We start from the raw sequence: 72,089 nt of genomic DNA on the forward strand, positions 1-72,089 counted from the left end.
ATGGAGTATATGTTAGATCGAACGAATATACCTGGTTCGATACCAGCGGCGAAGCCAGTGCATATGTGTCGGGGTCATGCGACCCGATAACTTTGTATGAATCAGTGGAACCCCGCGTATTCTGGCCAGCTACGACCCCATCAAATTGAGTTCATGAATCTGTGCGACCCCGGCAGCAGTTTAGTCTAGATTCGCCGCTGGTCGATACTATAAGATGCAATAAATTCAAATGCACAATCACACATGTCAAAACGTAAGTCGCCAGCGAAGCTTACATGACTAAAAGGTTACAACTATGTTGAATAATAGAAGAAGCTCAACAAACAAACTTAATGGTACTTTTTTTTGCAGTGGTCAAGATGATCAAAACTTTGGTAATGAAATTGTTGATAGGCAAAAAACTCAAACCTTATTAGAGGTATGCCTATCGCTTAGAGTAGAACATCTGTGACCTCCAACTCGGTTACGTTTGGATTAGGACCATGGTGCCCTATGTGCATGTGCATGTGCATGTGCATGTGAGATTGTTCGAGTTTAATCCTAGCTTCCTAATCAAGGGTGCATTAAGCTATATAATAAATCTACTAGAGTCCATCTCATCGACTCGATAACCCTTTTACATGAAGCGAGTTAGTGGGACTCTACGATCCACTCAATGTCCATCTTGATCAAGTCCCTGTTAAGTGATGGCATGTGGTTTTCTAGCCCATAGCCACCGATAGGGAGCGCACTGGACCAATGAGGTAAGCTGCAACTATTATTCCCGTGGCGGCCGTACGCACGCGGGTGTTATGATTTATGAACCTTGACTACCAATTCACAGTTACAAGAGTAACTGATACAATATCTGGGACTCAGAGGGATTTTAGTCAGTGAGGAGGAAGGAATCGGAGAGGAGCAAGAAGAGGATCGGATGAAAACGGACGACGACCAACGGATGTGAATCTCGAGTACGACAAAATAATAATGGGCGTGTGCCAACAACGACGAAATAAAGCCCTACCTATACATACACTACATATACACATATAGCAGGGGTTTCATATTTATCAACTTGTACCACACTGATCAAAGGCTTCAGCTTGCTAAGCACTTGCTAAGTTTCATATTCTCTCTCTCTCACACACACTATATGTATATGTGTTGCGCTGACAATTAAAGGCTTGCTGAGTGTTCCCCCCTTTTTTTTGGACTGGAGTGCATGTCACTACCCACTGTAAGCTCGCACATCGTACGGACGGAAGCAGGGTGCTAGCTGGGCCAGCAGCCCCACCACCATCAGGTCCCAATCAGACTTGTTGATGACAATGTAGTGAGATTAAATATTGTTGTATGCATTGAGGAGTAGGTATGGTTCCGTCCGCTATTGCTCATTGTGTATTCCTCTCTCTCACACACGTCATCTCACCGGCCCCTCACATACGGAGGTCGCTCCTCCTAGATCATCACCTATCCTGCATTAAGGAGTAGGTTTGGTCCGGTCCGCTACTGCTCATCTTGTATTCTTTCTATACACGCACACACAATTTTAGGTCTAAATTCAAGGTGAAAGAAGTATAGCTTCCAACAGACCTTTTATTCATACCTTGAGAGCCACTCATCATCTTACCAGCTGCTCACATTCAAGTTGTCCCCACTACATCATCATATATTCATCGATCGATCCACCCTCAATGTCACTCACCTATCTCCCGTGCAGCATAGACTTTTAAAAAGTTAGAGGCACCTCTAAAGATCTTTTCTGCAGTACTGACCTATTCTTGGGATCGCAATATGGTCATTTTTCTACCATACATCACTGTGCATCACGACATATGTGAGTGAAAAGACCAGTGATGCCACTTTCTGTGTCTCCCTTTGTTGATTATTCTTTGTCCCAAAATACTAACAAACATGTTTATAGGCTCAAATAGAGGTGAAGAGTAAAGAGAGGCAAATATATGATAAGTCGTTTGAGTTGCTAATAAGAGAATAGAGATGGGATCCTTATATAGGGGCTTAAGTTTTGGGGCTTGGTCAGAATTGCTTTAGACATATAGTTAATTAGATTGTAGTGTTAGGGAATTAATCAAATGTGATGTGTGTTGGAAACTAATATAAGTTTCATTCAACAAATATCTTCAGCTTGAGATGCAATAAATTCAATTGTACAGTCACACACATGTCATAAACGTTAGTCGCTAGTAAAGCTCACTTGCCTAAAATGCTACAACTATGTTGAATAAATAAAAGAAGAAGTTAAATAAGAGAATTTAATGGCACATTCTTCCAATGGACAAGTTCAATAGACTTTGATAATGAAGTCATTGATAGGCAACGTGTCAAACTTAATAAGAGGTATGCCTATCCCTTAGAGTAGAACATATGTCACATCCAACTCAGTTTGGATTGGGACCATCGTGGCCCATGTATGTGCGCATGTGAGATTGCTCGAGTTTAATCCCACCCCTTCTAATCAATGTAGACTAATATATAATTTTACTAGAGCCCATCTCACCAACCTCATAATCATTTTACGTGTAGCGAGAGTAATAAAACGTAAGTGAGCTGGTGGAACTGTGTGATCCACTGAAATGTGTAGAATGGATCCTAACAGTTTAGACTCTACGAGTTGATGCGAGTATGCAGTCCACCAAATGCATGGACTGGATCTGAGAAGTTTAGACCGTACCCTAGGCCATTTACATTCAATGTGCAAGACAACACGTGAAGTATTGCAATCATATCACCTCATGCCTCTATTGTCCTGCTTCTTAGACTATCTCCAACAACAACATCTAAAATACAAGACCCATTCGTCCTTTGGGTCACTACTACTACAAACTTTACTGGAGGCGGGCGATTTGGGTTTCCCACGGCGGGCAAAGCCGTCCGCCGTGGCCTCTTGGCTTAACCGCGGCGGGCGGCTTTGCCCGCCGCGGTTAACCGATTTACCGCGGCGGGCGGCGTAACGTTTCAAATGAACGGAAAGCACAATTAAACCTTTCAAATACTTACCGAAAAGTTGTGTCTGATTTTGATGCGGTTCTTATGCTTAGCCTTAAATTTCTCTGTTCTTCGATCATAGCATTCAGGATCCTTCACGTACTCCTTATAAGCGCTATACGAAATGTACTAGTATTAGGCAGGGCATTAGAACGCATATGAGAAGACAGTTCAGTTACTTACACTCTGAGGCAATCTTCAAAGGCCTTGTACCCTTTTAAGTTTGGCACTGTCAACGAATCAAATACGCAGGCCCTGCCATCCTGAGGGTAGATGATAAATGCAACCCAGTGACCCTCGAGGCCTTGGCTGCGCCATTGAAACAAAATACAGGTTACGATGAGAAATAATAATACTAGCTAGCTACCCACTTATATCTACAGGCATGTCTTCGACTTACCCAAAGTGGTAGGCAGCTAGGATACACCCATTTCCCCTGATCTTCTTCATTGCTCCTAGTATGTATCTTGAAATATTCAACTTCTCATTGTCCATCAGTTTCTTCCTGTGCGCCTCTCTCTGTCGCTTGGTCCAGTCTTTCATGGTTGGATGATTGTCATCTAGGTGGTAACCAATGATGATTCTTTGAGCAATATGCATTGGAGATAGATAGATAACATCAAGTTTTAGTTCCTTGGATATATAGGCCATCAACCTGCAAGGACAAGCCATCGTGGCATATATAAGTAGTCTTGACCGATTCAAAGGTAGGTGATATGTGAAACTCGCAATTCAGCACTTACATAGAGAACAAGGTGACTTGGGCGATGTCAAGGTCTTGTTCCCGCAGTAGTCTGTACATGTCGTGGAAGTCCACGGGGAGTTCTACATCATTGACGGGCAAGTGGAAGTACTCCGCCACAACCTTGACTAGAAAACCATACAGGCCAGCTTTTGCCGCTTCCATGTACTAGAGATGAAACCTCCTTGTCACCCACCTTTCCTCATCGACGAGTTGGGCCTTGGTTATCATGAACTTCCCATGCTCATAATTGCCGGGGCAGTCATCCGATTCAGGAAATAGATGGAAAGGTGATCTCGGCCTGGGATAGAAATGTTAGTACCATATTATGGCAAAGAAAAGTTATTAGCAAATTATGCTCGCCGCTACCATACCTTTCGAACTCAAGTGAGTATGTGAGCTACCCTTGGTCGCCTTTAGTCTTCGCCGGTGGTGGAGGACAGTGGCTTGTGCTCGCAATGGCAGCAGGCGGTGTCTTTGCCCCCCCCCCCCCCCCGGTTCCTTCGTGCCTCCCGGTCCTTTGCTCGTGCCCTTAGACGGACTGCCGGGAGGTGGAGGTGGACTTGTTGTTGGAGGAGGAGAACGAGGGTGAGGGCTTGTGCCTCCCGATGCTTTGCTCGTGCCCTTAGACGGACTACCGGGAGGTGGAGGTGGACTTGTTGTTGGAGGAGGAGAACGAGGGTGAGGACTTGTGCCTCCCGATGCTTTGCTCGTGCCCTTAGACGGACTGCCGGGAGGTGGAGGTGGACTTGTTGTTGGAGGAGGAGAACGAGAGTGAGGGCTTGTGCCTCGGGGTGAGTTCCTTCCCTTGTCATCCTCGCCATTGCCTTCGTCATCACCGTCGTCGTGATCTGGATCATCGAGGGGACAAGATCTGGCAACGGATGGTTGTGATGCTGGTGTCACCAGTCAGCGTAGAAGTCGACGTCGAGAGAATGATCTCTATGTCATCCTTGTTCCACAGGACTTTAGAACCCAAGGCAGCTGCAAGGATCGTTACCCCTTCTGCATTTGGATATTCCATTTCAAATTCTTCATATTCGGTCGCATACCATGTAAGTATCACGGCAGCATAGTTGGCAGGGATCTAGTCTTGGTTGAAATCTTTGATATCTTCTTTGGGGTGCATGTAACCCTCACCCACGGTCAACTTTTTCGCCCTGCCGAACGGGATCGTGAGGTGGACGCGCATGGGTTCCTGGATGGCGTCGACGGGGTGCCTTAGGCGATCCTCGATCATCGGTGGTGACTGCCCTTGTGGAACTTGAGGCACGGCCATGCCAGCCTGGCGGAGCATCTGTGACCTCATCAACACTATATCTGGGTCATTGATCGTGAAGGCTTCTTTTATGGACCGGCTGATCATTTTGGCCACGCCTTGATCATAGCCCTTTTGAAAGATGCCCTCCTTGTACCTCTGCCTTGACCGGTATGTGGCAGCGTTGGATTGCCATGACTCCACTGAGTTCTAGCTCATCTTCGACGACATGCCATGGACGCGGCCATGGTGGTCGGGGGTTCCCAGCGCCAGGGTCAGCAAGTCCTAGCCCCTGCGAACCTCGAAGCTGTCCTTGGATTTAGCGGCCTTGATGACAGCCCTCTCCACCTCCTCGAACTTGGGCTCATTGAACTTGCTCGCACCCTCCTTGAGCTTCTTCGGCTTGCAGGGCATAGATGAAGTCCTTAGCCCTCAAGTCTACACCGTCGTACGGATCGGGAAGCCTGGCGGCAGCTCTAGCCCTTTCTTCCTCCCGCCACTGGGGCCTCTTACCAGCAAACCTAGTCATGCCCAAGTGGTGGGGGTGTAGGTTCTTCTTTGCGAGTGCGCTAAACTTGGCGCTCTTTGCCTTTGCTTCTTCTGTTGTTCTTTGTTTGCAGAACTCTTCCCAGTGATGTTCCTTCACCATAGTGTATTTGACACAGGGTGACTTGCCTAGCTTCAGGTAGTACTTGGTCAGCATGGACTTGAAGTTTCTAAAGGCTCTTCCTACCACGTGCATGACCCACTCCCTGCACTTGTCAAGATCGGCGTCCTCGGGATAATGGAAGCTCCTCATCACCTCACCCCAGATATGTGTCTTGTAGTCGACCGGGACATTGTTCCAGTCCTCCCAAGTGATCTCCACCTTGTCCTTGACTATACATGCCACCTGGTTGCTGAACTTGGCAAGGACCGTGGGTGGCGACAACGGGTTTCCCTCTAGTCCCACCTCATGGATCACATGGACTTCACCATGGATTTCCCTCTGGTGCCTCCCGTGTTCCCCCCTTCTCAACTTTGTCCTCTGACCCCTAGACTTGCCTAAAGTGGTTGGAGATGGAGCAGGGGGTTCTTTGTCCCTGACTTGTTCCTCCTCGAAATTCAATTCTCGAGGCACCACCGGCATCTGTTCAGGGTTTGGAGACCACGCACTTTCAACTTCGTCGTCCCTCGGTTGGTAGGTCGGATCATCTTCGTCCTCTATACGACGTTTCTTTGTTGGCCTTGGGGTCACGGACACGTGGCTCTCGAGGCTAGTTGATGATGATGCACTAGGGGTAGGGTCGCGCCATTCGCTTATCGGTTCCTCCACCATTGGAAAGCTACAATGAATACATATTTTAGTTGTATAGACACAGTTATAGAGTAGTAAAGTAGAGTAGTACTAGAGTAGTAAAGTAGAGTAGTACTAGAGTAGTAAAGTAGTAGTAGTTGGCTTAGATTTGCCCCATTGTCATCACATCGCTTTTAAACTGGTTGCTTGTATCTGGTATACAAGCCATCCTAGTTTAGCGGGGGCACTCGATCATCATCGCCGCTGCCTCAGCATAAAAGGGTTCACATCATTGCATATGCCACTGCCTCAGCTTAGAAGTGTGAAAAGAATCATCATTGTAAATACCAAACAAAAGCCATCAAGATAGTTTCAAAATTCGGCCCCAAAGCGCTAAGTCCTTCGGCCTTCAAGATAGAGTCACTGCCTCAGCTCTTGTTTTAAAAGTTCATCATTGCATATATATGCCACATAGATGGAGTCAAAATCAAATAGTAGAGTGTAGTAGCAGATAGAGTATAGTAGTAGCAGTAGGGTGTAGTAGTAGAGTATAGTAGCAGCTAGTAGTAGCAGCCAGCAGTATAGAAAATAGTAGTAGTAGCAGATAGTAGAGTAGTAGAGCCCACAATAGGAGACACCAAACAAAGCATATGTCCCACAAAAAATCAAAATAGGACATGGGAGTACAGCAGCAGTAGAGTGTAGTACAGCAGTAGCAGCAGCAAGTATCCTCCTAGATTCAGAGATAACAGTAGTACAAATCATAGGCAGTGGAAAAAGCCAACCCCTTCTCTTCCCTTCCTGCTGTCTGAAACTGAGCACCCACTCAAGAGTAGTACAAATTAAAAGGAGCAGATCCAGCAAAGGACATATAGGCAGTGGCATCATATATATCTAGTGCTCAGTTAACAAGAATCGCATCATAGGCAGCATTTAGTATTTTTTCTTGCAAATTCATCTCAACACATGCCATCATAGGCAGTGGCATCAAGTGCTCAATAAACAGAATTGCATCATAGGCATCAATAGTTGGCATTGCTTAGGAAAACTAAAATCAGAGAAGAACATCCATAGTTGGCATTGCTCCATAGGAGGGATTAGGGGAGCAATTGGCACATTACCGGGGCGGTCTCCTTGGGGCTCGGCTACGGAGCTGGCGGCGCTAGGGTTAGGCCACCGTAGAGGACGGCGCGGGGCCGTGGATGACTGCGGAGACGGAGAGGCAGACGGAGACGGGGATGGGAGACGGGGGAGGATAGCACACCGGCGCGGGGACGCGGACGGAGGTACATGGTGCCCACGTGGAGAGCACACCGGCCCCAGAGGAGGAGGACGGCGACGGATGCAGCGAATGGCGATGGTGGCGGTGGAGGATGGGCCTAGGGTTCCAGCCCACGTTCCCGTCGACGTCCAAAGGCACCACGGCAGTGGGTGCATGTGCACGGAAGGAGGACGAGGGCACCACGGCACAGGAGGGTAGGGGCGACGATGGAGGTGCACGGCGGCGGCAATGGCGCGGCAACGCGGTGGTTTTTGAACCGATTTGGGGGAGGTGGCGGAGTATATATAAGGCATCATTTTCCACGGCGGGCTCCTTATAACGTCCGTCACGGTTAATATTTACCGCGGCGGGCTCCTTAGAACCCCCATCACGGTTAATATTTACCGCGGTGGGCTCCTTATAACGCCCGTCACGGTTAATATTTACCGCGGCGGGCTCCTTAGAACGCCCGTCACGGTTAATATTTTTCAATCTGAAATCTTATTTTACCCTTTTTCAATCTGGAATCTTATTTTCCCTTAGGTAGAGCAGTATATATACTAGATAGTTAGCTATAGAGGAGTATGTATAGTAGTATAGTTTGGAGTAGTAGTAGTAGAGTAGTACATAGTTGGAGTAGTAGAGTAGTAGTTGGAGGAGTAGAGTAGTAGTAGAGTCGTAGTTGGAGGAGTAGTTAGCTATAGAGGAGTATATATATATACAAGCTTGTTTCATTTGTTTGAACATAGATCACATAATATGAAAAAAAACAACACAACAAAATATATGATGCATACATATGGTTCCATGATATTAATAATAAGTTACAACTTGTCTTGAATGGAGTCCACTACAATAAGTTACATATATGTTTCTGGGATACATATATCATTTTGGTGCAGGTGCTGTCACCATCCTCTTCTCACCGTTAGGGCGAGCCCACGGCATCATCCTAGACTTGTTGAATCGGTCCTCGATGGCCTTGATCTTCTTTGGATGATCGGTAAAAAGCTCGAGCTCTGCGTAGTTGTTGTATTGTTCGGGACTCTGCACCCCATCAGCTCCCACAATCCGCTGCTTTCTGGACACAACCACATGCCTTTTTGGGTCCTCTACATATATATAGTAGGCCACTTGCGTGACATTGGTTACTAGTACCCACGGGTCATCTTTGTAGCTGATACTTTTGAGGTCCATGGTGGTTAGCCCATAACTGTCCACTACAACCGCATTCGGTTTGACCCACTAGCAACAGAAGACGGTTATGCGTAGGTTTTGGCCATAGTCAAGTTCCCATATTTCTTCGACTTGCCCATAGTATTGCCTCCTCTGGCCTATGACTCTTCTTCGCCCTCGTATCGAACACCACAGTTCTGTGCCGAGCTCTTCTTGTCCTTGTCTTTCATGTGGAACCTATAGCCTTGGACGTCATACCCTTGCCACATGGTGATTTGGCTGGATGGGCCTAACACAAGCCTCTTAACGGTCTCCGTATCTTCATCAGGGCATCCTTGAAGGGGTATGTGTTGCTCTTTGAGCCACTCTATGAAATTGTTCTTGTGATGGTTCTAGACCCATGCCTCCGTGCGCTGCCCGTCATTAGCGGCGCAGATCTCTTCTAGGTGCTTTTCAATGTATTTCTCCATGCTCACTAACTGATGAAGGATGCTGTAATGAGCTTCTTGCACCGTTCGGTTTGCCACATCGGTGCGTACTTTTCGGCCTGTGCACCCCATCCCTGAGGTTTTGCCTTCATGGTGATGGACAGGCAGCCCAATCACCCTCCCATCTCTTATGTACCTCATACACCAGTTCACGGCCTCCTCCGTTGTGTATGCCTCGATCATAGAGCCCTCCGAGTAAGCGCGGTTATGGACGTATCTGTTGAGGGTGGACATGAACCACTCGTACGTCCACATCTGGTGTAGGTACACGGGGCCTAGTTGATGGATCTGATCGACCATATGCATCATTAGGTGTGGCATAATATCAAAGTAAGATGGTGGAAAGCACATCTCGAGCTGGCAAAGGGTCTCCGCGATGAACTCCTTCAGGGCAGGCAGCTCAGCCTTATCAATGACCTTCTGGGTGATGCGGTTAAAGAAGTATGACATCCGTGTGATGACCATCTTCACGTACTCTGGACGGATAGCCCTAATTGCAATTGGTAGAAACACCGTCAGCATGACGTGGCAGTCATGTGAGTTGTAGCCAGTCATTATGAGGTCTTTCATGGAGACCAGGCTCTTGATGTTGGAAGAGAAACCAGTCGGCACCGTGATACCCCTAAGCAACTTAAGAAAAGCCATCCTCTCATCTTGCGTTAGGTTGCAGGCTACACCCGGGATATCGACTTTACTGTTCTGAGGCGGTCCCGGGTGAAGGTCTGGCCTGATGCCTAGATTGATAAGATCCGTCCGTGACTTGATACCATCCTTTGTCTTGCCCTTGATGTCCAGCAGGACACCGATCGTGCTTTCGAAGACATTTTTCTCCAGGTGCATGCAGTCGATGGCATGGGGTGTATTCAGTGTTTTCCAATACGACAGGTACTTGAAGAAAATTGACTTCTTCTTGAAAGGAACGACGACGGGGACTTCCTCCGTCTGGTCTCACTTTTGCTTCCTTGTCTGCTTGGGCCCATCTTCAGGTGGCTTCTTCTTCTTTCCAAACTCCACCTGATCCATGTCCTTGACCATCTCATACACCTTTGTCCCCCAACTAGACTGCGTCGTTTGATCACACTGCGGCTCGTCCTGATTGTCAAAGTATTTGTTCATAATACTTCTTCTATACCTGTGATTTTTGGCGAGGAACCGTCTGTGCCTCGTGTACACCATCTTATTGGATCCCTTAAGGTAAGTGTAGCAGGTCTCGTCGATGCAAATTATGCAGCCGGTCTTCCCTTTGATCTGCCCCGACAGTGAGAAGAGACTGGGGTAATCAGTGATGGTGACAAAGATGATTGCTTTTAGTGTGAACTTCTCCTTGCGGGATGCATCCACCATCTGGACCCCAACATCAAATAGTATCTTCATTTCCTCCATGAATGGCTCCAGGAACACATCTATATCGTTGCCGGGCTGCTTCGGTCTGGAGATAAGCATGGTCAGCATAAGGTACCTACGCTTCTGACATAGATGGGGAGGTAGGTTGTACATGGTGAGCATGATGGGCCAAGTGCTGTGCGAGCTGCTAAGCTCACCGAACGGGTTCATCCCGTCGGTACTCAGCGCGAACCTAACATGCCTGGGCTCCTTGCCAAACTCTAGGTAGGCCTCGTCAAAATCCTTCCACTGCTTGCCATCGGATGGGTGCCGTAGCTTGCCATCGTCTTTCAGGCGGTCAGCTGATGCATGCCAGGACATGAGCTTGGCATCGTCTGGGTTCCCGAATATTGCACGCAGACGATCGGCCACGGGCAGGTACCACACCGACAGTGCTAGACTTTTTTGTGCATGTAACCCTCTTCTTCATTATCCTGCTGAGCCAAGATCTGTTTGGCCGCACTGCTCTTCTTTGCCCCCTTCTTGTTCTTCTTCCGACCACCCCGCAAGCCTCCCTCGTCTTCTGCATCCACGCGACAACCAGCATTTTTCTTGTACCGACTAAAGCCATAGTGCGGACAACTCGTCAAATTCTCATACTCATTGCCCCGATACAGGATGCAGTGGTTAGGGCATGCATCAAACTTTGTAAGCTTCATCACCACTGGCCGGATCAGCTTCTTGGCCCGATAAGTATTGACGGGCACCTTGTTAGCCGTTGGGTACGTGGTGGCAAGGTAGCTTAACAACTCATTGAAGCTAGTGTCAGACCAACCATGATGAGCCTTCAACATCAACATATGGAGGTTAAAACGGAGCGCCGTGCACTCCTTCGGACAATCGCCGCCGTCCTTATAGAGAGGATCAACTGCCGCCTGCTTCAACTCTCTGAAATTCTCCAACCACTTTGGGCAACCCAACACAATGTCGTCTTCATCGAAGTGTTTGACTAGATCTTTAACAAGCTGCACATCCTCGGGTTGGCTCATAGTATCCTGACCATCACCACCGTTGTCGGCTTCGTCGGCCATGTCTTGCATTAGATCATCCACTGTGATGTAATCACGACAACTGTTGTCACTGTCGGCTGGCGTAGCTGCTTTTGAAGGATCTTTATTCACCGGTGGTGCTGTCGTCGTCGGCGTCGAAGAGCTCACTCTAGATGCACCGCCACTCGCACCAACTCTTTCGCCGTGAAATGTCCAGACTGTGTAGCCCTCGACGAAACCATACATGATCAAATGAGTTTGCACCTCGCTGTCTCGGTGGGCTTTCAGGTTCTTGCAACGAGAACATGGACATATGGTTGTCATCCGCTTCAGTCTCTCACGGTGAGCTTTACCAGCCGCAATAAACTTCCTTAATTCAAAGAGGTACCGCGGATCATTCACTCTATCGATCCGGTACATCCATTCCGATCTATCCATCATATCTGCGAACATTATCCGTCACAATCAACATTAAATAAAGAAGAATTAGGAGAAATTGATGACTTTTACGTCCAAAATCATAAAAAAGAGAGGAAATGACGATGTGAAAGATGAAGCATGCATCTATGATGAATCTAAAGTTAAAGAAATACATGACATCATTTTTTCCATTAAAATTGATCTAGATCTAGAGAGAACTCTAGGTGATGGAAATAGAGAGAGAGGATGGAAGGAGAGAGGGAGAGCCTTTATGAACCTCTTATGATGTCCTCCTCCCTCAAATCCAAGCCCTTCAACTCAAATCAAAAGTTTCCTCAAATTTTAGGGCAAAGCCTCCCCCCATGAGTTTTGAGAGAGGAAGACCTGTGGAGAAGATAAAGGGTTTGTGCTGTGTATTTGTACAGGCTTTACCGCGGCGGGCAAGATAAAACGCCCGCCTCGGTAAATCAACTCTTTACCGCGGCGGGCAGTTGAAAGAGCCCGCCATGGTAAATCGTATTAACCGCGGCGGGGGATTCATACCGCCCGCCGCGGTAAATAACTATTTCCTGCGGCGGGCAGGTAAGGTGGGCCGCCGCGGTAAACCAATTTCCCGCAGCGGGCGCCTCGGTGGCCGGCCTCGCTGGCCGGCCACCGGTTAACCGTGGCGGGCAAAAGAGGTGCCCGCCACAGAGCGCATTTTGGCCACGCTGCGCAAATTGATTCCTGTAGTAGTGGGTAGCGCTACAGGCAAAAGGTTCAATACCTATTCGACATCTTCTCCAACAATAAGATCCAAAAGAGAATCATTTCTGTAAATGGATTTCCAGAGAGAGGATACTCATATTTGGGTTGTGCCTATCAGGCAACCCAAAATAGGTCTTCCGTATAGGTACTCTGTTGGAGACTGATTTTGGATCTCTTGCTACCCATTTTGAGTTTGGGTCTCCTTATTGGAGACAATCTAAGCACCATATATTAGTGTACCCACCCATCCATATTCCATTTTCAAATTGTGTCCATCTTAACATTAGTGACATTGCCAGAGTCAGATCATGTCAATATATTGATCCCATCTTTCATCCCCATATAAAGACTTCTCATTTGTAAAAAAAAAGACACATCTTTTTTGAAACGGTAATGAATGACTCTGAGCAGGAAAGGTTATCTTGGCAATTGAAATGTCAACATAGATCTCGCCCTTTTTTGAAATATAAAAATGTGTAAAGGAAGGTTCGCTAATTAAAAGTATATATATGGAAAACATCCGTCTTGATCGAGTCCCTATTAAGTGATGCCATGTCGTTTTCAGGCCCATGCCCACCGAAGGGAGCGCACTGTGGACCAACGAGAGGTAAGCTGTAGCTAACTATTCCCAGGAGTCCCGGTGAAAGCATCGGCTAAATTTTATTTCAAAAAAGAAGAAAAAGCATCTGAGTCGGAGCTGCAAATGGCTGGTGCAGAAGTAGGTGTAGTAACACACGACATTTGCTTGTTTGTTTTGAGCAGAAACGAGAAAATCGCCAGACTGACGCCGCTCTCTCGTGGCGTGGGTCGTCCAGGGTCCATCAGCAGGGCCCAACGCCCGTGACCATCTCTCGAGTGCTAGCTAGCTTTAGCTAGTGCTACCGAAATTAGCACACCACAGGAACCGAATATAATGGGATGGGATCGATCTGATGGAAACGGACGACAGCGACAGATGTGAATCTCGAGTACGACAACAACAAATAATGGGCGTGCCAACGTCGACGAGAATGGGTGGCTAGCTGCAGGGACTCACTGGGAGCTAGCGATGGGTCGGAGGTAGGGATGAAAACGGGACTCAACGATATTACAATTGTTTTTATATTTCTATTCAAATTTGGATTCAAATATAGATAGTGTTAACTACGTTGGATAGGATACGATTGGATATCGATATCATAAATATGCGATTTGAATATTCGGATACAGATACGGTATCGGATGTTGAATATCCGGACTCAAATACGGACAGATCTCAACCTCTCTAAACGAATTCGGTTTCGAATACGGTAGGAATGAACAAGGAACAGCGAGACGCTACTTGCGGGACGTCGTCGTAGGTACTGATTGCAGTCAGCCGCGGCCCCCCCGGCGTCCCGTCTCCTTCTTCCTGCTATCCGCGTCAGGGTCCTTACATATATCAAAAGTAGCGTCTCGCGGCAGCACGGGGAGACGCGTGTCAACACGCGAGAGCCTGCATATTAGCTAGCGCTAAGTAGGCCTAGCTCAAATCCTCATCAACACTCAACAGTACAGGATTATTTGGGGATGGTTTTCCATGCTGGTTTGCGGCTTCATCTGGCAGTGATGAAAACTGTTCTAATCTTCACCACCGGTTCAAGCCAATAACCAATGATTAAAATGAATTTCACCACTGTCGGTTCTATTATAAACCGATGGTGATATATTTTCACACCGGTTTTAATAGAACCAGACGTCAAAATATTGTTAGGAAAAAAACTTGGCAAGTTTCATGCTCGCCGGGACAGTTATGGGGAGTTGATCCCCGTGTGGAATTCCCTGATTACAAAGATTAGAGGTAGAGTTTTAGAAAAGATCTAGGATGGGTAGTTGTGTTAATTCAAAGATGATATTAAAATTTAACTATTGTAATAATGACTATTTACTCCAAGAAGAATTAAAAAGGCTAGGATTTTAGTTAACATGTATAAATATATAAATAAATAATTAATAATTTATATATTTTTTATGTCATTGCTTATAATATAATTTAAAATAGTTTTTTAGTATTATTAGTATATGAGTGATTAAGGAAATATTTTCAATAATTGATGAAACATATATATATATATATATATATATATATACTTGTTTAAAATTTTTACATAAAAAAAACCTTCTTGCTCAAATCTGGCAAAACCAATATTAGGACGGTAGTCAGCCTCTTCTTCAATTCCTCAAAGTTAGCCTAGCACTTTTCTGACCACACAAACTTAGCATTTTTCTCCAATAGAGCTGTCATAGACTTGGCAAGTTTAGAGAAACCTTCTATGAACCTTCTGTAGTATCCAGCCAATCCTAAGAAACTATGAATATCTCCCACATCGGTTGGTGATTTCCAATTCAACACATCTCTCACCTTGCTTGGATCTACTGCTATTCCACCATTAGAGACAACATGGCCTAGGAAAGAAACTTCCTTCAACCAAAACTCACACTTGTTTTATTTAGCATACAACTTGTGTTCTTTGAGCTTTTGCAAGACCAACCTTAGATGTTCAGCATGCTCTTCTTCCGTTTTGGAGAATACTAATATATCATCGATAAATACCACCACAAACTTATCCAAAAACTCCATGAACACCATATTCATCAAGTACATAAAGTATGCAAGTGCATTGGTCAAACCAAAGGGCATAACATTGTACTCATACAAACCATACCTCGTAGTAAAAGTTGTCTTGTGTATGTCAGTTGCATGAATCTTCAACTGATGATAACCAGAACGAAGATTCAATCTTAGAGAAAACACAAGCATCTCTCAACTGATCAAACAAGTCATCAATTCTAGGTAGCAGGGTACTTGTTCTTGATAGTAACCTCATTTAGGGACTGATAATCCACACACATTCTCTAGGTACCATCCTTCTTGTCAACAAGTATAACCGGTGCTCTCCAAGGTGACGAACTAGGACAAATGAAACCTTTCTCCTGTAACTCCTTTATTTGTTTCTTTAGTTCCTCTAGTTTATTAACCCCCATTCTATAGGGACGCTTAGCTATAGGTGCAGTTCTAGGTAATAATTCAATAATAAACTCAATGTCACGATCAGGTGGCATACCTGGCAAGTCATCGGGGAACACATCTGGAAACTCATCCACTATTGGGTCCTCCTTGTTGACGCGGTCATCAAACTTCTTATCGTTGTGGCTTAAAGGGAACCAGAACAGTGGCAAGAGTGGAATTAACATCAAATGTACCGAGCATGACTTCTGGTTCTGTAAGCGTCGTCTCTGTAGACACATGGTTCACCTTTCCTGTGTTGGGTGTTGGCTTCAGAGGCGTTCCCTTCTGATTACTGTGCTGACCCTGGGGTGTTAGATGATTCTGCATTCGGGGACAATGGTTAGCATAATGCCCAACCTCTCCACACTGATAACATATGTTGGGGGTGCTAGGTGCGCTAGTCTTCATGGGAATGTTGTTGGGTGTTCCCTAGGCATGGTGTCTACTAGCCACTCTACTGCTGGGGACGTTGATTGCCATTCTGCGGCTGGTTTGGGTTGCGCTGAGGGTACTGACCATGATTCCACTGATTGGGTGGACCTAGGTACCTCTGCTGGAAGCCTTGCTGAGGGTTGGTGCATGGACGAGTATTGCTTCCAGAGGCCTGTCCCTAAAGCCTTCTCTTCTTAGCCTCCATCTCTTTGCGCTTGTTGTCAATAACAATAGCGTAATTCACCAGCGTCTAGAAATTGGGGTATGTATTGGACATAAGCTAGAGTTGTAGACCATCATACAGACCCTTGAGAAAACAGCATTGCTTCTCAGCATCATCAGCCACCTCATTCAGAGTGTAACGTGACAACTGAGCAAACTTGTCAAAATACTCAGCTATGGACATAGATCCCTGCTTCAGAGCTCTATCAACCCTTCAGGTATGTGGTAGGATCAGAAATTCTCTCTAAACTCCTGCTAGGTGACAGGAGGAGCATTAGTGGGACGTCCATAATCGAATGCCTCCCACTAGCCTTGGGCTTCTCCCTAAAGTTGTCCTGACACGTACAACACCTTCTACTGGTCATCGCACTGCGCTATGTTGAGCTGCTTTTCCACTGCACGAAGCCAATCACCCACTTCTAGTGGATCAGTGGCATGAGAAAACACTTGGGGCGGTCCTTCCAGAATTCACCATGCTTGTCACGCGGTGCTCCACCAATTGGATGATTCTACACCAGATCTTTAATAAGTTGTGTCTGCACTACCAGACCTTGCTCAATTGTTGGTGGTGGTGGTGGTGGTGGATGTGGAGGAACACCTCCATGATCTTGGCCTCGTCCTCTTCCAAACATCTGACATCTAACACAAATATTCAAAGTTTAGAGATTTCCATGTTAGAATACATTCTTAAAACTTTCTAGACGAGTTCCAATATTAGTAGCTCGGTAAAACAGTCATATCCAAAGTTACAAATATCCAAAAGAGACGTACTTTACATAGTTAGAAATATTAAGAAATTATCTACAACTTTTATTCAGAACACATGCCCAAATTCTGTCGTTAGGTTACTCCAAAACAGGATACAACTGAACTGTTCCAGATTCTAGACTGCACAGAAATTCAACTTGAAACAGCTATAGCTCTCAAACCATATAAGATATAAGGGTGATTCCAGAGGCATTAGAAATATACTTAAGTCTAATTATTCCCATAAAAATTTCATAATTTTTGGTTGAGTATATTTAGATTGGCATTGAGATAAGGGCAGACTGCTCCAAAAAACAGATCTGAGAGAACATGATGTACCAAACCCAACTATTTATTTATTGACTCAAACTTTAATATTCTTAACTATGGAACTTGTGGACATGCCCACAAAGTTCAAGCACTCATTACAAAAATCCAACTCACACATAATCATAATAATAAATTAACTAGGTACACCAAAGTTCACAACGCACTTCTAGACTCGACTTGACTCAACTTGACCCGTTCTACTAACGTCTTATTGCATAAAAAGGACTCCAACACCTATGGGTGAAATTTATGGGGAAGCTCCTCGTAGATCGTTGGCAGGTTGATGCACACCCTTTGCTCATCTATCACTTGTTGGTATCTCTTAAGGGTCTCCTGCCATGCCTTCAACTGATCTTCTAGTCGCTGAATCTTCGCTACTGACTCACAACCAAAGTGTACCATCACTTGGGTAGTTGGATCCGTGCCCTGAGGGTCCATCATTGCCCACTCCAATTCAGGGTGTTGGCAAGGGAGGAATCGATATTGATCTTCCTTTATATCATCAAAGCGATGACCACGGAGACCCATGCAGGCTGCAGCGGCTGCATCTTCTATGCTATCTTCCATGGTGGCACAGTGAGCGTGATGCGCATAGTTCGAGTCCAGCTGGTATGCCTCCTTCTGCTCGTCCCTGATGGAGATGCACACCTTGGTCTTCCAATAAGTGTCATCCAGAGGATGCGTATGCTCATTGTGGACGTACTCCACACATGCGTCCCAATTAGCGTAGTAGGTTTGAAGAATCCCCATAAGTCAGTGGTGCGAGATGGAGGATTCACACCCTGGCTTGTACCAGACCTTCATAGTCCATCCTAGGGGAGGGATCGGCTCATCCTCTAGAACAACGTCTTCCTCATCATTATCATCAGACAATGCAATGACCTCCACTTCTTCGGGTTCTTCTTCAGGCTCTTCCCAGAATGGCTCAGGCATAGGTGCAGGTTCTGGTAAGTAAACTTCTTGCTCCTAGGATTCCTCCTCCTCACATGGCTCCATGGACTCATACAAGCCACGAGGCAGGTAGTAGCCTCTGGTGCTGATGCGAGCGGTCTTATTGGCACGAGACATCTACAGAATTAGATTTAGTTAGATTAGAAGCAATAATTTTTCACAGCAGAGTGAGGCAAAAGAAGCATAAAATTTAGCAAATAACAAGAGTGAGATGGAAAGCATGAAATGAGTGAAGCAAAAGGAGCTAAGACGACCATTACTAACTAGGCTTGCGTCCTACAGTCAACACGGCTTGGATACCAATCTATCACTCCCAAAAAATGGGATGCATAATCTTATGTGCGCCCAGAGATCAGTCACACACATAAGTCGACAAATTATAAATAGTATCATCACAAGTGTTTATTACATTACGAATAATAAGACATAGTCTTCACATAAATATAGCGGAAGTATAGAGAAAATTCTCTCGCGAAAGCTCCATATCACAGGGACGTCTACTGGTTGACCACAAGTCTAGTAATTGTGGCAGATCCGCCCGAAATAACACACCTTCGAAGGCACTCGTCTTCCATCGGACACTAAGCACCCCAAAAGTAAGCTACATCGGGCGAGTTCCGTCGAGCACACCCAAGGGAGAGCTTGAATAATCCACATTTTTCTCTAAGGATCCAATAATGAGAATGAGTTACAATACTTAGTCCATTTCATACATACCGAGTTTTTAGAAATATTATTACAGAACCAAATTCAGAGTTTGGAAATTAAACAACGGAATGTAAAGAAGCATCTATCGATAATAAACAAGGATCCGTTTATGCCCACCAAAAGAATCTTCCACACAATGGCTACTCCTCAAGCTGCACCTGCAATAGAGGTAAATAAACCCTGAGTACACAATGTACTCACAAGACTTATCTGACTAGTGAGAATAATTTCCTGACTCCAAGGGATTATGATAAGCTTTATGGTTTGCTGGGTTTTCTTTTCTAAAGAAAGCAATACTAATAGTGAATCCTTATTTATGTTATTATTAGCAGTCATGATTAATTCATTATCTAGCCATTCTATGTAAGTATCTGTTCTACTTTCAAGCAAGAGTTAAGCAAACAGTTCTATTTCATCACCTTTCATCTTTCAGTTCTTACTACGGTGCTAGATTATAGACAAGCCGTACCGGAACGCCGGCTGATTCGCGAATCAATGTGCCCAACTGGGTACCCCAAAACACACGCCCCGCTTGCATCCCAGGCACAAGCAGGACCAACCCATCACTCTCCTATCATGGGGTTTAGGTCCCTGTCTAAACATGGACTCCAAGCCTCCGCTCCTGAGTCCCGAACTCAGTGCGGTGCTTAGACCTCCACCATCCCCACCTCCAATTAGTTAGCCCGAAAAGAGCCAGAACCCACAACAAGAGAGCAACAAGTCTTCCCTGCGCCCATACCCAAGTTTGTGCTCAGAATAATAAGTCTGTGACTTGCCTAGAATCCAACGCAATGGCCGATCCTTAACCGACATAGATAGGAAAAAATGTAACCAAGCAATGCCCTGTTGGCCGCAGGACACAACCTCTTACACCCACCAATACCCATACCATATCCCTGCCTGGTCTTCATTTTTCCTTTCCACCATTTTATCATGAGTGATCTTAATAATCACCTATTGTGAGTAACGACAGGTTACTCACGCTACCGAAATCCTAAGTATAGCAGCTACTCGACCTATACTAGTAGGACTCATAGGTAAGTATATGTATGCATGTAGTTTCCATAAAATGCTTGTAACGTAAATGCACATCACACACACACACACACACACACACACACACACACACACACACACACACACACACACACACACACACACACACACACACACACACACACACACACACATATATATATATATATATATATATTCAATGATAATTCAAAAATAGGGGTTATGCACTGGGGCTTGCCTTAGGCAGGCGGGGTGTCAACAAAGTCAGCAATGGGTGGCTCCTAGGCTCCCTCTTGTATGAGAATCTCGTCCTCCTACTCCTCAATGATCTTCTAATACTCTAGTTCACCCATAGGCACGAACTCTACCAATTCATTATCTACATGCATGAAATAATGATGCAATACTTAGTAATACGGCAACAACAACTCTTAAAATAAAATACATCTATCAAGCTACTAAGCTAGCTCTACCGACTAAGATGCTAAGTTACCTATTATTCCACTAACAGGTATGAAACATTGCATGCATTATCTTAGCTACTAAAGGCATCCCTATTCTTAATATTGATTTACTCTATATATGGTAAAACATGGAGTATTAGCAACTTTATTTATCAACTTACTCTAGGGCTACAAAAATTACAGTGAGCACATAATAATCTAATGAACCTACGATAAAATTTTCATGCTAAAGCTATCACCAATTTGCCACAAAAATTCCTACAAATATTAAGCTAAACAATACTAAGTTTTCTTAAATGAATTAATGATTCTATCATTATCATAGATAACTATAAACTAACTACAGTCAACAGATAGATCATATTTTTGCGAACCTAACAAATTTTGTTTCACTATTTTTGGACACCTACAATATTTACTATAATTTTCCAAAGATCATCTCAAAACTAAATTAGAAAAGCATTTATTAATTCTCTGGAAAAAGGAAAACCAAATCCAACCCGTGTGGCCCACTACGGGCGATGCGGCCCACGCACGTGCAACGCGCGCGTGCGCACATGACCCACTGACACGGCCCACACGGGCATGGCCTAACCGCGCAACGACGGCCTACGACAAGAAGGCCCGCGTGCGCTGGTCAATTATGTGAAAACCCCCTTGACCTACCGGTGAATCACCCTGAGACCCATGACACTATTCCTCCTGTCAGCTCTTTTACAAATGCGTCCCTCCCCCTTTTCTTCTTTACCATGGGTGGGTCTTCCGGCCACCCCTGCACGCACCGGCGCGGTGGCGCTGGCACAGGACGGTTATGCCGGCCAGCCTAGCCCCTCCCCGCCCCCGTCAGCTAGCCGATGCTCACCTAGATGCGAACGCGAGGCGGTGGGCGGTGAAATGGCAAACAAAGACGCTGTCTAGAGCTCTCTCTGTGGTGGTGGACCTCCCCCTATGGTGGCGGCCATGTTCCCGTTAGCCAAGGCACAAACGACATGAACAAACCAAAGAATGGGCATCAGCAACTCATCCAGAACCTACCTGAAGTGGTGGCTTGATCGAGGACAGACCGGGTGCATCCTACCACGCACGCACAGCAAGCACAACAACAGCCGTGGTGGTGCAACCACAGTCAGTGGCACTAGGCAGGCAGTAGCAGTGTGAATGGGGGTGCGCACGGGGTGAAGGACTACGAGGCAGGGATGGGGATGCAACCAATTGGGCTTGGGTGGACTAGGCAGGTAATGCCCACGGCGATGGTGTCTTGGCCTTTAATGGCACGACGGCGGATGTCTGACTCCAAATTGAAGCTCGCCATTGTGCGATTGGACATGGTGCGGGGTCGGTTGGCTAGCTGGCTCAAAGGTGGAGATGGGGGCGTAAAGAATTGAATGGACATGACCTATCTAGTCGCCGAAATATGGTCGGCAGTCTACCTAGGGGTATGCCCATGGTAGTAGATTATCAGTAGACAGATGCGCAAGCCACAAACAAGACGGTGACGCAAGACAGACACGAGGTTTTATCCAGGTTCGGCCACCAAGAAGGCGTAATACCTACATCCTGCATCTGATTATATTGTTGTATGTCAATGAGAGATGTTTTTAGAGGGGTCCCCTACCCGCCTTATATAGTCCAGGGGGCAGGGTTACAGATCTGGAAACTAATCCTAGCCAGTTACAATTGCCATAGGTGGCCGAATAAGGATTCCTATTCTAACCGACCAGGGTCTTGCTTGATCGCCAAATCTATCCTGACTCCTTGCGCAGGACTCCGAACAGGTTAGTCGGGCCATGCGTCGTCTTTTGGTAGACCGGACCCTCTGATCTAGGGCTGGCCCAAGCCTAGCCATGAGGGTATAGGGGTTAATACCCCCACAGCTAGTCCTCGAGCACCATGTATTATGCTGCTGACACGCCGTTTGATCTGCTTCGACTAATGCAATCCATCTTCATGTCATTTGCAACTGATTGAAACATTGACCAATCAAATGCGCCAGCATTCTGATCAATACAGAGAGCAGTAGACCATGATTATAGCCGAAAATCCTAGTTGTCCAAAGAATGCATGGTGCTCTTAAAGAAAAAAGGAAAAGATTTCTTTCCTGATCAAGTGTGTCCACTTGTATTTCTAAAAAGAAATGTAAGTGACCCTTGTACAGTAGTTGTTATGGCCAACAGTCAGAGCGTAGGGGTCGATTAAATAAACACATTCACCGCAAGGTGAAGTGTGCCCACTTAGTCCCCGAGCCTGGTAGTAGGTGACACAGGCACGTGGTGCCAGGGTCTAAAATGAATTCCCATTCAAGTTGAAAATCCAATCGTAATACAAGCTGATACAAGATGCACCAGCAGGTGCATCGTACCGATGTAGTCCCTGAGCTTGCTTGGAAGGCAAAGTATAAGCCTTGTAGCAAAGTCTAAATAAATGTCTCTCAACTGTATGCGAGCACAAATCACATGTAGCCGAGGAGAGCGGTCTCCAAGCAGTGGTTAGGACAGTTCCCGAGCACGATAGTAATCCTGATAATCAGTCAAAGCGTAGGGGTCGATTAAATAAACACATTCACCGCAAGGTGAAGTGTGCCCACTTAGTCCCCAAGCCTGGTAGTAGGTGACGCAGGCACGTGGTGCCAGGGTCTAAATAAATTTCTCTCAACTGTATGCAAGTACAAATCACATGTAGCCGAGGAGAGCAATCGCCGAGCATTCTTCAGAACAGTCCCCGAGCATGGTAGTGGTCGAGGCATTCCCCGAGCATGGTAGTGGTCTAGGGCAGTCCCCGAGCACGGTAGTGGTCTGGGCAGTCCCCAAGCACGGTAGTGGTCGGAACAGTCCCCGAGCACGGTAGTGGTCGAAAAAGTCCCTGAGCACGATAGTGGTCGGAGGAGTCCCCTGAGCACGTTAGTGGTCTAGACCATCCTTGAGCACAAGACATGTAGCGAAGAAACGAGTACCGCTTGTACCATTATTTGGTGTATTTATTTATCTTCTTTCTCTGTCAAGTCCAATCTGACATGTCTGGTCAAAAGAGCAGGCGGGTATAGCACGTCATACTGCCTTCTTGTCCTTTCAAGCAAACAGTCGCTTAGCACCTGTAAGGAGGTGCGTCAGTGTGGGCCCTCTCACATTAGCAATGAAGAGGCGCGTACACTGGTAACTGAAGGGGCGCGTATATCAGCATAGATCTCGAGGTTGTGAAAACAACCGTCTGCGACTGCGTGCGCACGTCTCCCAAGAATCTCGAGTGGACAAAACGGCGGAACTCTTGGTTATTTATAATATAGAACTGGTAAGTTACTTTTTACCGATCCCCATTACCATTCGCCACTGTAGCCTTCTTCTTTCTCTTGCCAAACCCTATACCTCCGAGATCATCACCAATCACCCCTCCACTGTATCCACCCCCTTAGCAAGGGCGGATTCATGGCGAAGAGAGACACCCAGAAGAAAGCCAGAGTCATGGCGAAGGAGTGGTGGAAGTCAAGGAGCAATGAGCAGACCATCGAAGACCTCGCCATCATGGGAGTACTCCACAACAAGGCACTCGCAGGATGGTGTGCACCGGAAGGAGAAGGCTACCCCGATCCACAATCAGGTGAGATTATGGTTTTCGAGGATTTCTTCAAGCGGGGTTTTGGGGTTCCAGTGCACCCTTTCCTTCAGGGGCTCTGTTTGTATTACGAGATTGGAATTTGCAATCTGCATCCCAACTCAATTCTTCTTGTCTCCACCTTCATCCATCTTTGAAAGCATATGGTGGCTTCCAGCCCCATTTCGACCTCTTTCACCATCTTTTTTGTCTGCAGAAGAAAGGAAGCGGTGGCTCGAAGATAGCCGAAGGTGTGTACCTCAATCTGCATGATGGGATGAAGGCCCAGTACTTGCACTGCCTTAGAACACATCGCTGGACGATTGGTACAAGAAGTGGTTCTACATCCGTGAAGAGCCGAAACACGATCACACTGTGCGACGTGGGGTTCATTCCAGAGAAGAAGAACAGCTGGTTGGAGAAGCCCGAGCACTTGGAACATATCTCAGAACTTCTTGGGATGATCCCGTGGAAGAAACTAGATGGTTCGAGCAGTGGTCGGGAACTTCATCAGCCAAAGGATCTAGCCTTGCCAGAGGAGGGTACATCCCAGCTACGAGTACCAAGGTAGCAGTAGACCCAACTAGGACCAGGCAAGAGGCGATCGACAAGATAGAAGTCAAAGCCAAGATTGGAGAGCTATTCAACTTAGCTGATCCAAATTATGTCAGGTTGAGCGACATCGAGCACGCTTTCAAGCTGGCCTGACCTCCCCCAAAGGTAAATTATGCTGCCTTGTACCTGTAGTGTTATGTTGTAATAGAAACTTAGTGTGTTATCGCCTTTGTGTTTCCTAGATTAATGGTCGTGACAGAGCTAGCAGTGGTCGTGTCTCCACCCCCTGGTGTGGATTGGCCGCAAGTTGCCGGCCCAACCAGTCCAAACCAGCGCCAGGATCGAAGACGTCGACTGGGCCATACTCGGAGTTGGGGAGGAGGCAATGGCTAGGGCTGCTAGTAAGCGGCCGGCGGCTAGCAAGTGTCGTTAGGCCATCTTTACATTGATAGATGATGAAACAGAGGATGTAGACATCTTCTGACTCATCCCTCGAAAGAGGAGGAGACAACTGGAGTCGACAGAGTAGGGTGGCTCCTCCAGTGCCAGTGGGACTCACATCACCGACTGCTATAGTGCAGGGGACAAGCGGCAAAGAGGTCGAGCATCAAGCCCCGACGCCGGTACTGGTCGTGGAAAAAGACCCGATGGCACCCGCAGAGCACGTGGAGCAAGCACGGATGAAGAGACGCGCCTTCACCACATCATTCCGTGCTTCCAAGCTGTAAGTATTTGTAACCTTGATGTATGCTTACAATTTATATTGAATACTGTTGTCTTCTGAACTTATCTTTGATGTATTAGGTTAGCATCCACCGAAAATCCCGACCAACTAGCCGGTTGCGGCATGGCTCCGCCAGCAATGGCGGAGAAAACTGCCCAGCAGCCGGCTATGGAGGAACCTATAGCAGAAAGTCCACCGGAGCCTCAGCAGACGAGTGGCCAGATGACAGTCCCCGAGCAGTTGGTCGAGGGGAGAGCCGAGTCAAGTACAAGTGCTTCGAGCACTAACCTTGCTGAGGGGGATACTTCGTCGCCAAGGATATCAGACCAAACCAAGGAGCAGCAGCTGGAGGTGGCATAGAGCACGTTTGCCGATGCCACGACCCATGGGAAAGCCATAGTGATCGTAGAGGCTGCAAACTCCAGACTAGCGCCGCTACCCTGAACAAGAGGCCAAAGAGGACGAAGTAGAAGAGGTCCTGGGCCATCCCCAGGACAAGCGAGAACATGTATATGTGTCACGCTAGCGGAACGACCAATGGGTTATGCATGAGGAAATCCTAGAGGTCGAAGAGACCATGAAAGTTGAACGAGCGGCAAAACGTCTGGTGATGGAAGTCCAGGTATGTTTGGCTTGACCACTTGATCCTGCTATCCAGTCAAACTATCTAACTTAGCTTTTTTACATGCAGGACTTGATGAAGACCGCAAGGTACCGAAAGAAGTGCTTCGACCAGATTGAGGGGATCACAACAAGCAATAGAGAACTGGCGGCCGAGGTGGAACGCTTGCGCCACCAACTTGAAGCCGCCGACCAGGAGAGGACGGAGCAAGAGGCACAGAACCAGAACCTGGTCGTCCAGCTCAGTAACAAAGAGTAGGAAAAAACAAGTAAGTTGTCACTTTATCACAGCAAGTGCATGACATGTGTTGTTGCATTGTTGGTAGTAACAGCTGTAGTGCAGGCTTAGAAGCCGAAGTAGTCTGTCTCCAAGAGGAGAATAGCCGTGTGGCCGTAGAGTGTGGTCGCCTGAAGGAGGACAACAAGAAACTGGCGCACGACCAGTCACAACTCCAGGACCGCACAACCAAGATGAAGGAGGAACTGAAAAGTAAGTGTTGCAGACCACCTTGCTCATTCTATTGCCTGCGTTATCTTGTCGTGGCGTGACATTTTAATATCTTGTGCGGTTTGCAGTTTTGAAAGTCAATGCCAAGAAGCATCTGGAAACCATGATGAAAGATCGTGATGGCTGGAAGACGCGATGCCTAGAGATCACCGAGGATCGGGACACATGGAAGAACTGGTGCTAGGAAGTGGCAACTGGCATTTTGCCCATCCTCAACCTTATCGACCTAGCGCTTACAGAGGAAACGCCAAGGACACCACAGCTCGGACTGGTTGAGAGATGCCAAAAGGCATGGGAATGGTTCCAAGAGTTCATGAAGGAGGCGGGTGAGTACATAGGCGCACATGTGCTAAGCATGGTGCGTGCCCACTACCCCCTGATCGATCTCAAGCGCCTGGAGGCTGGGTACCCATAGGAGGTAAATCCAGACAAGGCTGAGGTGCTTCGGATGACCCAGCTGGACCTATCTTCAAAGATAATTGGTGACATTAACCTATGTGGAGGTGGGACAGCACCTGTATAGGGTACGCCATCAACAAGCCAGCTGGAAACACCATCAGTTGTGAGCCAACCGGCGAAGCTTGCGATCTCAACCAGCTAGGCATCGGCGGGGCCATCCTCTTCAGCTCGACCAGTACAAGAGTCCCCGAGACTCAAGCGGGATGTCGGAAGTAGTGAGCAACAGGTGCCACGTGCCTCGACCAGCCAACAGGATAGGCTAGAGCTGTAGAAGAAGGATGTAGTTGTGTTATTGTAAACTTGTACCTCTTTAGGCAAGCTTGTAATAACGTAATTGTATGTCATTATAAGCTTTTGTTTTGTATAAAACGTATTTAAGCTTGAAACTCGTGTTGGCGTAACTAAGTGAGAACATGGTAGCGTTCTATTTAGTTGTACCAGTTTACTCGACACGTCATCCTGAAAAGTTTGTACGGCCCTAATTTGGCATGTGGTTGGAGTGTGAGGTGTGTGACCTGTGCACACGTAGACGCGAACAAATCAAACCAGGAGGGACCTGCCGATCACCCGTAGCGTAGAGAGCGGATCCCGTGCACGCGTTGAGAGGAACCGGAGACAGGGCCTGCTCCGAAAACCCATGAAGAAATGGTGGGCGGCTTTGACTGGCTAAGTTAGAATAACCATAAAATTCAAAGTGACACAATCATAATGGTCGGAGAAATCATAATAGCTTTATTGAATTAAATCGAAAGTACAAGAGGAGTACATATCTCAGTAGTTAAGCATTGAAACACCTAAGCTTGTCGATGTGCCATGAATTTGGTACGTCCGTACCATCCAGGTGAGCTAACCTGTAAGATGTTGGTCGTGTGACTTCCTTGATCATGAAGGGCCCCTCCCATGGAGTTGCGAGTTTATGGACACCAGCCTGATTCGTCTTCCACTTCAAGACCAGGTCCCCGACCACGAAGAACCGCTCTTTAACGTTCTTGTTGTAGTACCTGCGCAAAACAGCAAGGTATTTGGCTGTACGTACGCAAGAATCGAGCCGCTTCTCTTCTGCACTATTCACTTCTAGCTCCCGTACATCATTGACCTTGCCTTCGTCGAAGTTCTCTACCCGCGCTGATCTAAAAGCTATATCTGCTGGGAGGACTGCCTCAGCGCCGTAAACCATAAAGTATGGTGAGACGCCGGTGTTACGACTGGGCTGAGTTTTGAGGCCCTAGACCACGGCTGGTAACTCTTTGAGCCATCTTTCGGGAGCTTTGTCATTTTCTCTGTACATCCTCTTCTTCAATGCGTCCAAAATCATACCGTTTGCCCGCTCGACCTGTCCATTAGCTCTGGGGTGCGCCACCGAGACGTATTTTACTACTATGCTCCTTTCATCGCAGAAGTCCCAAAAAGCGTTCCTGGTGAACTGAGTACCCAGATTAGTGATGATGCTGTTGGGTATGCCAAAGCGGTGGATGACCTGGTCGAGGAACGTAACAGCCTTTTCTGAGGATGCCTGTACCAGAGGCATGCACTCTATCCACTTAGAAAATTTATCGATCAGCACAAAGACACATGTAAATTTCCCAGGAGCCGGTTTGAAGGGCCCGATCATATCCAGTCCCCAGCATGCAAAGGGCTAAGAGGTTGGTATTGTCTGGATCTCATGTGCTGGTATGTGGATTCTCTTGGCGAAGAATTGACAACCCCCATAGTGCCGGACTAGCTTCTCTACATCAGCTACCGCTGACGGCCAATAGAACCCTACTCGGAAAGCCTTGCTGACCAGCGTCCTCGAGGCCGCATGGTTGCCATAGGAGCCAGAGTGGATTTGGTCTAGGAGATGTTCACCATCCTCCTGGGTTATACACTTTATCAAAATTTCCTCCTTTGCGTTCTTGCGCCATAACTTGCCATCGACGAGCAGATACTGCTTACTACGACGCATCAGGTGCTCATTTTCTGTCCGATCAGTGTAACCACTGCCATCTATCAGGTACTTGATGAAAGGTACTCTCCAGTCAGGCTCATGAGTAGCCGGAGGTGGCTCGATGGTGCTCGACGCCGGAACCATAGCCACCAATTGCTGGTCTGGAGGCTTGTTGACCGTGGAATCTTCCTCTTCGATGGAGGGCATGAGCAGGTCTTGGACGAATACGCCATGTGGGACTTTGGCTCGAGATGATCCTAACTTTGACAGCGCATCTGCTGCTTGATTTTTGTCCTGGACCACGTGTGTGTACTCGATGCCATAGAACCTACCTTCCAGCTTTCTTATCGATTTGCAGTATGCATCCATCTTTTCACTAGTCGTGTCCCAATCCTTGTTGAGCTAGTTGATGACTAGAGCCGAGTCTCCATAGACATAGAGACGTTTAACACTGAGCTCGACTGCAATGCGCAAACCATGTAGGCATGCTTCGTACTCGGCGGCGTTATTAGATGCTAGGAAATAAATCCTGAGGATGTACCGAAGCTGCTCCTTGGATGGTGACACGAAAAGGATGCCTGCTCCTGCACCATCGATGTTGAGAGAACCATCGAAGTACATCTTCCAATACTCGTCAGGCCCTTGAGAGGCAGGCGTGCTTAAGTCTGTCCACTCGACGATGAAATCAATGAGTGCCTGAGACTTGATTGTAGTACGGCTTGCAAATTCCAAGGAGAAGGGGCATAGCTCCATTGCCCATTTGACGATGCCCTCGTTCACATCCTTGTTGCTCATCGCGCTATCCGTCATGACCACCACACGATATCCGTCGAAGTAATGTTTCAACTTTCGGGATGTTATCAGTATTGCGTAGATCAATTTCTAAATCTGTGGATACCTGGTCTTGGATTTATTGAGCACCTCATAATGAAATAGATTGGTCACTGTACCTTGTAGACATGGCCGGGCTCATCGCGCTCGACCACCATGGCAGTGGAGACCACTCGATTAGTCACCGCAATGTAAAGTAGGAGTGTTTCGTCTTCTCTGGGAGCAGTGAGGACCGGAGGTGACGTAAGGTATTGTTTCAGCTATGTGAAGGCAGCATCTGCTTCCTCCGACCACTCAAACTTCTCGGATGCTTTGAGCAGTTTAAAGAACGGTAATCCTTTTTCACCTAATCTTGATATGAAACGGCTGAGGGCAGCCATGCATCCGGTAAGCTTCTGAACATCCTTCACCTTTTTGGACGGCTTCATGTCCAAGATAGCTTTGACTTTCTCTGGGTTAGGGCGTATGCCGTCGTGACTGACGACGTTGCCGAGTAGTATGCCAGAAGGAACACCAAAGATGCACTTCTTTGGGTTTAATTTCCATTGGAATGTGTTAAGGGCCGCAAAGGTGCGTTCTAGGTTGTCAACAAGGGTATGTGCTTCCTTGGTTTTGACAACTATATCATCAACATAAGCCTCGATGAGGTCATCTTTATCTCGTCTTTGAGGCAGGCCTGTATAGCACGTTGGTAGGTAGCCCCGGCGTTCTTAAGCCCAAACGACATGGTCATGTAGCAGTAGGCACCGAAAGGCATGATAAAAGATGTCTTGATCTGATCGTCCTTTTTGAGAGCGATCTGGTGATAACCAGAGTAGCAATCGAGAAAGAAAAGCAGCTCACAACTAGCGGTTGAATCTACGACCTCGTTTATGCGAGGTAAGCCAAAGGGGTCCTTAGGGCAGTGTTTGTTGAGATCAGTGTAATCAACGCACATTCTCCATTCATTATTCTTTTTGCGTACAAGAACCGAGTTGGCTAACCACTCTGGATGATACACTTCTTTAATAAATCCGGCTGCCAAAAGCCATGTAACTTCTACCCTAATCGCCTCCTTTTTGTCGCGAGCGAACCATTGTAGCTTCTGCTTGATAGGTTTGGCCTTGCCATTGACATTCAAGGAGTGCTCGATCAAATTCTGAGGTACACCGGGCATGTTAGTAGGTTTCCATGTGAACACATCCATGTTGCTCCTCAAGAACCTGACGAGCGCGTCTTCCTATTTGGGATCTAGGTTGGCCCCGAGAAGGGCCGTTTTGCAGGGATCACCGTCGACCAGCTGGATCACCTTGTGCTCCTTGGACTTGATGTTCTTGCATGGAGCCTCGAGCTCTGGGATCTCTAGGTGGTCAGCCGAGGTCTTCTTGGTGTCGAGCATGGTCGCGGCCATGCGAATAGAGAGGTCATGAGCCTCTGCTATTTTGAAGTTGTCGTCCTCGCAGGTATAAGCTACATATATGTTGCCCCTGAGGGTTAGAACTCCTTTCTCGATAGGCATCTTCAGCACCAGATACCTATAATGAGGTATGGCCATGAACTTGATGAGCGATGGTCGACCCAAGATAGCATGGTCGGTGCCGTCGAAGTCAGCGACCACGAAGTTGACGTAGTCGGTGCGGAAGTGGTCTGGGGTCCCAAATTTTATGGGTAGCATGATCTGCCCGAGAGGTGTAGAGCTCTATTCGGGGAGAACACCCTAGAACTATGCCTCGTATGGCTTGAGATCCGCCTAGGTTATCTTTAGGGCTGGCAGACTGTTTTTGAACAGTATATCAATGGAGCTGCCGCCGTCAATCAGCACCTTGTCGAACTAAACCTTGTTGATACAAGGATCGAGGACCAGAGGAAAACGTCCTGGCTTAGGTATTGCGGCCCATTGGTCCTTTCTGCTGAAAGAAATCTCACGGTGAGACCAAGGAGGGAGCCACGGATCGATGATGAGGTTGTCGGTGTTGGCCACGTTCAAGCAAGCGCGGGCAAGCAGCTTGCATTCTCGTTTGGTCTCAATGGACACTTTGCCTCCAATGATGGTGTGCACGCGATCGGTTGGCTTGACGTACTTATGACGGGGATCTACGTCTTCGTCGTCGTTGTCCTCGTTGCGCTGTTCCCCTGTGCCGTTAGGCTTGTCGGTCGTGTCCGGAGCCTATTGGCGTGTGTAGATAGACTTGAGAATGCGGTAGTTCTCCATGGTATGGTTCGACTTGGGATGGAGCTGGCAGGGCCCTTTCAATGCTTTGGCATAGTCTTCTTTGTAGTTACGACGTCCACCACCTTCTTGACGGTGTTGACCTCACCGTCGTCTTCCCGAGCACGCTTGCCCCTGTAATCGTCACAGCGGTTATGGCGCTGATTACGTTGGTCGCGGTGGTCGTGGGAGTCATTGCGCTGGTTGCGGCGGTCAAAATTATCATTCCAACCACGGTTGCCGCGGTAGTCATCACGGTGTGGGGGGTGGTCGGAGCGTGGAACCCTTGCTACTTCTCCAATAATTATCTTTTTAGCGTCGTCGGCGTCAGCATATTTCTTAGTAGTGGCCAGGAGCGCTATGACTGATTTAGGTCTCTTATGCAAGAGCTTGTCCCTTAGGGCATCGTGGAAGCGAAGGCCAGTGATGAAAGCCTCGATTGCCTCATTATCGGAGATTGATGGGACCTTGATGCGCATCTCTGAGAAATGCTGGACGTACTCGCGCAGTGGCTCATCTTTTCGATCTTGAATCCGTTGCAGATCATATTTGTTGCCGGGTTGCTCGCAAGTAGCAATGAAGTTGTCGATGAAGGCTTGCTTGAGCTCTTACCAAGAATCAAAGTAGTTCACCGACAAGCTGACCAGCCATTGGTGACCTGCATGGCCAACAGCGACTAGGAAGTAGTTAGACATGACATGCTCGTCAGCCATGGCTGATCTGCACGTAGTTTCATAGAGCATGACCCATAATTCGGGGTTCTCCTTGCCGTCATACTTCTGAAGTTTCTCGAGCTTGAAGTTCTTGGGCCATATGACTTGATGAAGGTGCGGAGTAAACTGCTTCAAACCCGACGGGCCGTGGGCAGTATCATATTCCATATGGCGATAGCTTTCATGGGATGCACGATCGTTGGCTCTCTGGTTGATGCGATCACGCAGATCACGTCCTCCGAGGTAATGACGGAGATCGTTATTGCCATCACGGCGATCTCGGTTGCCATCTAGATTAGCCCTGCGACCATGGTTATCGCGGTGATTGTCGCGGTTGTCTCGGCGGTTGTTGTCCCGGACATTGCGGCGATTGTCCTCCCGACGGCGGTTGTCATCTCGACCACCATCATGGCCATCGTTTCTGCCATGACGGTTGTTTGATGGGTCATTGTTGTGCGAGCCACATTGGTTGGGTGGCTAGTGAGCGACTTGAGTACTGGCGGCTGTGGCTTGACTCGACTGAGATGGATGGAGTCCGGGCTTGATTTACAATCTCTGCGGTCTGGGCCATAGCAGCCGTCAGATAAGCTTGTATTTCATCGTGAACTGCTTGGGTTTCTAGGGTATTGGGTAGCCGTTGCATTGTCGCCATAGCAACTGGCTACATTAGCGCTTGGAGTCTTGAAGACCTGTTTGTCCCCCACCCTAGTCGAAGGCATTGTTGAGGTCGCGTGGCTGGACCCTTATGCGTCGTGCCTCCTCTTCTGCTCTGGCTTCGATTTGTCGGCGATTAAACTAGTCAATATTGCATGCTTCGCGTGCAATCCTTTCTTATTCTATTTCACTGACTGCTGGTGGTTCAGTCATTACTGACAACATTGATCAAATCCCCTCGCCTTGGTGGGAAAGATGGGAATTGTGGGAATCCCAGGGCGTGGTCTGGGATATCCAAATCATATTCGACGCCTTCATTGTCGTGATGCTAGAGCTCAGTGTGGACGGAGGCATTATATGCGATGCCAGATGAGGAGCTGGAGTCACCCTCTTGGACTGTGTGGACGGATCCTTCTTGATAATCCTCAATCCGGATCATGTTGATGAAGTTGTGTGGCTTTGGCTGAGGGTGATGTATAAAACATAGATTCGAGCGGCATTGTATATTATATGCGTAGTTGGAGGCAGCGTTTCGTAGGTCGTAGGGCTAGGCCTGGTAGTTCTCTGTCGAGGCTTCATACTCGGAGAGCCAGAGACTCATCGCGGAGGCTGGCCGGCGATGAGCGGAGCGCCCTTCAGGAGTAGATATGACCATGAGATCTGTTCCGAGTCATGCAGGATGACTGGCCCAAGCTGGTTGGGTAGATCTATTGTGGGGAGCAGTTACCTGCTCATTAGGTTGACTTTGAATTGAACTTACCAGAGCTAGGGTTTCAGCGAGTTTGGTGCCGACCCGATCGATGGAGTCGAGCAGGTCAGTGTTATCGATCTGCTTCCCTTTGTAGCGGGGAAGCAGACTGACGGGTTGTCGGCGTGGCTGAAGATGATGCAGGCATGGTCGGAGCCAGATGTACCAGTGGTCAGAGCCAGATCCATCGTGGTCGGAGCCATTTCCACCGTGGTTGGAGCCGTATCCACCGTGGTCGGAGTCGTAGCCGATGCAGGTGAAGCAGCAGTCGACGCAGATTGAATCCGCGCCTCCTCTGTGGTCATGGCGATGAAGTTGTCGGAGCCAATGGTCCAGGTGATCTGGCCGACAGGTGAACATGAGGCCGTTCGGCGTAGCCATGGAGCCGGAGATGATGACCATCTTGTTTGCTTGGAGACCAGTACGCACACCCCCTACCTGGCGCGCCACTATCGACGAAATATGGTCGGCAGTCTACCTAGGGGTATGCCCAAGGTAGTAGATTGTCGGCAGACAGATGCGCAAGCCACAAACAAGACGGTGACGCAAGATAGACACGAGGTTTTATCCAGGTTCGGCCGCCAAGAAGGCATAATACCTACGTCATGCGTCTGATTGTATTGCTGTATGTCAATGAGAGATGTTTTTTAGAGAGGTCCCCTACCCGCCTTATATAGTTTGGGGGGTAGGGTTATAGATCTGGAAACTAATCCTAGCCAGTTACAATTTCCATAGGTGGCCGGATAAGGATTCCTATTCTAACCGACCAGGGTCTTGCTTGATCGCCAAATCTGTCTTGACTCCTTGCGCAGGACTCCAAACAGGTTAGCCGGGCTGCGCGTCGTCTTTTGGTGGACCGGACCCTCTGATCCGGGCTAGCCCAAGCCTAGCCGTGAGGGTATAGGGGTTAATACCCCCACACTATCTATGCCAGGATTTATGGTGCGTCATGGCTGGCCCGATAGTAGAGGAGGGAGGGAAAAAGAAAGGAATGGGACCGGTGGCTTGTCCAAGCTTTGGCAGGACGCGACGGTATCACATGGGCAAGCACTAGTGAGACAACGTAGCCAGGAGAGGGGGCATACCCGGGTGCGGTGGTGGCAGCGCAGCAGCGCGGCCGTGGCGCCATTAATGGCGAATGCCAAGTGGGTGGCCTTGGCAAGGCCACGTGCATGAATTTGGTGACAACAACACAGAGATAGTGGCAGACATGACACAATGCTGTGGTGTGGCGGTGACAGCGCGGTGCAGCACGGTGACGGGACAGCGGTGGCGCAGCAGCTCAGGCGGACGCAACACTAGCGGTGCGGCGCACGTGGGCGACCCAGCAATCATGACCGTGACTAGCAATAGCACGATGACACTAGCGAGGCGGGCGACAGCAACCCTAAACCCTAAACCCTAAACCCTAATACCCCACCATTACTTATCCCAATTCTTCTACAAAAATTGTCAAACTTGGCCTTGTCAAACCCTTTTCCGACTTAAGAAATTTGACTGTCTTGATCAGTTTCGCTTCAAATTCGATTTCCATGCTATTGAGTATGATAGTTAGTGAATTCCTTATTCAACCATAGGTATTTCATCGTCATCTACAAGATTTGTACTACAAACTTTATCAACGTTCCGTATACACGTTCTATAGTGTTTTCGCTTAATAAAAATTGAGTTAAAACCCTAAGTGATATAACTTGACTATGAAATATAACTTTCATTTTGTGTTTCTGTCGATCGTTTTGAGTTACAAAAATCGATCTACATACTATACCACATGCATTATCACATAACCATGATGCTCATGACATGTTTTAGCAAAAGATTTCCAGTGTACCCCTCTCATAGGAGACACCTTGAGGTACACATAATCCCCAACTGCAAACTACAAAGGCCTTCTTCTCTTGTCCACATAAACTTTCTGTCAGCTCTGAGCTGCCTTAAAATGAATCTGAATAATGCTGACTTGCTCTCGAGCTTCTTTGATGAAATCAGGTCCAAAATATCCATTGTCTCCCACTTCAACCCAGTTAAGTGGTGTCCTACTTTTCTTTCCATATAGAGCTACAAATGGTGCTATACAAATGCTCTCCTGATAGCTATTGTTGTAAGAAAACTTAGCTAACTTTAGGCATTCATCCCACTTCTTAGGAAAAGAAATGGCACAAGCTCTCAATATGTCCTCGAGTACCTGGTTCACCCTTTTAGTTTGGCCATCAGTTTGTGGATGATAAGCTAAGCTTCTGAGGAGACGAGTACCAAGACATTGCTGTAGTTGCTCCCTAGAAAAGAGAGACAAAAACTGACCCTCTATCAGAGATGATAGTAAGGAGAACTCCGTGTAGGGTCACAACCGGTCAAAATATATCTAGGCATACTTCCTAGCTGAATATCTAGTGTCCACTGGAAGAAAATGAGCAGACTTAGTGAGATGGTCCACAATGACCCAAATAGAGTGATAGCCCTTGGATGTGCGGGGTAAACCCACAATGAAATCCATGGAAATACCTTCTCATTTCCAAATGGGAATAGGCAAGGGCTACAAATATCCTGGAGTATGCATGTGATCTGCCTTAACTCTCCCACAAGTGTCGCACTCCACGACGTACTTGGTGATGTCCTGCTTCATATTGGACCACCAATATAAGTGGCACAAATCATGGTACATCTTGTTACTGCCACGATGGATAGACAACTTTGAATGGTGAGCTTCATTCAAAATCTTCCTTCTCAGCTCCTCATTTGATGGAACCACCAATCTATCCTTGTACCTCACTACACCTTGCTCATCAATACTAAACTGAGGACCATGCCCTTTGGCAATTAATTTCTTGATGTGAGGAATTTCTAAAGTGTCTTGCCTTTGTTCTATGATAATCTGCTCAAGTAAGTTTGAGACTAAGGCAATGTGAGCTAGCACCTCAGCATGGTTGAGAGAAAAAGGTGCTTCTTTAACCTGATATGACTTTCGGCTCAAAGCATCAGCTACCACATTGGCCTTTCTGGGGTGGTAATGTACTTCCAAGTTATAATACTTGATCAATTCCAACCATCTCCTTTGCCTCATATTTAACTCAGACTGAGTGAAGATATATTTGAAGCTCTTGTGATCTATAAAAATATGAACCTTGTTTCCCAACAAATAATGCCTCCAAATTTTTAGACCGTGGACCACAGTAGCCAGCTCTAAATCGTGGGTGGGGTAATTCACTTCGTGCTTTTTCAGTTAGCGCGAAGCATAAGCTATCACACGCCCCTCCTGCATAAGCACACATCCCAACCCCATCTTTGAGGCATCACAATATACATCAATAGGTCTGTCAATATCTGGTTGGGCCAAAACAGGAGCAGTGGTAAGAAATTTCTTCAAAGCCTAGAAGGCTTCTTCACAGGCCAGGCTCCAAACAAACTTGGCTTCTTTTTGGAGCAGCTTGGTCATCGACTGAGCTATCTTGGAGAACTCTAGAATGAAACACCGATAGTATCCAGCTAGACCAAGGAATTGACCAATCTGGTGCATGGACTTGGGAGACTTCCAATTTAGCACATCTTACACCTTGCTGGGGTCTATAGAGATACCGTTAGGTGTCAAAACATGCCCCAAAAACTACACTCGATCCAACCAAAACTCACACTTGCTGAATTTAGCATACAACTTGTGTTCCCTCAATCAAGTCAGTACTATCCTGAGGTGTTGGGCATGCTCTTCCTTGTTTTTGGAATATATCAAGATATCATCAATGAATACCACTACAAACTTGTCCAGCTCCGGCATAGAGATATAATTCATGAGATGCATGAAGAATGCAGGAGCATTGGTAAGACCAAAAGACATGACTAGGCATTCATATAGCCCATACCTAGTAGAAAAAGTTGTCTTTGGTATATCTTGTGGTCTAATGTTAATCTGATGATAGCCTGAACAAAGGTCAATCTTGGAGAACACCTTGGCACCAGCTAGTTGATCGAACAAAGTATCAATACGAGGTAATGGATACTTGTTCTTAATGGTTACCGCATTGAGAGGGCGATAATCCACACATATCCGAAGAGTGCCATCCTTCTTCTTCACAAAAACTGTTGGACAACCCCATGGTGATGAGCTTGGACGGATGAATCCTTTTTCCAACAACTCTTCTAACTGCTTCTTCATTTTAGCCAATTCCTTCAGGGGCATGTGGTACGAGCGTCGGGAGATAGGGGCAGTGTTAGGCTCTAACTCAATGGAGAACTCCACATCTCTGTCCAGTGGCAACCTAGGTAGATCTTCAGGAAAAACATCCCAAAACTCACATACCACAGGAATAGAGGCAAGATTAGGAGAGGCTTCGGCATGAACAGCAATAGCTAAGGTTGGATCTAAGGGCATAGGAAGAGACATCCTATCCTCAGAAGAAGAAAGCCATAACTCAACAACTCTCTGCTTTAGATCCAAGACTACCCCATATACACGCAACCAGTTCATTCCCAGAATTACATCAATGTCTTGCCCAGGCAGTACCATAAACTAGAGACCGTAAGTGTGAGTGGCTAGCACTAACCCAACTATGTCCATCCAAGTATTAACACACAACTGCACACCCGGAGTACTGATTCTATAGGCAAAAGGTATAGCCATAAGAGGTATATTGTGCCTGTGTGCAAATCCCATGCTCATGAATGAATGTGATGCACCAGAATCAAACAACACATGAGCTAGATTAGAATCAATGGTGAACATACCAACCATCACTGGTTCATTTTGCAATATTTCCTCAGCCTCCGTGAAATTAACCTGTCTAGAATGTCTTATTGGCACTTTCTTCATGATAATAGTCCGCTTGATCAGCCGAGAGTTAGCTAAGGGCTAAGCAGACTAGGTCGGCTGGTTTTGTGGATACTCTCGGGGATGGTGGCCTTCATTGCCACACTTCAAACAAGCACCAGGCTTGTTCCCTGTCCTTGACGAGGCGGGACCTGCTAGCCCTAGGGCTACTATTGTTGTGCCTACTGAGTCGGTGCACGGTACTAGGTGGAAGGTGCTTGATAAGTCTGCTGAGGCTATCAAAATGAGTGCCCACCCGAAGACTGATAGGACACCCACCTTACAACCTGTACCTTTTGTGCTTGGGGTGACTAGAAGACCCAGTAGCCACCTGCTTGCACTTCCATTCTACCTAAGAGTCACACTACAATCCTTCCATGGCAATAGCAGCATTCATCATAGCCCCTAAAGGTCTGGTAGTTCCCAATATATAACTTCTTCTGTAGGCTGCAAGAGAGGCCACGATAGAAACGGTCTCTCTTCTTCTCATCTGAATCAACATGAGTCCTAGCATACTATGTGTTGGTATAGAAAGTGACCAACTAGTGAATATTTGTAGTTTTGCCATACGTTGTGATCGGAGGTGGCCTAGCACTCAATGACACAGGGTTTATACTAGTTCAGGCAACGTGCCCTATGTCCAGTTTAAGTCAGTCGGTGAATTTATTCTTGAGCCTAGATGCTCGAAGTCTGCAGTGGGGTTACCAATGAGAAGGAGAAAGATGGGGTGTACGAGAGGTCTGGTTGGCTCTGGTTGGAAGGGCCGAGAGCGACAGGAGCTCTGCTATAAGCTAAGTGTTCAAGTGTGTGCTTGAGATCTGAACCTAGCGGTTCTGTGGTTGTGAGCTACTGAACTTGATCGATCTAATGAATCTAAAGGGACTAAGCTTGAATCAACTTGGGTTAACTTTTTTTTATTGGGAGAGAGCACATCCCCTTTTATAGATGAAGAGGATGGCATTATAAGTGAGAGGGAGAGAGTACGAATGCTTCTAAGCCTTGTTGCCTATGTCGACGGATGCAGGATAATGGTAGGCACCCACAACACTGTTGATGCACTGTAGAATGTCAGATGCATGTTGGAGGTTATGTCGTCTTGTTCGGGTATGGCAGATATCGGTATCTGCTATATTGTTGATGCCCAGAGGCATGTGAGGGGTTTTCACCATGTTTACTCGGTAGGGTAATTTTGGAGCCCACAATACTATCGACGCCTAGGGGAATATGGGGAGCCTTATCGTATGGGAGTCAATGGCACTCACAACACTATAGAGAGAAATGTCAGTGCCTACAATATTGTTTATGTCAGGGCGGTTATAGAGCACTATTCCATGTTGGGTATGGTTCCTGGTATAGTGGTTTTGACTTGTGAGCCTTGCCTTGCCTTTCTCCGCACATCTCCTAGTCCCTACCGAGCGGGCATCCATTGTCGGATGGCTACAGTCGGCTCTAAGTGCGCTGGTCGAAAGAAGAGCGGTGAGCATGGTTTCTATGAACCCCCGATCGGAGACGTGGGGTTAGAGTTGGAAGTAGTGCTTGGGCCAGGCCTTGTGGTTGGAGAGGCCACCCGGAGGCGGCTGGAGTCTGAAGTGAGCGCTCCGGTTGGAGAGGTGGGCCAAAGTAGTCAATGAGCGGGTGCTATTCCCTTTTGGCTAGACCTCCCGGTCGGTGACTGGGCTGCCCTTTCGGCCTGTTGTTTCAGACTCTTGGGCCGGCACATGAGTTGCCCTATCTGCTTGGGCCGAGCTTTGGTGTGGAAGCCAGGTCACCGAGGGACCCCGGGTTTATGAACCCGATAGGAGCCCCCGATCCCCCGGGTGATTCGGGTAGAATCGTCCGGGGGATCTTTATCTTGACGGCGGGTGTAGCCCTCGAGCCCCCAGGCAGGTTCGGGCAGAACTATTTGACGGCGGGCGTGTGTGCGTGTTTTTAGTTGAGACGGTGTTGTCAACCAGGGCATCATTGTGCAGCTATGGTTTTTAGTTGTTTTAGAGATTTGGGTGAGATGGAGTCTACGGATCCTGGCATCGATGTGCGCCACGGGATCGGGCGAGGCAGTTAGTTTAGTTAGTTTGGGATCGGGTGAGCTGGAGCTCATAGATCTTGATGGGGTGAGATCAGGGTCGCAGACCCTTGGTTTGTTTTTGGAGCGTAGTCGGAGCATAGCCAGATGGGGCGAGATCGGAGTCGTAGACCTGAGTGTTTGGAGCACAGTCGGAAGTGTAGCTGGATGGGGCAAGATCGGGGTCACAGACCCAGGCGTTTGGAGCGCAGTCAGAAGTCTAGCCGGATGGGGCGAGATCGGGGTCACAGACCCAGGCGTTTGGAGCGCAGTCAGAAGGGGCGAGTTTGGGGTCGCAGACCTGGGCTTTTTGAGCCCCCCAAGCCTTACTAGGCCATAGTAGGGGTCGGTGTGAGTTGTGTGCGTTACCCCATCCTCGGTTCCTCACAACCGGAGGGGTTGAGTTTTGTCGCTTGTCCCGATCGCTCGGGCTCTAGTGACGCGCTCGGTGAGTTTGCTAACAGGTATGATTGAGCGAAATCCTGGCTCCATCATTCATGATGGGGTGGACATAGCCCTCTTGTGACATTCCACTGCTCCTTTACCAGCAACCTGGCAGATGCCTGGGTCATTCTGGAGACCGACCCTGGGTGGCCTAACAGCCTCCCCTCGATGGAGATTCTGTGGGCTTGGCGAGAGGTTCAGGATCAAACAAGAAGGTTGAGATGACCCTAGTCTGCCAGACTAGGCGAGGGCCACATGGGGCTCATCTACTGTTTTTCTCCCCTAGCTCTATTGGTTGCTCATGTCGAATGAGGCAACCGCCGCTTCGTGACGCAACACGGAGCGTTGTGATGCATTTCGCTGCACGTGCGATGCTTAGTTCTCGAGCCCCCAGGTGGTTTAGGGCCCGAATCGTCTAGGAGGCACGGGCGTATAGAATGAATGCGCGTATGGATGTATGAGATGATTTATAAACAAATAGAGGGGGTTGGTAGTTTTTATCTTGATGACTCGAGTGATGGGGTTTGGAGAGCTCCAGTTGGAAATGTCCGATCGGGACCCGCGCTCGTCGTTCGTGACGGAGCCAGGCATGGCCTATATGGGGCATCCCTTTGCTCCTTACCTGTCTCACTGTGTTTATCTTGAGCGATTTGATCGACTCAGGGGGACCCGATGGTCTCTCCCAGTGGAGATCTCATTTTGGGCCTTTCTAGGTGTGGCCTGGGGAAGCAGGGAGCCACCCACAGTGCGGTGGCGCTTTGGTTCTTGTGCCCAGCGCACGGTAGTGGTTGGTCATGCGGTAGTGGTGGGCCATGCCAAGGCCATGTCCCGTCTGATCAGGAGCCGTTCCATCGAGCAGGGCACGTCTCATCGGTTAGGGTGCATCTTATCTGCATTAAATGGGAAAGAGAGAGAGAGTTTCTTGCTCCACCATTTTGCCTTCCCTTGATCGGCGCGTCCTTCCCTAACTGTTGTTCCCCTTTCCTTAAGTAGGACAATGGGGAGGGTTTTCGCCCCATTCTTTTGCCTACTTTTCATCTGCCGCCTCCTTTCCTATTCCTTCTTGCCATGAGCGTTCCTGAGAGCCACGGTGGTTTCTAGGAAAGAAAGGGGAGACAGCGAGGGAGGAGGGAAGAACTCACCAATCCTTTTGCGATCCTAGAGCAAAATGTCAGAATGGAGGTCATCCACTGTGAGGGAGTCGGTGTTGAAGGCCTTCTTTGGGAAGGGGTTCCTGCCACCGAAGGAGGTGGCGCACTGGAGGGTTCCCAGGAGGGAGGAGTTCCCGCAACCTCGACCTGGCGAGGTGGTGTCCTTTCTTACCTTCCATGAGCATGGATTAGGTTACCCCATGCACTGGTTCCTACGTGGGCACCTCAATGAGTGGGTCTAGAGCTGTAGCACCTTAATCCAACGGGGGTGCTGCACATCGCCGGCTTCATCACCGTCAGCGAGGCTTTCTTCAGGATGGAGCCGCATGCAGATTTCTTTCGGCGGCTGTTCTCTAGGAGAGCCATGATAATGGGGAATCTGGCCGAGATCGCGTCGATGGGGGGTTTCGTCGTGTAGAGGAAACCAAGCGCGGGTGGCTCAGTATCCCACGTACCTCCCCTGTGACTCCAACCGAGGGTGGCATAGGGAGTGGTTTTACATCAAGAATCCAGGCAGAGGTGCCATTCCTAGCATTCATCGGCGAGCGGCTAGAGAAGCAGGAAAGTTGGTCATGGGGTTGTGCCCGCAATGAGAGGAAGAAGGTGGAGGTCATCGAGGAGGAGCTCTAGAAGCTTGTGCGATGCGGTCTTGATGGGGTGCGGGTGTTCCACACCCTCTACCACCACCGGGTTGCGCCATTGGCAGAGAGGACGCGGCCAATGTGGTTGTACAGTGGCCCGTCAGACCTAGACCACGTGTCACCTAGAGGATCTGCCAGACGACAAGGTCTAGAGTCACCTTGGCTGGGTTCTGCAGCTGAAGCCCAATGAGAGGGCCGAGGGGAAGCTCGCGCCCTTCAACTCCGCGATCGTGTCCACACCGGTATACTCCCTTCTCCTTAGCCCATACTTCTTCCTCTACTTTTCCTATTTTTTTTATTTGGAGCCACACATTCCGTAGGGGCTTGGAGTTTATAGGTCCTGGTCTGCACCTTTCCAAGGGTCCAAAGGGTGTGGCCTGGCAGGCCAGCTCAGAAGGAGGTGACAGATGCTAGGAAGAAGAAGGCCAAGGTGCTTCATCGGAAGTACAAGAAGGAGAAGGAGGTTGCTCGGCGTGTGAAGGCTAGGGAGAGGAAGAGTGATGTCAAGTCGAGGTTGAGTCCGAGGATCCCATGGATGTGGACGACATGGTTTTCTCTTAGGAGGAGGAAAGCTAGGAGGTCATTGTGACCTCGGTGGTGCGTCACGACCCTATGGTGATGTCCGCTGGTGATGAACAGGAGGCCACGCGGCGTGTGATGGTTCCCAGCATCGAGGAAGCGTGTGGTGAGTGCGGACGCCGTCGGTGGATGGGATGTAAAGCAGACACTGGTCACCGCACCCCTTGGTGGCGTCACCGGCCCCAGTCCCCGCCTACCATGGACGTGGCTGAGCAAACCAGGTGTTTCAAGGAGCGGGCTGGTACCAGTGCATCGCCGAGTGTGGTGCCAGCGCGCAACTCACGGGCGGAGGATGCCTCACCTACTGCGGATGCGGCTGAGCATGCTGAGCTATCCGAGGAGTGGCCTGGCATCAGTGCGTTGCGCGACTCATAGCCGAAGGGTGCTCCGCCGCTGCTCTAGTCGAGGAGTCCTGAGCCGAGGGTCGCGGCGACCGGCAGGCTAGGCAGGAGCTGGTTAGGGGGACTCTACCCTTGGTTGAAGTGAGGGGGCACGGGCCACAGCCTAGGAGTGGTCCTAGCCCTGCAGGACCATTGACGCTAGGTCCTGCCTTCAAAGTTGTGCCGCTCACCTCCTGGTATATTTTCCTTTGTCCCTTTTCGATCTTTTGTTGTTGAGTCTTTTTGGAGCATGACTTATCTGCACCCTTTGTTTGTGGTTGGGCGATGATAGGGTTGAGCATCAGCCCCAACTCCCATGCAAGAGGCATGGAGGCCCACCCTGTAGCGTGTCACAGCGAGCGGCAGGGGGAACAGGGTGGTGATGGTGAGCCCTTCCCTTTCGAGGGCGGTTGCTGCTATAGTGACAGCAGCGGCATCGGCATTGGTGGCGATTCTGGTGCTGATGGCAGAGGTCACATCGGAGGTAACCCTTGGCCCCTCCTCCGTCGGCTACGGTGGAAGAGGAGAGGGAGACCGAGCTCCCTGCCTCACCGGGTGGAGGGCTGCACGGCTCACCTTCGTGGTTGGAGTGGAAGGCGCTGGGGGGAGACGTGGCCGAGGCAGGAGTCAAAATGCCCGGCGGCAGCCCACGCAACCGAGGTGGTGGACATCCCGTCCGACGATGAGGCAGATGACATGGAGGAGCCATCGGTGTCATCACGGAAGCTGACGGTGGTTCCATCAGAGGCTGGGCCCTTCGGCAGGCTACCGAAGGGTGACTTAGAGTTGCCCTACCCCAAGGACCCAGCAAAGGTGCAGGTTCATCCTTCGGGATTCAGAGGAGCGTTAGTTCTAGGATATCCTTAGGGAGCAAGGACATGCCGCGATGTCTGAACTCGCCAACCTGTCCGCGAAGCTCGGAGACTGCCCAGGAGCGGGTTAAGTCTGCTCAGCTTTTAGTCGAGGTCGACCTGCAGCTTGCCAGTGAAGGTGAGTTTCTCGTACTTGTTCTTGACCGCTGCATCTTTTGTTGGTTGCCTTAGCATGCTTGTTTTTCGTAGAGTCTGAAGGGGATGTCGTCCCGTAAGTCCCGCTTCCTCCGAATGGAGCACGCCCGGGTGGCTAAGCTTGAGCGTCAGCTAGAGTCCGCTCGCCGCGAGTCTTAGGCACCGGGTGGCTGAGGCGACCGTGGCGCAGGGTAGAGGGGCAGCATGCAGCAGAGCGAGTGATCGCTGCCAAGCAAGGGCTCGAGGCAGTGAAGGCCCATTCAGGAGGAGACCAAGGAGGGGTTCTAGACCTCCCTAGCAGACACCAAGGCGGCGCTCCAAGAGTCCCTGGTGGCCCTTGAGTCAGGAGCGGAGTGCTTTGGTGTTAGAGCGGAGTGCCCTAGAGTTGATGCGGAAGGCCCTAGAGTCAGAGCGGAAGGCTCGGTCGGAGGTAGACCAGGAGGTGCTCGTGCTTCGAGGCTGGGTAATGGGGACGGAGGAAGCGAGCGCCTGGCTGTGTGAGTAGGTGGTCGGGCAGGCAGAGGAATTCTCCACCGTTGAGAACTTCTGCATTGGTACATACCTTTTCTATTTTTTCATCGTGTTGGTTTTTCTTTAGCCTGATTCTAAGCTTGTCGTCCTTCTTTCAGAGTTGGGTGGAAGGGAGAAGACGCTGGAGCGGGACCTGGAGACGATCAAGGCGACCTTTAGTCAGAATGCGGAGGACTGGCCAAGTCCCATGAAGAGCGACGTGCTCTCGAGGGGGACCTTGACCAGATCCACAATGTTACCCAGCTCAGTCGTCTCAGAAGTCTTTAGGTCGGTGCCAAGCACCAGCACGCCTGCCGTCTAGCTGGCGGAGGTCCCGGATGCGGTCCAGGACCTTATCTGGAGTGGGCTGTTCTACTGAGCATCGGGGGTACTAACTTCGGTGGTGACACACCACCCGAACCTGGACTTCGCTACTATCTACGGTGGGTATGCTGAAGGCTTGAGCATGGAGGACATCCAATCGATCAGGGAGGGCTTACTGCCGCACGCAAGGTCGGTGGTAGAGCAAGTCTCTGCCCAGTGGGTGATGGACGTCCACCATGAAGACATGGCCAGAAGCATGCATGGGGAGGACATTGCCTAGCCTGCGGGTGGCACGGAGGCTGGGTCAGAGGTGGACGTCGCCCTAGGTTTCGACCGAGCCGAATGTCGTGCCGCCAGGGAAGTGAGCAGCCCACGCCTTCAGTCGATCGCACCGACAGTAGATGCCGCCGAGCCGGTCCAATAGCTTGTAGAATATAAGTAGTTTAGTGAACATAAAAAGTTTTAAGTTCATGGGGGAGCCCCCGTGTAAATGTTTCTGTGTGCTTAATGACTATGGTTTGTTTCATTTTCTATGACGGAGTCATTCCATTCGGGGAAGCTTGTTCCCCTTTTGTTCCTTTTGATTTTCCTTAGCATAATTTTGTTTTTTATTCTCTCCTTCCGTATCTACCCGTTTGTCCTATAGGCTGCGACCTTGGGAGCCCAGGGCGTGGCCCATGAGGCTCGGCTGCTCGTAACCGTAGGGGAAAGGCGGGATGCGGTCGGTCAGAATGTTTTAAAGTAAAGTTACGTAAAGCAAATTAAAGGAACAAACTACCCTTTTTGGTTGGGTAGGAAGGAATTTCACCATATGATAGTAAACAAAATAGAGAGGTAGTAGTGTACCCTAGTGGAGCCCCCGAGTGCCCTGGGCCAAAAAGTGTTCAGGGTCGGGGTGCTTTTATAGGAGCATACGCTAAGTAAATAATGGTAAGACTAAAACTTAGGGGAAGAAAAATGACATAGCTGCTTCAAGCATTCGGAGAGAATGTTTTTGTTGTTGTCCTTCACCAGGTAGGCATCCAGTCAGATCACTTCATCCTTCGATCATCTGGATCCTTGCCCACTACGCCCCCTTTCTCGGTTGTTGCTTCTTTCGCCTTTCTTTTCCGTTGGCCTGCCGGCCTGCCACAGAAGGTGCTTGAGGAGCTGACAGTCCTTGTAGAGGTGTTTGAAGGGATAGTTGTGGTTGGTGCACGGGCTCTCCACGAGCTCGTGGAAGTGGCCCGGAGGGTCCTGCTGGGGCTGCGTGCCCACATGATTAGCCGTGGCGTCCAACATGGAGTTGGGTGGTCGGTGACGGTCCTTTCTGTTCTTTTTCCCCTCTACATGGAGGGGCCCTCGTACTGATCCTGGCACTTGGCCTTTCCTCTGCCCTGGCCTCCATTGGAGCACGATGAGAGCGGCGCTCGCTGGAGGTTTTGGACAAAGGTCTGCGGTCCCAGGCCATCAGGGCTGGGACTCTGGTCGCTGCTGCGTGTGTCTTGGTTTGGCCTGAGCCACGCATAAATAGGCGGTCGGTACAGAGCGGTCGTCAAGTCAAGGCGAGGCGCCAATGCGGCCTCCTATGCCACGCTCGGCGGCAATCGTGGTGATCGGGTGGAGCGACCCATCTGCTGCATCCCCATTCCCCTGGTGAGGAGTGAGGTCATGAGTTGGCATCATGATATGGAGCTCTCCGCTTATTGCACGGTGGTGGTCTCCACTAGTGCCCTAGAGGTTCCAGTGGATCGCTTGTTTATGAGGGTCAGTTCGGCTTAGACAGGCCGCGCAGAAGCATTGCTACGGCGGCGATGTTCTAACTGGCCCAAGCGAACTGTGGGGGATCAGTCCCCCTATCCATGGTGTTGCGCTGGACCTGACGAGCGTGACCTCGGGCGTCACTTGCCGGTCTACGCGCATGGGGCGCAGTGTAGTGCGCCGAGCACGCTGGCACAGTTGGTGGCTGATGCAGCCACTGTTGTCGTAGTGCCTTGCCGTGCTCCCATGTGAGCTCGTGGGTCTCCGCACGAGAGTTTGGTGAGGTGTGACTCCATGAGGACTCTGCTTCCACCGGTGGGTGTCTTAGAGTGTCCGCCATGGCGCACTCCTAGGACGGATGGTGGCTAGGCGCCATGTCGCCGATGCTGGAGCCATCACTCTCGCCATCGTCATCCATGAGGTCGAGGAAACAGGTGGGAGCATAGTCCACCATTCCCACGAATTCGGATGCAAGAGGGGGTGGCGCTGGCATCCTTTGGAGCCCCCAGGCATATGCGTTTGTGGAAGACATGAGGCCTATAGGGGAACCGGTCATATGGCAGTCGTGTCGGGGACAACAGGGTTCCTCCAGGTAATCGGCGAAAGATAGAGAAAAGCAAGTAAATAATAGCATGTATGTTACTTACAGCGGGGCTTGAGCAGAGAGTTTGCTTGGAATGAAGCGCAGATGCCGCGTAGTCGAAGTTGTGCATCCTAGAGTCGATGGAGGGCGCCCCTCCGATGGGTGTCGGGACATGAGCCCCCTCGCAGAGGTGTAGTACACCGAGCTGGTCGACGATGAAGTCTAGGCTTCTAAAGAGAAAGGCCTAGGATGGCTCGAAGAAGGGTGGAACCCACATCCCAATAGGTGAGAGTGCGGGAAACTCCAACAAGCCAAAGCGAATCATATTGCCCGAGCCCGCGATAAAAGTGGGCCATTCGATGACCAAAAAGTGTTGAACATACAACATCTTCCCCACGGATGGCGTCAACTGTCGGTACAGAAAGTGACCAACTAGTGAATATTTGTAGTTTTGCCGTACGTTGTGATCGGAGGTGGCCTAGCACTCAATGACACAGGGTTTATACTGGTTCAGGCAACGTGCCCTACGTCCAGTTTGAGTCAGTCGGTGAATTTATTCCTAAGCCCATGTGCTCGAAGTCTGCAGTGGTGTTACAAACGAGAAGGAGAAAGATGGGGTGTATGAGAGGTCTGGTTGGCTCTGGTCGAAAGGGCTGAGAGCGACAGGAGCTCCGCTATGAGCTAAGTGTTTAAGCGTGTGCTTGAGATCTGAACCTGGCGGTTCTATGGTTGTGAGCTAGTGAACTTGATCGATCTAATGAATCTAAAGGGACTGAGCTTGAATCAACTTGGGTTAACTTTTTTTATTGGGAGAGAGCACATCCCCTTTTATAGATGAAGGGGATGGCATTATAAGTGAGAGGGAGAGAGTATGAATGCTTCTAAGCCTTGTTGCCCATGCCGACAGATGTAGGATAATGGTAGGCGCCCACAACACTGTTGATGTCACTGTAGAATGTCAGATGCATGTGGGAGGTTACATCAGTCTTGTTCGAGTATGGTAGATATCGGTATCTGCTATACTATTGATGCCCAGTGGCATGTGAGGGGTTTTCACCATGTTTACTCGGTAGGGTAATTCCGGCGCCCATAATACTATCGACGCCCATGGGCATGTGGGGAGCCTTACCGTATGGGAGTCAATGGCGCCCACAACACTATAGAGGGAAATGTCAGCGCATACAATACTGTTTATGTCAAGGCGGTTACGGAGCACTATTCTGTGCAGGGTATGGTCTCTGGTATAGTGGTTTTGACTTGTGAGCCTTGCCTTGTCTTTCTTCGCATGTCTTCTAGTCCCTATCGAGCGGGCGTACCGGTCGGATGGCTCCAGTCGGCTCAGAGTGCTCTGGTCAGAGAAGAGTGGTGAGCAGGGTTTCTGCGAACCCCCGGTTGGAGACAGTGGGTCAAAGTCGGAAGTAGTGCTTGGGCCAGGCCTTGCGGTCGGAGAGGCCACCCGGAGGCGGCTGGAGTCTGAAGTTAGCGCTCTAGTCGGAGAGGTGGGCCGAAGTAGTCAATGAGCGGGCGCTATTCCCTTTTGGCCAGACCTCCCAATCAGTGACTAGACCGTCCTTTTGGCCTGTTGTTTCAGACTCTTGGGCTGGCACATGAGTTGCGTGCTGTCTGCTTGGGCCGACCTTTGGCGTGGAAGCTGGTCCCTGAGGGACGCTGGGTTTATGAACCTGACACTATGACAAGTGGTTGAACTTGTTGACATAGTCCATCATGGACATACTACCTTGCCTTAGGTCTAGGAACCCCGTCAACTTCTGTTTAGAACACCAGTAGGAATATAATACTCTCTGAAGGCCGTAGTAAACTCCTACTAGGTCACCCAGTGATTCGCCGGCTGCATGGCATTGAATGTGTCCCACCATGCACTAGAAGATCCCAACAACTGTTGCACCGCAAAGCACACCTTCTGCTCATCAGTTATGGTGAGCAGCAAAAACTTTTACTCCAGAATACGAAGCCAATGTTCCGCATCCAGAGGCTTAGTCGTCGACATGAACGTGGGTGGGTGCATCTTTAAGAAATCCTGATAAGAGCAGGGTCCCTCGGCACCGCGAGCACCACCCCCATTCCTACCATTGCCTCCGTGGCCTCTACTGGTGAAGCCTTCGATAGCCTATGCCAGCAGTTCCATGGCACGGGCCGACTCATGATGAGCAGCCAACATCTCTACCATCATCTCCGCATGAGTCATCGGAGGTGGCGGTGGCGGAGGAGGAGCCGGAAGTGGGGCCTCTTGGCTCTCTCCGTTGCCGTTCTCATTGCCCCGACCACTTTCACCTTGGCCTTCACAAAGACCGTGGCCCGCTCAGCACTGGTGTTACCACAACTGAACCTCAGGTTCATCTAAAAATAGATAGGAACCAACCATTTAGGACAACCCTCCAGAATAGGAACAAGAGATTAGAGAAATGATAAGATGTTCATTAAAGCAATCTTTTAGTTTATCCTATCAATTTACTAATCCAATTATACATGTATGGGGAGTTTAGTTTAAACCAGATTATCCTTTCATGATGCATGGATCGGCCTATACGTTCACTCAAGCCAGAATATAGCGGCATTCGCAAGAATTTTTGGCACATCGCACACTCACTTTCTGTCGACAGAATATCGTTGGCAGTCCACCGAGGGGTATCCCGCGATGGTAGATTGATCGGTAGAGGAGCGTGTAATCAAGAACAAGAAGGCAACAGAGACACATGAGTTATATAGGTTCAGGCCATCAGTATGACGTAATACCTTACTCCTGTGGTCTGTTGGTTTGTATTAGCTATCGTATGATTTGCCGTGATTTTGTCAGGGGGTCCCTGCCTGCCTTATATAGTCCGAGGGCAAGGTTACAAGACGGCTAGATCTGAGAGATCACCGGAAAGTAATAACAGATTACAAGAAACACGGGATCATGCATATCCTATCAGACTATGCGACATCTTCCAAATTTCTTTCCCATGCCTTGCGGGAGGCGCCGAGCAGAATCGTGCCCCGCAAGGCTCCTTCTCGTGGGCTGGACCACCCCTGGAGGCATAGCCCATGTGGCCTGCCGTGGGTATCTGGGGTCATACCCCCACAGCTAGTCCCCGAGCGCCTTGTACCCGTTGAGCAACACCGTCTTGAACTTTCTCGAGCAGGTGCGAACAAAAACCGAGCTGTCTAGATCATGGTCCGACCACCATAATGAATCGCCAGTCAGTTATGAGCAGTTGCCGAGCAGCGTGCACCATCGCTGACCAGTTTGTTCCGAGCACGGCTTGTCATAAGGGTGTAAGGAGCTCAATTTCAGAATTGAAAATTCCCGCGTGGTAAAATGAAGTGTGCCCACTTAGAGTCCAACCACGAGGTTAAAGAAACCTTGGTTTAACTTTTAGAGGCTCAGAGTCTTTCGGAAAAAACAAACACAATCACTGCGAGGTGAAGTGCGCCCACTTAGTCCCCGAGTCTGACAGTAGGTGACGTAGTCAGGTGGTGCCAGGCTTAGAAAATATTGAACCAGCCGAGCAGGTTACCAGTCCCCGAGTGTAGCCTCGAGATGAAAAACAAACACATTCACCGCAAGGTGAAGTGTGCCCACTTAGTCCCCAAGCCTGACAGTAGGTGATGTAGTCACGTGGTGCCAGCCTCAGAAAAAAGTAATCCATCGAGCAAGTAGCCAGTCTCTGTGTGTCGGGCGTAGATATTGGATAAATCAAACCGTTGAGAAAATATTGGAGTAATGGCTGTGCAGCATCGGGTGCTGAGCCTCATTAAATTGCAGAGAAATTGGTGAATATTTGGCGGTGATAAATGAGCGATGTGGGCTACCATTGCGTGATAGCCCAACTTGCGGCCCATTCAACCGCTTTGGTGGAGTCGAAATAGAGCTAATGGCGAGAACGGTTTCCCAAAAACCCTCAGGTGCAATGAAAACTAGAGGAAGTGCTTTACAACCATGCCGCCACATACATCGCCTCCTACCTCACTCAGTTTCCCTTTCTCCCTTCCTTCACAAACCCTATGCTCCACATTCCGTACCATCGCGAGCACTCGCCTCCAACCTAGTTCTAATCTGGAGAAAATGGCACCGAAAAAAGGAGCCGCAAAGCCGAAGAAAGTGGCCATCGGAGCCAGCCGCGACGAGGAGTGGGTGCCGTCGAAGACGTCGGCGGTGGATCTCGATAGGATGGTTGCGGCGGGCGTTCTCCCAGACCACCTCACTACTGGATGGCGGCCGGCTAGTGGTGAGCCCTTCCCGACACCACATACTGATGAGGCTATAGTATTTGAAGATTATTTCTAGCGAGGATTAGGGTTTCCTGTCCACCCCTTTTTGAGGGATCTTATGGAGTTTTGGGCGATTAGCCTCTGTAATCTGCATCCCAACACCATTCTGCATGTGTCTATCTTTATCCATTTCTACGAGGCGTTTCTCGGTGTTCTTCCGCACTTCAACCTCTTCAGGCACCTGTTCTGTCTGAAGAAGAAGGGGGGCAGCGGTTCCAAGGTGGTCGGCGGTGTGTACCTGCAACTCAGGGATGGAATGGCCAGCGAATATATCAGCATACCGCTAAATACCTCCCTTAAAGGTTGGAATGCCAGATGGTTCTATATCAAACAAAGTCACCCAATGATTCGATGCGACGTCCACCACATCCCGGTTAATCATAGTAACTGGTCGGAGAGACCCAACAATGCTGACATGGAGCAGGTAATAGAATTGCTAGACTTGATTAAGGGCATGGAGCTTAGGGGTGAGCTAGTGGCGGCTAGCTTCATAGTGTGGCGCGTTCAGTCCTGCAAAGAGAGGGCCCACCCAGCATTTGACTATAAAGGTGACAACGACGGTACCCGGGAAAACATAGACCGTCTGACGAAGAAAGAAGTAATAGATCGTGCCATGGACCTATTTACTTCCAATGTCTCATTCAGTTGGCCAAAAGGAACGAAGGCTTTCAACTGTACCAATCCCCCTCCTCAGGTAACCCTTTCACCTTGCATTTTTTAGGCATCAATTTCTGAGCAAAGAACTAACTTACTTATGTAAAGATCCATTCGCAGGACTGGGCAATATACTTTTCAAACGTTCCAAGAGCGGATTGGCCGAAAGGAGTGGACATTCGACGGCCGCTACAGTCCGAAGAGGAGGAGCATAGCACCTCGTCGGATAGTCCATCCCAAGCATCGGAGAAGATCCACGGCAAAAGACCGGCAGTAGACGAGCCGGTCCCAAAGAGGAGCAAAACCGCAAGCTCTCATGCACACAACCAGGCTGGCATCTCTCTTGGTGAAGATCGAACAGCTCGACCATGAAGAAACGCTGTGCTGGAGTGGTCGGACAATGACGAGGACCAGTTAGTGCTTCCACCGAGCACGAAGGAGGCATCGGTGGATGCTGAAGCTCTCAAGCAGCAAGCAAGGGAAAGCTATGTTCGAGCAACGACAGAAATCCTGGCGACGCAAACTACCGGAGTCCCCGAGCAACAAGAGGGGATAACCAGCAGAACCACACATAGAAGGTGGGGCCCCCAGGCATCGAGAAGAGCTGCAGCCTGCTGCAGAGGCGTAGGAGTCCTCCCATCAAGCTGACAAGGCAGCCGCGCCTGGGGGATCAGGCAGGCATCGTTGATTCAAGAAAATCAATTGGAAGATCAAACCGTAAGTATATTTGCCTTGGAGTAATAATATTGTTCCTTGATTTCTCTTGGTTACTGACAAGCCGACATTACGCAGAGCAACACCGAGGCCCGTGATCTTAGAAGAAAAAATGACAACTGCTCCCGTCCGAGAGTCCCCGAGCGCTCGACGAACAGAGGACAGGCCAGCCACTGCTGCCAGCATTCCTGGTGATGGTGAATCGTTAGCGCACACGACAGGCGCATCGACGACCGCTGACAGAGTCTATGACTGAAAAGGTTGGTACTTTGGAAGCGGAAACTCCAACTGTCGTTGATGCATCGAAGGCTGAGGATGCAACTCCATCGGTGGCCGAGGAGCAACTTTCACCACCCGCAGCGATGCCAGGAATGGTCGGAGCAGCTGTCCGACCATGGAGTCCCCCAGTGGTGCCTCAATCGGCGATGGAGGAGGACGAGGTTGTGGAGATCGAGCGTGCCGCGCCCAATCCCCAGTCCGTCTGGATTCTCCTGAAAACGCGGGGAAGAGGTGGTAGTTGTCGAGGAAGAAGACACCACCAGGGAAATAAAGAGGTTAAAATCCGCCGTTGCTGGTGTTATGACTCAGATCGAGGTGAGTTTCGCACCTGAAACACTGATATATGTGGTTGGAAACCATGGCTTATCTCTAGCATTGTTCATCCACAGGGGATAGCTCGAACAGCCGAGCAGCGGCATCAACTGATGAAGAGGATGGAGCCCCTCGCCGAGGAAAACAAGAAACTCCGAGAGGCGTTAAATCTTTCGGAGCAGAATATTAGGAGGGCCCAGCACGAGCGGGACCTTGCAGAGTCTAACTCACTAGACCTTGAACATCAGAAGGGGGTTCTCTCCGAACAATTATCGGATGCATCCGAGCAGCAGCAAAAGAGGTCCGAGCGACTGGCAATTATATCCGAGGAGCTAAAAAATATGTCCGAGCAATTGGGCAAGAAAACCGAAGAACTCAAAAATAAATCCAAGCAACTCGATCGGAAGTGCCAGCAGTTCAAGGATGTATCCAAGCAGAAATCTGGTATGCCTTACTACATAATGTGCTTTGCAGTAATTTGCCAATCCACTATTATGATAACTGTTGTGCTTGCAGAGCAAGACGTAGAACTCAGCTAGCTTCGCTAGACCGTCAAGCAAATTCGATAAGAGAAAGCGAAAGAGTCAGAGCGTGCAGAAAAACTGGTTGAAGAGCTGAAAGGTAAATACCCCCTGATCGGAAGTAATGTTGTAGTACTTTTCTAGTCTGACGAACCATTTTAATTATTGTAGATTACCGCCATAAAACCAAGGCACAGTTCGATGTGCTGGTACAGGAAGCCAAGGTCCAGAAAGACAACTTCAACACTATATCCGACGCAATAGTACCAGTACTCGACTACGTCGATATTGAACTGGCACCCCATCCTGACAGCAGGCAGCAAGGGCCAGATACCATCATTCAGAGATGCAAGGCAGCAGTGGGAGAATTTCAAAAATTTCAACCGTGACGCCGTTTTGACCGCTGCTACTCATGCCCTTGCAGTGGTTAGGTCCCACTATCCGTCTATTGACATCTAGTCGATAGGTGGTGGGTTCACAGACGGGCTGAGCGACGCGCAAACCCAGCAACTGGAGGATGATGTTGAAGATGCAGCCAAAATGCTTGTCGGTGATATAGACCTGTTTGGCGAAACAGAAGCTGGTGTCAAATCTTAACGAACTGCTCGGATACCGTCGCCTGTACTACTTACTTTATTTAGCGATGAAGAGTCATTTGTATTAATAACCCGATGCCGTTATGCACAATATAAGTAGTGTTCGATCAGTTAGTTTCCACTAAACCTGATGCTTTAGCTAGCCCGTAATTCACAGAGTATGTAGCCCGTGTGCATGTTGGGAAAACAAGCGTTACCATAGGACCGTCGCCTACTGCCCGATACGCAGAGCACGGAGACCGTAGCATGTGTGGTGGGATGGTAGAGCCTTGGTTTCCTCCATAATTGTCAAAACAAAACTCATGCCGCTCGACTGGCCGATTTGAGTAACTTGCCGAGAAAAATAGTTAAAGTGGCGTCTGAGCAGTTAGTCTATGCCTGAAATCTAGGCCTTGATTAGCCCATAGTCCATAACGTCGAGCGCAGAGACCCTGACACGTGTAGGATGAACAAGCATGACCAAGGAACCATAGCCGACCAACCGACACGCAGAGCGCGTAGCCCCTTAGTGCGTGTAGGAAGTAATCGGAGACTGCGTCTTCCATAGAAAACAGGAAGAAAAAATGTGTGTTGCTCGGCGAGCTGTGTTACGAAATTTGGAGTGCAAAAATCATCGTCATTTTTAGGAGGAAAGACTTATGTGATTCGGAGAAAACATAATAGGCGATTTTTGGAGAAATCGTGTTCGTCGAATTTTTGGAGTTATCGTGTTCGGCAATTTGGAGAAATCGTGTTTGGCGTTTTGGAGTTAACGTGTTCGACGATTTGGAGAAATCGTGTTCGGCGATTTTGGAGAAATCGTGCTCGGCGATTTGGAGAGATCGTGCTCGGTGATTTGGAGAGATCGTGCTCGGCGATTTGGAGAAATCGTGCTCAGCGATTTGGAGAAATCGTGCTCGGTGATTTGGAGAAATCGTGCTCGGCGATTTGGAGAGATCGTGCTCGGCGATTTGGAGAAATCATGCTCGGCGATTTGGAGAGATCGTGCTCGGCGATTTGGAGAAATCGTGAAATCGTGCTCGGCGATTTGGAGAGATCGTGCTCGGCGATTTGGGCGTACTTGGCGAGCGTATTGGAGGTCGTCACGGAGTGGCGTATAGCCCGTTAATGGTAAGTGAAGCTTATGATGGAGGAAAAAATGGAGAAAAATTATGGAGACCAGAACTTTATTAATATTAAAGTAAAGAATACATATCTATGTTATTTCAGGGGTAGAAACGTATAAGGTGCTCTATGTGCTAGGAGTTGGGAACATCGAGTCCATCTAAGTCACATAAGCGATAAGACCCTGGTCGAGTAACACCTTTTACGACGTAAGGGCCCTCCTAGGGTGAAGACAGCTTGTGAAGCCCTTCGATTTTTTGTTTCCAACGTAAGATGAGGTCGCCGATCGCGAACGAACGACCTTTGACATTACGGTTGTAATACCTCCGCAGACCATCGAGGTACTTGTATGTGCGAACGCAAGTAATCAGACATTCTTCCTCAGCCCGATCAATGTCTTCTGTTCGAACAGCTGCAGCTTGTTCTTCATCATAGTTTTCTACTCTGGGTGCTCGAAATGCAATATCCGCTGGAAGTATGGCCTCTGAGCCGTAGACCATAAAATATGGAGATACGCCGGTACTGCAACTAGCTTGAGTGCGCAGTCCCCATACCACAGCTGATAGTTCTTTGAGCCATCTGCCCGGATGCTTTTCTTCTTTCTGATAGAGCCTTTTTTGAGGGCGTCGAGGATCATACCATTGGTCCGTTCGACCTGGCCGTTAGCTCTAGGATGAGCAATAGAAACGTATTTAACAGAGATGCACCAGTCTTCGCAGAAGTCCCAAAAATGATGGCCGATAAAAGTTGTCTCGAGGTCGGTGATGATGCTGTTCGGGAGACCGAATCTGTGTACGATGTCTTCAAAGAGCTCGACTGCTTTCTTAGCAGTAGCTACTACGAGTGGTTTGTACTCAATCCACTTGGAGAACTTATCAATGGTGACGTACACATACCGGAAACCTCCTGGCGCTGGTTTGAAAGGTCCGATCATATCCAGTCCCTAGCATGAGAATGGCTAGGAAGCTGGGATGGTCTGTAGTTCCTGTGCCGGTACATGTATTTGCTTGGCAAAAAACTGACAACCCTCACATTGTCGAATGAGATTTTCCGCATCGGAGATGGTCGTGGGCCAGTAAAAACCTGCTCTAAAAGCTTTGCCGACCAGTGTTCTCGAAGCCGCATTATTGCCACAGGAGCCAGAGTGAATTTCAGGAGAGTAGCTTCACACCGTCGTCTTGGATGATGCACTTCTGCAGTATCCCTTCCTTAGCACTTTTCCTCATCAGGCTGTCGTCTACCAACACGTAGTGCTTACTTCGGTGAATTAGTCAGTTCGGTTTCGATTTTGTCGGCGGGTACTTCGCCGTTGGAGAGGTATTTGATGAACTGTTCCCTCCAATCGGCGACCTGCGAAGGTATCGTGAGTACCAACTGCTCGGCAGGGGGTACTTCTACAACTTCCTTATCTTCTTTAATGGATGGTGTCAAGAGGTCCTAAACAAAAACCCTCGATGGAACCGCGGTGCGAGAAGATCCCATCTTTGATAGCTGGTCGGCTAGTTGGTTTTGATCCCGTACCACGTGGTGCTACTCGATGCCATAGAATTTCCCTTCAAGCTTCCTGATTTCGGCGTAGTATGCGTCTATTTTCTCACTGGAATAGGACCAATCTTTATTGAGCTGATTGATAACCAGCGCGAAATCCCCGTATACCATGAGGCGTTTGACACCGAGCTCGACGGCTATACAGAGGCCGTGGAGACATGCTTCGTATTCCGTGGCGTTGTTGGAGACCGAAAAATGTATGCAAAGAACATATCGGAGTTTATCCTTTGTCGGTGTGATGAACAGAATGCCCGCACCGGCACCATTGATATTAAGGGCGCCATCGAAGTACATCACCCAGTGCTTGGGGCAAGTGGCGGCGATGGGTTCTTGGATTTCGGTCCACTCAGCGATGAAATCGGTAAGCGCCTGTGACTTGACGGTCGGTCTACTTCTGAAGTCAATGGAGTAGGTGCCGATCTCAACTAGCCCACTTGATGATATGACCATTGGCCTCTTTATTGCGAAGAATATCCCCCAGAGGGAACTCAGTGACCACGGTGATCTTGTAGTATTCGAAGTAATGTTGGAGCTTGCGTGAGGTGATCAAAATTGCATATAACAGCTTTTGCACCTGAGGATAATGAGTTTTGGGCTCATTAAGTACCTCGCTGATGAAATAGACCGGACATTGTACCTTGTAGGCGTGTCCAGTTTCCTCACGTTCGACGACAATAGCCGTACTGACAACTCGAGAAGTGGCGGCGATGTAAACCAGAAGAGTTTCATCTAGTTGTGGTGCTATCATGATTGGAGGTTTTGTTAAAAACAACTTGAGCTACTCGAAAGCTATGTCTGCCTCCTCTGACCAAGAAAAAAGCTCGGAGGCCTTGAGGAGCTTGAAGAAAGGTAGCCCTTTTTCACCGAGACGTGAGATAAATCGGCTTAACGTAGCCATGCAGCCTGTAAGCTTCTGTATATCCTTGACACACATCGGCCGTTTCATATTGGTGATGGCAGAGACCTTATTAGGGTTCAGTTCAATGCCTCGAGCGCTGACGATGTAGCCTAGCAGGATACCGGATGGAACTCCAAAGATGCACTTTGAAGGGTTCAGCTTCCATCGATATTTGCTCAAGTTTGTGAAAGTTTCTTTAAGGTCGGCGGTTTTAGTCCTGACGACCACGTCGTCGATGTAGGCCTCGACGTTACGACTGATCTATTGGTCGAGGCACATCTGGATAGCCCTTTGGTAGGTCGCTCCAGCATTCTTTAGTCCGAAGGATATAGTGGTGTAGCAGTATGCACCGAAAGGCATAATGAAAGACGTTTTGACCTGGTCTTCCTTCTTGAGGGAGATTTGATGGTAGCTGGAGTAATAGTCAAGAAAGGAGAGCAATTCATAGCCAGCAGTGGAGTCTACAACCTCGTCTATTCGAGGTAGGCCGAAGGGGTCTTTAGGGCAGTGTTTGTTAAGATTAGTATAATCAACACACATTCTCCATTCTTTATTCTTTTTCTTAACAAGAATAGGATTAGCTAACCAATCTAGATGATACACTTCTTTTATAAATCTGGTAGCTAAGAGCCGTTTTATTTCTACCCTAATAGCCTCCTTTTTGTCCGGCAGTGAATCGGCGAAGTTTTTGCTTGATCGGTTTAGCGGTCAGCGAGACATTCAAGGAGTGCTCGATCTTCTCCCGTGGTACCCCCGGCATATCTGCAGGTTTCCAAGCAAACACATCGGCGTTGGCATGTAGGAAGGAGACGAGCGTGCTTTCCTATTTGGGGTCAAGGTGAGCCCCAATTTTCACCATCTTGGAAGGGTCGTCGAGGCCGAGGCCGATCTCCTTGACTTCCTTGGACTTGGTGGAGGCACAAGGAGGTTCTAGGATCTCCATGTCATCAGCAGACGGCATTTTGGCTTTGGCGATCACTGCTAGCCATCTGGATGGAGAGGTCGGTGGCTTCGGTGAGGGCGAGACTTTCTGTCTCATAGGCGTAGGCGACGGAGAGGTTGGCCCGCAAAGATAGGACCCCTGTGGGCGAAGGCATCTTTAACACCAAATACGTGTAGTGCGGAACAGCCATGAACTTGGCTAGAGCCGGTCACCCCAGTATGGCATGATAGGCGGTGTCGAAGTCTACGACGTAGAAGTTGATATGCTCCACTCGGTAGTTGGTTGCTGTGCCAAACTATACTGGTAGGGTAATCTCCCCAAGCGGTCTGGATGCCCTGCCAGGTACCACGCCCCAGAAGGAGGAGTCTGAAGGCATGAGATCTGTTGGCCCGAGGCCAAGCTCCCTTAGGGCCCCGACGAAGAGTAGATCCAAAGCGCTCCCACCGTCGATGAGGACTTTTCTGAAGAGCACCTTCTGGACAGTCGTGTCAAGGACGAGGGGAAAACACCCTGTGTAGGGTATGTTCGCCCACTGGTCGGCCCTGCTAAAGGTGATGGAGACTTTAGACCACGGGCGATAGCTGGGGTTGGTGGTAGTTTCTTCTGAAACGACGGTGAGCACTCATCGGGCGACGAGCTTCCATTCCCTTCTGCTCTCGTTGGAGGCGAAACCCCCAAAGATGGTGGCAACCACCTTGTCGTGGTCCTAGAAGGCATTATTATTATCCCCAGGTGGTCGGCGTCCTCTGTTCCTGCCATTGTCGTCGTTGTACTTTTTCTCCTGGAACTCCTTAGCCAAACCAAGGCAGTCCTTCATCTTGTGTTTGGCATTCTTGTGCAGGGGGCACGGTCCATCAAGGATCTTCTTGTACTGCTCATCATAGTTACGCTTTGCGCGTGGCTCATTGATGTTGGCAACAAAGTGATCTAGTCAGCGGTGGCGATTCTGACCAGGTTTGTATCCATCTGGCCAATCTCATCCGCTGTCCCGATGGAAACTGTGGTCATCGTAGTGGCGACCGTTGTGCTGTCGGTCGTTGTTGCGGTCGTTGTGGCGGTGATCGTTGTGGTGTCGGTCATCGTTGCGGTCATCGTGGCGGCGAGGCGGGCGATTAGTGCCCGTATCTTCATTAAAGCGCACCTCCGCTTCCTCGGCGTCGGCGTACTGGTTTGTAGTTGTGATCATTTCACCAATGCTGGCAGATGGCTTCCTATTGAACTTAGAATGGAGTTCTCGGTGATGAAGTCCTCGGACGAAGGCGGTGATAACTTCGGCTTCTGTGATGTTGGGAATAGAATTCCTCATCTCGGAGAAGCGTCTGATGTAGCTACGGAGTAGTTCGGATGGCTTTTGGGTGATGCGGTTGAGATCATGCTTGGTACCCAGCCGCCTGCATGTGGCCATGTAGTTCTCGGTGAAAACCCTCTTCAGATCTTCCCAAGATCCGATGGAGTCTGGGGCAAGGCTTGTGAACCAGTTCATGGCGGCTGGCGTGAGCATGACGGGGAGATAATTTGCTATGACTGTTGGTGTCTCCTCCGGCGGCACAGACGGCGGTGGCGTAAGCCTGTAGCCACTGAGTTTGATTCATCCTCCCTTCATAGGGCTCGACCCCGGTGATTTTGAAACCACTGGGGCCACTAGAGCGTTTGGAGTGCCCTGGTGAACGCTAGGGGCCCTTCCGGGCTGTCGGGGCCGACATCGACAGTATTGCCGGCGATGATCAGCTCTAGAGCTGAGTCTAGGTTGCCATACCCTTGCTCGTACTCCTGGCGATGTCGTACTTCATCTTCATAGCACCCAAAATGTCATTGATCGATACACCAGTCGTGCAACCCGAAGGTTACTGAGGTGCACTCGGGCGTCCTATTCGACCTCTTGGTTGTGCTGGCGATGATGCTCGGCGTGGTGGCCTCCAACTCCCCCCTGGGGATGTAGTGACTGGTCGGCTAAGCGGCTTTGACTGGGGCGGTGATTAGATCTAGGATCGGCTGATCGGCGGATCACGCTTGTGGAGCATGAAGGTCTCTGAACTTCTTAGATCTCATTAACTTGGCAGTGTGCTGCTTTAAGCATAGCAGCGACCTTGGCGAGCTCGGGCGTCTGCGGGAGGTGAGCAAGTTCATTGGCGGCCATGGCCGAATTGGCACTCAGAGTCTTGAAAATGTCATGGCCATCAACATGGAGGAATTCTTCGTTGAGGTTGCGATGGAGGGGCCTTCCTTGTGAATCGAACTGGTTATCATGAGCGGCCTCGGCCATCGCAATGGCACGTTCGTTATCACGTCGTTGCGCACGGTTGGCATTCCTATTTTCATGGGCAGCGCGTTCCTCATCTGTTTTGCCGTTCTGAGGGGGGCTGTCGATACTGACGTTGAAGATTGCGCCACCCCGGAAAGGCAGGAGAGGAGGTTGCTTGGTGAAGGTCTCAGCGACGGGCTCGGTGGAGCCTTGAGACTTGGAATCCAGATTTTCCTCAAGGATAGTTTGGAGGGATGCTCCGGGACCCCGGCTGGCGTGTAGCATGTTGACGGTTGGTGAAAGCTGGTCGGCGAGCCAGTCGGCGAATTTGCCCCTCAGGGCGTCCTGATACATAGCGGCGGTGTTGGCGAGCCCGAAGGGCAGGGCTGGCGAGCCCTGAGGTTTCCCAAGCACTAAACACCGACAGATCGGGATCAGAAGGTGGTCGGTGCTGAACAAGTGTGTCTAGAGCCGACTCAGCAATGGAGAGGCAATCGGTGAGTTTTAGGCTGACCCGATCGATAGACTCGATCAGATCGTCATTGTTGACGTGCCTCCTCTGATAGCAAGGAAGCAAGCGGCGAGTGGCTGATGAAGTCGACCCCGGAAGTGGCTTCAAGATTGGATCTGCAGTCGCAGGTGCGAGGGTGGTCGGCGCAGAACGGATCTACACCGGCTCGAGAAGCTCTCCAACTCCGTCGGCGTTGATGACCCATGTGATGGATCCGACCGTGAAGATCTGGCTAGGCCACGGGAGGAACAAAGAGACTATGGAAAAAGCTATCTTGTTCGATAAGGATAAAGCACACACACCCCTACCTGGCGCACCAACTGTCGACAGAATATCATCGACAGTCCATCGAGGGGTATCCCACGATGGTAGATTGATCGGCAGAGGAGCGTGTAATCAAGAACAAGAAGGCAATAGAGACACACGAGTTATACAGGTTTAGGCCGTCAGTATGATGTAATACCTTACTCCTGTGGTCTGTTAGTTTGTATTAGCTATCGTATGAATTGCCGTGATTTTGTAGGGGGTCCCTGCCCACCTTATATAGTCCGGGGGGCAAGGTTACAAGACGGTTAGATCTGAGAGATAACCGGAAAGTAATAACAGATTACAAGAAACACGGGATCGTGCATATCCTATCAGACTATGTGACATCTTTCAGATATCCTTCTCATGCCTTGCGGGAGGCGCCGAGCAGAATCGTGCCCCGCAAGGCTCCTTCTCGTGGGCTGGACCACCCCTAGAGGCGTAGCCCATGTGACCTGCCATGGGTATCCGAGGTCATACCCCCCCACACTTTCCATATGCTAACGATTCTTATGCAGCGTAAGTTAGTGTACCTACAGAAGACTGATTAGATAAAACCAGTGCCACTATCCAAGATAGAGCATATTGCTAGGGCTTATACTTATTTACATAATTTTATCGCTTCCTACTTTTTGTGAAACTTTTGTTGATCAAATTTTAGGTTTTGGAAAAGAGTGATGAAACTCGTAGACTCATTATTGGCTCTGATACCAACTGTGGTAGATCTGCCTGAAATAACACACCTTCGGAGGCGCTCGTCTTTCACCAGACACTAAGCACCCCGAAACCAAGCTAAATCGGGTGAGTTCCGTCGAGCACACCCAATGGAGAGCTCAAATAATCCATATTTTTCCCCAAGGATCCAATAATGAGAACGAGTTACAATACTTAGTCCATTTCATACATACTGAGTTTTTAAAAATATTATTACAGAACTAAATTTAGAGTGCGGAAATTAAACAGTGGAATGTAAAGAAGCATCTATCGATAATAAACAAGGATCCATCTATGCTCACCAGAAGAATCCTCCACACAACGTCTACTCCTCAAGCAACACCTACAACAGGGGTAAATAAACTCGGAGTACATAATGTACTCGCAAGACTTATCTGACTAGTGGGAATAATTTCCTGACTCCAAGGGATTATGATAAGCTTTATGGTTTGCTGGGTTTTCTTTTTTGCGGAAAGCAATACTAATAGTGAATCCTTATTTATGTTATTATTAGCACTCAAGATTAATTCATTATCTAGCCATTCTATGTAAGCACCTGTTCTACTTTCAAGCAAGAGTTGAGCAAACAGTTCCATTTCATCACCTTTCATCTTTTAGTTCTTACTATGGTGCTAGACTATTGACAAGCCATACCAGAACACCGGCAATTCATGAATCAATGTACCCATCTGGGTACCCTAAAACACATGCCCCGCTTGCACCCCTAGGCTCAAGCAGGACCAATCCATCACTCTCCTGTCATGGGGTCCTAGGTCTCGTCCAAACTTGGACTCTAAGCCCCCACTCCTGAGTCTCGGACTCAGTGCGGTGCTTAGATCTCCACCATCCCCGCCTCCAATCAGTCGGTTTGGAAAGAGCTAGAATCCATGACAAGAGAGCAACAAGTCATCCCTACGCCCATACCCAAGTATGTGCTCGGGATAATAAGTCTATGACTTGCCTAGAACCCAATGCAACGACCGGTCCTTAACCGATACAGATAGGGAAAAAGTGTAACCTAGCTATGCCCTATTGGCCGTAGGACACACCCCTTACATCCACCAATACCCATACCATATCTCTGCTCGATCTCCATTTTTTCTTTCCACCATTTTATCATGAGTGATCTTAATAATCACCTATTGTGAGTAACGGCAGGTTACTCACGCTACTGAAATCCTGAGCATAGCAACTACTCGACCTATACTAGTAGGACTCATAGGTAAGTATATCTATGCATGTAGTTTCCATAAAATGACTGTAACGTAAATGCACATTATATATATATATATATATATATATATATATATATATATATATATATATATATATATATATTCAATGATCATTCAAACATAGGGGTTATACACCGGGGCTTGCCTTAGGGAGGCGGGGTGTCAAGAAAGTAAGCAATGGGTGGCTTCGAGGCTCCCTCCTATATGAGAATCTCCTCCACGTACTCCTCAATGATCTCCTCGTACTCCTATTCGCCCACAGGCACGAACTCTACCAATTCATTATCTACATGCATGAAATGATGATGCAACACTTAGTAATACGGCAACAATAACTCTTAAAATAAAATACATCTATCAATTAACTAAGCTAGCTCTACCGACTAAGATGCTAAGTTACCTATTATTCCACTAACAGGTATGAAACATTGCATGCATTATCTTAGCAACTAAAGGCATCCCTATTCCTAATATTGATTTACTCTATATATGATAAAATAGGAAGTATTAGCTACTCTATTTATCAACTTACTCTAGGGCTACAAAAATTACAGTGAGAACATAATAATCTAATGAACCTACTATAAAAAATTTATGGCTAAAGCTATCACTAATTTGCCACAAAAATTCCTACAAATATTAAGCTAAACAATACTAAGTTTTCCTAAATGAATTAATATTCTATCATTATCACAGATAACTATAAACTAACTACACCAACAGATAGATAACATTTTTGCAAACCTAACAAATTTTGTTTCACTATTTTTGGACACCTACAACATTTACTATAATTTTCCAAAGATCAGCTCAAAACTAAATTGGAAAAGCATTTATTAATTCTCTGGAAAAAAGAAAACCAAATCCAACCCGCGCAGCCCACTACGGGCGACGCGGCCCATGCACGTGACCCACCGGCACGGCCCACGCGGGCGCGGCCCAACAGCGTGATGACAGGCCCGCGACGTGGAGGCCCACACGCGCCAGTCAATTATGCAGAACCCCCCTTGACCTACCGATGAATCACCCTGAGACCCGTGACACTATTCCTACAGTTAGCTCTTTTACAAATGTGACCCTCCCCCTTTTCTTCTTTACCACGGGCAAGTCCTCCGGCCACACCCGTGCGCACTGGTGCGGTGGCGCAAGCATAGGACGGTTACGTCGGCCAGCCTAGCCCCTCACCGCCCCCATTAGCGAGCTGATGCTCACCTAGATGCGAACGTGAGGCGGTGAAGCGGCGAACAGAGATGCTGTCCAGAGCTCTTTCCACGGCGGTGGACCTCCCCCTATGGTGACACCCATGTTCCCATGGGCCAAGGCATAAACGACATGAACAAAGCGAAGAATGGGCATCAGCAACTCACCTAGAACCTACCTGACATGGTGTCTTGACCGAGGATGGACCGGGTGTGTCCGACCAAGCGCGCACAACAAGCACATCGATGGTTGTGGTGGTGCGACCACGTCAGCGGTGCTGGGCAGGCAGTAACAGTGCGAATGGAATGCGCATGGGGTGAAGGATTACGAGGCGGGGCTGGGGATGCAACCAATTGGGCTCAGGTGGACCAGGTGGGTAATGCCAACGACGACGGCGGCTTGGCCTTTATTGGCGTGATAGCGGACGTCTGGCTCCAAATTGAAGCTCGCTAATGCGCGATTAGACACGGTGCGGGGTCGGTTGGCTAGTGGGCTCAAAGGTAGAGTTGGGAGTGTACTGAATTGAATGGACACGACCTATCTATGCCAGATTATGGCGTGGCATGGCTGGCCCGGCAGCAGAGGAGGGAGGGGAAAAGAAAGGAATGGGACCGATGGCTTGTCCAAGCTTTGGCGAGACACGACGGTATCACATGGGCAAGCATTGCTGAGCCAACGCAGCTAGGAGAGGGGGCATACCCACGTGCGGCGGTGGTAGCGCAGTAGCGTGGCCGTGGCGCCATTAATGGCGAACGACAAGTGGGTGGCCTTGGCAAGGCCACGTGCACAAATTCAGCAACAACGACATAGAGACACAGGCAGATATGACGCAATGCTATGGCATGGCAGTGACAGCGCAGCAGTAGCATGGTGATGGGATGGAGGTGGCGCAGCGGCTCAGGCGGATGCGACACGAGCGGTGCGGTGCACGCGGGTGACCCAGCAATCGCGACCATGGCAAGCAACAACATGATGACACAACAAGGCAGGCGGCAGTGGACCGGCCAGGGTATTGGGTCCATGACGATAGCAGCGAGGCAAAGCGGCCAGCCCCGCCGGCCCCTAGCGTCCCGCCGAGCGCGGCGGTGCGCGTGAGTGCATGCGTGCTTGCTGTGTGGGAGTCACGTGCATGGGCGCGGCAGTGGCGATGCAGGGCCTACGCGGCGGTGTGCGTGTGCGCGTACGTTGGGCGCCCTGGCGCTGTGACGCCGAGTGCCGAGGCGGGTGACCACGTCCAGACGCTGAGACCGGCCAAAAACGTGCCATGCAAGTTTTTTAAAGCATCCCAAAAATCCAATTCGATGATTCAATTTGTAAACCACCTATTGCATACTCGAGAGGGCATGTTAGGTTGCTGAAACAAGCCCTAATACCCCCACCATTACTTAACCCAATTATTCTAAAAAAATTGCCAAACTTGGCCTTGTCAAACCCTTTTCCGACTTAAGAAATTTGACTGTCTTGATCAATTTCACGTCAAATTCGATTTCCAAGCTATTAAGTATGATAGCTAGTGAATTCCTTATTCGACCACATGTATTTCATCGTCATCTATAAGATTTGTACTACAAACTTTATCAGCATTCCGTATACACGTTCTATAGTGTTTTCGCTTAATAAAAATTGATTTAAAACCCTAAGTGATATAACTTGACTATGAAATGTAACTTTTGATTCGCGTTTCCATCGATCGTTTTGAGTTACGAAAATCGATCTACATACTATACCACATGCATTATCACATAACCATGATGCTCATGACATGTTTTAGCAAAAGATTTCTAGTGTGACACCAAGGGTGTTACAGTAATTCTCAGGAAAGTCGTCATTACCATAGCCATCTGTTACCCATCCGGGATTTTTATCCAAATAATGAAAATAAATAAGCGTAAGTAAATGTTGCGATGTCAGAGAGAGAGGGAGTGCGAGGCAGCTATGCGGGCGCGTCTACTGGGACAGCTTGCAGGGCCGAGAGTGGATGGGCAAGAGCACTGGGTCACATGTGGGGAAATGAAGGAGAGGAGAAGGCAGGCTGCGCCTTGGGCCAGCTGGCCGAATAGAGAAGGGGAGGGATTTTTCTTTTCCTTTTTCTTTTCTAATTTTTCAAACCAATTTTGAAATGCAAATTCAAATCAATTTGAAGTTTGATTTCAAACCACACAATACAACAATAATATGCAGCAGCATGAATGCATAAACATGTAAGTAAACCTTATATTTGATTTTAATTTGATAAAATTTATTATTTTTCTATGTTGCATGCACAAACTATTGCATAAATAAATCCAATTCACCTATTTTCAAAATGTTGTAAATTTTAGGGTGTTACATTCTTCTTGGGCCGGCCCAGTTGAAAGCCATGCAGAAGAGCGCCCCGCCTCCTCTCCCTCGCTCTCTCTCGCGGACACCCTAGTCCCGCCTTCTTGCCTCGTTGACTAGTGGGACCCACCTATCGGACGTCTCCCACCTCGCGCTGTCTCCTTTCTTCCATCCATGCCGGACTCTGCAGCCGCCACCGAGGAAGTCCGCCGCCGCCATGTCTTCACGTCGTGTCGTGCACCCCATGCCACCCCGCCTCATAAAAGTCAAGCCCTGTATCCATCGCCTCTATCCCGAGCCCTAGCATAGCTGCTAAGCCATCTTGTGCCCAAGCACCACCGCCCGAATCTCGCCGAGAAGAAGCCACCATCGCCGCGTTGCTTAGCTGCTCCTCCATCATGATAACAGCATCCCCAGGCTTCTCGTAGAGTTCTCGAACCCACAGATCCCTTTATCTCCCTCTTTTTCACTCTATTTTGGCATTCACCGTGTTGCCGTCGCTCCGCCGCCACCATTGCTCGTAGCCAGCCATCTCTGCTCCATCTTAGTCGCCGTAGATTGCAGAGTCGAGTTTGCCATCGTCTTCTCTTGCTCCCTGTGCTTTCCCCGAGTCGAATCATGGGCTCTAGGGCCCTCTTCGCGCTCACCAGCGAGCTCCTCGCCGCCATCAATGGAGCTCCACCGCGTCTGGCACTGTTCTGGCCAGTCGGCTCTCCTCTCTCCCTCCCCTCTTCTAATCTGGATCGTCCATCGTTGATCCAACGTCCCAGATCCAAAGATACCCCTTCGCTTGTCATTCTTGATAAAGAGACCCCCAACTTTTACAAAATAATACCCGCAGTCCTGGGCCAGGTTTAAAATCAGATTTTATTTATTTTAAATTCAAAAATCAAGTTCCATCTATTTACAAAATTGCCACTACCTTTGGTAGGCCATATCTTCTTCGTTTTATCTGCAATTTGACCCATTCAAGTTGTTTTAGATTCGTAACGACATGATCTACGCATTAGTATCAATGTTTTCCATGTCAAGAGCTCTAGAATTTTACGGTTTAATGCCTAACTTGAATAATGATATCGCAATTGGATTTTTTCTAATTATAAGCAACTTAGGCTTTTCACCTTGGTCAATTATGTGATTAGTTTTACCTTGTTTTTCTAAATCAAGTATAAATTGACTTAACTCAATTAAGGTATTTCTCTGAAGTATCTTATACATGTTTTATATAGCTAAAATAGATAAAGCTTATAGTTTCTTTTCGAAGCAAATTTATCGATAGATGTATCTTTTTCACCGTAGCTCCGATTAGAGTGCTCTTCGCATCTGTGTGTTCATAGCGAGATATAGATTCGTTTTACAAACTTTTCATCTTGATTTTATGTTTGGTGTACTGGTCTAATTTAGTTCTATTGTTTGCTTCATGTATGATTGCATTGATGCTTGTGTGGTGCTCTATGATCATGCCTGGTCGGTGAGCTATACGTGGTGAATCACGAAGCAGATCTTTGAAGGTTTGGACTAGAAGAAGGATCTAAGTTTAAGGCAAGTATAGCATGGGATTATCCTTGTTTCCTATCAACTTTAATATATTTAATTCATGTTTGCATGTGTCACCTTGATAGGGATTCCCTAGAATAGAACTTATACCTTGTCTCTGATGGGATATGCATTGGGTAGTTTTGCTAATGCTCAATTAAACCATGATCTTGTAACTTGACTAATGGTATATGTAATAAACGTTCAAACATGACTTTTTAGCAACATGGAACAAGGGGGCTAGAGCATTGGGCTATTTTATGGTGCTCTAGATTTCTCTCCCTAAGGACTTATCTGTAAACGAACATCCGGGACTTACAGTACAACTGTGAGGGCTACATGACTCTGGCTTTAGCTCAGTACAAGGACATTTTCTAGCTTGTTAGATGTTACATTTATGGCGCAAGAGGGGTGTGTTTCGGGTTGGATATAGTGCGACCTTTGTCCGTCATTGTATAGGTTGCATGTCATTGTGCCTGTCAGAAGGGGAGCCCTACATTCGCAGGGCACAGAAACGTAGCAGCCCTAACTTGTTAGACGAACCTTTAAAAGGCTTCATAGTGAACCCAGCCGACCTTCCATGGTAGTGTTAGGGAATTAATCAAATATGATGTGTGTTGGAAACTAATATAAGTTTCATTCAACAAATATCTTCAGCTTGAGATGCAATAAATTCAATTGCACGGTCGCACACATGTCATAAACGTTAGTCGCTAGTATTCGCCCGCTGCGATAAATGCCACGATTTACCGCGGCGGGCATTTTTTATTTACCGTGGCGGGCACTTTTGCCCGTCACGGTAAATCGATTTGCCGTAGCGGGCGTCTTAAGATGCCCGCCACGGAAAATATGTATTTTCCGTGGCGGGCGTGTTAAGACGCTCGCCACGGTAAATCGATTTACCGTGGCGGGTATCCTATAATGCCCGCCACGGTAAATGGCCGAGGCCCAACAGGCCCAGGGCGAGGCCCAATAACTGGTCTCCATATAAAATGAGCACTTGAGGAGTTTAGGGTTTCAGTTCACTCGCTCCTCTCCACCGATAGCGCCGCAGTCTCTCCTGTCGCGAGCCTCTCTCCTCCCGTCTCCTCCCTCTCTTCTCCCATGGTTCGAAGTCTGGGAACATGGAAAGAAAAAAGCAAACGCCGGGATCAAGACGTGAGCAGGGATCCGCTACCGCCTCTGGCCATGCGTTCTCGCGCAAACCCGCGCTGCCGCTGCGCACGCGAGCGCGGAGGCCCGCCGCCGCGGCCGCTAGCCCTGACGCTCTGCCAATCCACAGTCGCACCAAGCCGTCATCGCGCGAGTCTTCCTCTGTTGTGCTGCTCGAGGTCAGATATATGCATCCCTTTCGTTTCCTTTCCCTTCCGGTTTCCACTGTCTCTTTGTTTTGTTTGATTCATAATATCCATTTTTTATTGGCCGGGGTGGTCCACAACACACAAATCTTTTTTGTGCGGATGTGCTTGCAGGATCGAGATGAGGAATTTATTCTGATATATATGATACTATTGCCGAAACAGGCCAGTCCGATATGGTGACGGCGTCCCGAGGCGGATCCGGTCGGTGGCGGTGCGCGGTGGCCGGATCCGGCGGGCGAGGATCCACCACGGCCACGACGCCGGGACCTCCACCACGGCGGGCGAGGACGCGTCGGCCTCCCTCCACCACGGCGGGATCTCCACCACGGCGATGACGCCGGGATCCACCACGGCCACGTGCCTAAAATGCTACAACTATGTTGAATAAATAAAAGAAGCAGTTAAATAAGAGAATTTAATGGCACGTTCTTCCAATGGACAAGTTCAATATACTTTGATAATGAAGTC

The sequence above is a fragment of the Miscanthus floridulus genome, unplaced genomic scaffold (genome assembly GCF_019320115.1).
Source record: "Miscanthus floridulus cultivar M001 unplaced genomic scaffold, ASM1932011v1 os_2801_1_2, whole genome shotgun sequence".
NCBI classification, from domain to species: domain Eukaryota; kingdom Viridiplantae; phylum Streptophyta; class Magnoliopsida; order Poales; family Poaceae; genus Miscanthus; species Miscanthus floridulus.